Source organism: Bombina bombina, chromosome 1 (genome assembly GCF_027579735.1).
Source record: "Bombina bombina isolate aBomBom1 chromosome 1, aBomBom1.pri, whole genome shotgun sequence".
NCBI lineage: Eukaryota > Metazoa > Chordata > Amphibia > Anura > Bombinatoridae > Bombina > Bombina bombina.
In genome coordinates this window covers 909,677,019-909,749,107 of record NC_069499.1, presented here as the reverse complement: position 1 = coordinate 909,749,107, position 72,089 = coordinate 909,677,019, and positions in this window count along the sequence as shown.

The following is a 72,089-nucleotide window of genomic DNA, read 5'->3' as shown; positions in this document are numbered from 1 at the left end:
AGAGGTTTACAGGTAATTAAGGATCAGTTGTTAAGTGGTCTTTAGTGGTAAGGAAGAATCTTCAGAAGGAGCTGGGTTGTATGGCTTGGCTTCTTAACAGTTGATTCTCAATTTGGTAGTTTCTTCCTTGGGAGTAGTCACTTAAAAGGTAGCTGGTAAATTTTGCATGATTACATCATGTTTTCCCAAAAGAGACATGGCATTTATAACAAGCTGGCATTAGTCAATTATGGTCATATGGCCAGGCTCTGGCTTTGTTAAACACTGGATATTTAGAGAAAGCTGATATTTTGGTATATTTTTGTCTTCTACCTGTGGACCTGAATTCCTATAAGATTTTTGAGAATTTATTTTATGTTGCATGGAGTGCTCTATTTATTGTGTGTACTTTCAAATTCTCAGCTCTTTACTGCAGTGGCTGATATGGAAATGGCAAATCATGTTTCTGTGACTACTTGGATGAGTTCCTGTTTGTGGAACCAGGAGGAGTTGGGCTATGCCACCAGTTAATAGAGACATTTTATCTGAGTAAGGTAGGGTGGATTGTTGTGATATTTGGTGTTGGTATGATTTTAGCAACTGCTGTGGATCATAATTTGTATTGGCTTTTATTTCAAGATCTTGGGGCAATCAAACACCGCAAAATTGTTCTTGGTTCATGCCTTTGTAATGGACTGTAGGTGTCTGGTGTCATTTTGATCACTGGAATGTGGGTGGTTGGTGATTCTGGAGTTCATTGTAGCTTCTTTAAAGGAACATTATACAATAGATTTTTCTTTGCATAAATGTTTTGTAGATGATCCATTTATATAGCGCATACAGTTTTTTTTGTTTTTTTTATGGATAGTTTTGCTTATTTTTAAATAACATTGCTCTGATTTTCAGACTCCTAACCAAGCCACAAAGTTTTATGAGAATACTGACATATACCTAATCCAGCTTGCTTCTGTTTGTGTTAAGGGTCTTTTTATATGCAAATAAAGGGGGAGGGGAATGTCTGCTATTTCCCACTTGCAGTGGGTGTTCCAGTAACCTTTTAAACACAGCTAAACTGGAAGCTTCTAAGTAAGTTTTTAAACAGTGTTAGATTGGATTTTTATATCAATATCTGTGCATAGTATTCTTTATAGCAGTGTCTATTACATGCAGTTATATGAAAATTGGTGTATACTGTCCCTTTAATGTTTTTGCTGCATCTTTTTAATTTGCATTTCATTTACATTTTTGGGGGCATTCAAATTGTCAGAGTTTGTTAGTCCAAATCTTTGGTTCATGAGCACTGCAGGCTAAGGATACATGTGATTTGGGTTGTTATGTTTAAGTTGGGACTGGGGAACTTGGTGTATCCAATGGATTCTGCTGCTTGCCCATATAGGACGGGCTGTGTTGGGACCATTTCAGTTTTTTACAAAAAGGATCATTAAACTAAGCTGGAAGATGAAAGTGTTTGAGTATCAGTCTTTCCAGAGTGGCGCTGCTACAGATGCTGTTTATTTGGGTTTAGATGAGAGAGTTGAACAGTTGGTTTGTTAAGCATGTTTGGTTGTTCTTTATTTTTTCAAGTCTACTAAACTTATGGATAGTTGGGCACTTGTTTGTGTGTTTGACCTGAATAGCTGCTGCAGTTTTGGGGGACCGCCTTTAGTTGGGTTTCAATTGTCAGGTTGGGTTGCTTTGGGGTCCAGGGCTTTCATTAGGAAAAGGTTCTTAAGGTAGTAGCTTGTTTAATAAAGTTTTCTCCACCTTATATACTACAATAGGTTACAATAATTTTTTCTGTTGGGGTCAAGAGTTAATACATTTTGCATTGTGAACACACAGATATGATAGCAATTATTTTGCACTATAGTAGTTTTCAAAGTAAATATGTCTGTTAAATGAACTTGTTACTTAATACTAATTCTCCATTCTCCTTCATGCAACCATGAGCATGAAAATGCTTAACAATGTATAATGTGGTTTTCTTTATTTAAAACTAAGATCAATTAACCAGAATAACTGCTTTGTGAACAGTCACCAGTCATCTCTTCGTTCTACATTCATCTCCATGGTAATTAAAATAAACAGCCAGTCAGCATCATTGAAGATGAGTTCACACTTTGATTTGGTGAGTCTTTCAAAATAATCTTGCATGATTTCACCATGACCTAGCAAGATTTTGTAGTAAACTTCCTTTAACTGAGGAGGAAAAGAAAGTGACTTACAAGCTGAAACCAGACACAAGCTCTGTTGCTAGTCCCAGGACAAGCATCCGGATTAGAAGCTTATATATACATATATGCAAAATAGCTTTGCAATGATGTAGAATGTGAGTAAGATGTCTCTTTAAATATTTGCCAAAACTATATTAAAAAATAGGTTTAGGGGTGGCCGTGGGTGAAAATGGCTACTGATTGCTGAATCTCCCAAATGAACGGTCTCCCTTAAGCAGGCAAAGTCCTGTTACTGTATGAATGTGGGCCAAAATTGCATGACAACAGCTAGGGAAACAATTCTGCAGCTTGTTAGTCCCCTAATCAGCCTTGCTAAATCACCATAACCTTCTTCCAGACCTCTGTCTGCTCTTCCAAAGACATGACCGGGTGGTGAGGGGACACTACTTTACAGGCAGCAGGTATGGCGAGATCAAGTAGACTTGGTGTCCTAGATCAGCCCTGCTTAAGTGTTTAAGCTGGCAAGGTAATTGTTGTGTTGGCCTGATACACCTGCTTTATTAGCAAAGTGCATATATTACTTTCACAGGGCTTATAATAAAGTAAAAAGTTTAACTCTTACTAAGTTAAATTAAAAAACATAGAACATGCAGAGACATGATAGACAATTAAAGTCCATAAGTCACTACTGGCACGACTTTTTTTAAAATTAAATCTATATTTTTTTTCTGCACACCCATCAGATTTACACAATATCATTATTTTACGTGTATTTCATGGCATGTGAGAACTGTATAATAAAAAGTATTAAAAAAGTACATATTTGTATGACCATTATAATAAATAAGGTTTTAGGCAATAGAATGTGTGTGTGTTTTTTGTAAACTCTTGAAAAAAGGGTTCAATTCTTATAAATGGGGAACTTTGGGTATAGTTATACAGCTTTGATGTGCACATAGGGGCTTCCATGAGCCTTTAATCAAATAATATAAATACATAATAATATCACATATATTACGTTTACTGGAGTGATAACCTGGCTAATAAAACCTAAACAGGGTCTTTATTTTAAAGAGGGCCTTTTAAACTTTAAAATAAGCGGTCTTGGGGGTCTCTATGCCTTTTTAATGGGCTGTTATATGTGTCTAGAGACCTCCTTATTAAAAAATGTGTGTGTATTTTTTTTATTTTCTTTTTTAATGTGTGCACTATATACCCCCAATTTAAAGAGCAGGTGGCTGCCTTTCAAATGGTGTGTCTTGTGGACTTCAAGGGCTCCCTTAAGCTCTTTTAATTATTCCTTCCTTTTTTCCAGGTTGATGCCCATGCATGGTGTCGTCACCTGGATTGGAGATGCAGAAACCTCTGTCACCTTGTACAGACCTTTACTTGCCAAGGAGGGCTATGATCATTTCCAAAATGCCCCCACGTGGTTTTCACCCTCAGTTAAGGCATTGAACGGATGATGACAACGTGCCGTCATATGCAGTTAAAGGGTTAAATATATTAAAAACAGATGCAGGGGCATACCAGAGTCTATTATGCCAAGTGCATTAGATCGCCATCTGGTTCAACTTTTTGCTTCCTTGACAGGCACTTTTAACACTTCTGACAAGATGATAGTCAGAGTCGATAGAGCACTAAGGCTCAAACCAGCTCAAGCCTCCCCCTGACCAGAGATGCAATTGTCAAGCTACTTCAAAGATAAAGAAGCTACCCTGCAGGCAACTCGAAAGCATCAATCTGTTCTATACCAAAAACTCACTCAACAAATATACCCTGATTTGTGCAAAGAACCCTGCAAAGACTTATTTGGCTTTTTGTTTCTTTTGGTACTTTAAATTATTGGAGTTATTTCTCACTCTCTTTACACCAGTAGCATAATCCTGATGAAGTTGTCTATCGGGCAGACTTAGACCCATTAGGGGCCACAACCACCCCTCCCCCTCTATAAATGGAAGGATGTTGCGATTTCGTTTTATTTAAGTTGTACATTTTTTATTGGAATGTTTGTATATTATTAGTAGAAGATATAAGAAGATATCTAAAAATATAATATACGTTTCCTTATAAGCCCCAGTCTCATTTCTTATTTGTTATCTCAGTTGAGATATTAGCAGCCAATGTTTAGTTGAAAATGAACTTAAAAAGTCACTTTATACATGGCTATGTGTTCTTAACACTCAGTGATTCAACATACTTGTTTAGGGAGCTAGAGGGAGTCTTCCTAGAGTTTGGGAAATTCTCAAATTTACATATTAATAATAGTACATCTAAAGTTTTGAAAATCTGTGTCACAAAATAAGCTCTTCCAGAATGTCCGTATGGCTGGCAGGACAAGTCACTTAAATATTTAGTGCCTTTAATAAAAGAAAAAAATAGGTTTAATGGGCAAACTTTTTTACTTTGTTATTCTTATCTTCTTGACTCTTTCAGTAATATATTGATGGACATTGTGCCTGAATTATGTTGCTTTAAAGCTAAAAGATGAAAAAAGTATTTTTGTAAATGCCTTTTGCTTTTTCACTGAAGCACAGTAGGCTTGTGTTAAATTGACGCTCTCCATCAGAAATTCTAAACCAACAATTTTACAGATTTTTTTTAGAGACAAAATCAAGGAAACCTGTATTTTTTTAGAGTACAATTGTAGGGTAAGTGTTTTGGTTTATATACTTGATTGAAGTCTTGTTATAAAGCACATACTCATGGCAACTTTATGTAAAACCACTTAAATGAGCAGCAGTATATAAAAAAAATCTGCTTTTGTGTTTGACCTTTGGATACAATTTTTGACATTTTATATATCGCTAATAAGATCTACAGCAGAAATATTCTGGTTTCACCTTTTCTTTTGCTGAAGATTTCTCTATCTTCTTTGCAAACTTTTCATAATGCTAGAAGGGAATATTATAACCTCTGACATGTTAAAGTAGCAATTCAATCAATGTATTTAACATTTACATTTTATTTAAGAATTAAAAAGAGGAAGTTGCACAGTGCTTGAGTTATTCAATTTGAAAACAGGTATCATTAGCTAGGTTTAGCTTACATGTGATAAAGGTCTTACGAAAGAATACAATTGAACATTTCATTTTTTTAACTTATTTTGCATGATAACAATAGGTGTTTTTTGTCTTTTTAACTTCACAATTGTAGGTTATGCTGTATTTATATTGGCCTCATTTACATTAAAAATCCTCTGAAAATGCATTTTTTTTATTGTGGTTTTTTTAATTGTAAATGTATTCATTATTTTGTCTGATTAGTTCTGAGAAAGGTATGTTTTCTACTCAACCCAGAGAGTCTTGAGTGCATACTGAAGGCTGCAGATTTCAGACCCTGCAACATGCTATACAATGGCCTAAATTCATAGATACTGATGGGGTTACTGAGGGTAATTTTCAAAATTAATTTGATCATTGCATCACCTTTACTTTCCACATTTTCATTAGTGGGAGTTTCTGCCATTAATAGTCGTGTGTGGTGTCCAATACATAATATGGATGGATGTGCACGGGCAAAAAAAATGTGTTTAGTCCAAAAGATTAGTTTCAGTATTTTCCCATGGTTTAGTTTGGCGGAATTCTATTCATGTGGGCATTCATTTCCTCCCAATATTGGATTTTGAATTGTTACCATTATTTCCAATGGGAACAGCAAATTAATACAACTAATGTTAACAAAATATAACATTATGGAATTTGAACAATTAAAATAGCCTATGTTTCAAAGCTAACAGAACATACAACTTGATGATTAAGTTTGAGTCAATGACTAGCCCAAAGAGGCACAGAAGTCACATGTTACAATAGGTATTGTCAAAGTTGTTGAAAATGTCTGAGCTTCCCTTAGTCTCCCACCAACCTATGTAGGTTATGGTTTGAATGGTCAAGCCTGCATGACTAAAATCCAACATTCAGTATCTGAATGGTTGTCCCTAACACCACTCATTAGTAATACGATGGCAGGATTAAACAGGGAACCTTGGAACATGAATGGTCAGACCCTCTGTACATAATTACAAACAAAGCTGATTAGGAAACCATTGTAACTCCTTCCCCCATTCCTGCCCTCCCTGCACCTTTTCTTGTGGCTCCAAAACAGCACAAACAGATGAAAAAAAAATATATATTTTTTTAAAGCAGTTCATTTGTTATTTGTCCTTTTAGTCCAATAGTGTATTTGGCTGTTAATGTACTGGGCGATTCATGGAACTGGCATCGATTTGAATGAAATTGTATTCGGCAGAAGCCGAATGCACATCTCTGATACATAATATCTCTTCCATCAAAGTTGAACCTCTAGCAACATGCAAAACAATAAATAACACTTTGTAAACATGATGCAAAATGGTTTGTGCAAATCTTTCTAATTGTAAGATACTCATATGTCTCTTTTGTTAGGGTATCTTCAGGGTCTATTTCTGAACTTCCGAACATTCTACTGGTGAGGTCAGAATTTGTTTTACCTACACTTAGGTCCAGCAAGTGGAATTCATAAGATCTATATTGTACTTGTGAAATATCCTTTCTCTGGGTTATGTCTCATTTTAAAGCTTATGAAATTATCTAATTTTCATTTTGTGCATATTTTTGAGTGAACTGCTTTATTTATTTATTTTAATATTTGAAGGTGTTTTTGGGATGCCTTCACAGCAGAACTTGTTCTATTCACAGGGGCTCCATGTAGAAAGCATCAGCATAAGCTGCTCCGGAGCCCTTGCGGGGCAGGTTCGCTTGCTTCCCGCAATGTAAGAAGCATCAGTCATCAGACCACTGCCTCTTACACTCTTTGCCACCTCTGAGGTGGCAGAGAGAAATCAACCAGAGCTCGCTCGCTCAGGGTGATTGACAAGCCGTTCTCTCACCAGAAAGGTTGCATGAAAGAAGGGGCAGGGCTTTACACACTCACTTAAGCGTGTAATGATGCATATGGGTAGCGGATGCTCAGAATCTGCTGCCTGTATGCCATGGAGGTGAGCAGACAACTTCTCAAGTTAAGAAGCTTGTCCGCTCGCTTTATAATACATCTGTGCCAGAGAGTTGAAAGGTTACAAGATAGATGCTGCTCTATTTGTTATAATAGAGAGGAATTCACAGTTTGTGGATGTGATGAGAGGCAGGTACCAATCTTTTTGAATTCTTCAATTTTGAGTTATGTTGTGACAATATTTTTTCTCAATATTAGGGACAGTGATTGCTTAGATCAGTTTAGGAGTTCATTTACATATGGCCTCTAATTGGCTAACAGAAAAGAGATATAACAAGCATCAAAATATCTGTATCCCTGTTTTCACTAAAACAGCACATTTCTGCTAGCAAAATGACAAGTTCTTAAAGTTTATAAACATCTTTATAATCTTTTGCAACGTAATGCTTAAATGCTGATATGTACTACATGTATATAAAATGTAATCCTTTTGTAATTTCTCCTCTTTCCATACAATTGGTATTTGGGTAAAATATCATGGGGACAATTTATCAAGGGATGAATGGCCCCTGATGCCCCTGTTTCCGCACGAGCCTTAACACTCGCTGGAAACAGCAGTTATGAAGCAGCAGTCTTAAGACCGCTGCTCCTTAACTGGTGCACCGCCTGTGAGTGGCGGACAACAATCAACCTGATCAGATATGATCGGGTTCATTGACACCCCCTGCTAGCGGCCAATTTGCCGCTAATCTGCAAGGGGTGGCATTGCACAAGCAGTTCACCAGAACTACTTGTGCAATGTTAAATGCTGACAGAGTATGCTGTCTGCATTCAGCAATGTCTGTCGGACATATTAAGCTACAGCGTATCATGTTGGACAGGCATTGTTAAATCGGCCCCTATTACTTTATTTTAATGATAGGAGTATGGTTTTTAGTACTTCAGACATCTACCTAGGTATCTCTTCAACAAAGAATACAATGGGAATGAAGCAAATTTGACAACAGAATTAAATTGGAAGATTTTGAAAAAATGTATAATCTGTCTTAATCACAAAATATTTTAGGGGGGTTTTATTTCCATTTAAATAGTGTTATTAAAAAAATAGGCATAGATTCCAACAATAATTCACATTTAAGTAATACAAGCTGGTAGTTAAAGTGCATTGTGACCAAAGGGATAAGATAAACAAAAGGATTTTTAAAGGGACACTGTAGTCACAAAATAATTCACTATAGTTAAAAATATACATCTAAATAAATACATTTTCAATGCCCATTATGTTACAAATATTTACCGTTTGTAATATAACTTGCTCCAAAATGTCTATCAAGTACGGGACGATGAGCATCGGACTGTTGTTAACAAACAGTCATCGATCTCGCTGCTATTCAGCTTTTTACCAACTTTATTAATACCCTGTCACTAAACGCTGCCACTATACTAAAATGTTTAACGCCTATCCCACCACTCCCGGATTCCGCCGCCACTAAATAAACATATTAACCCCTAAACTACTGGCCTCCCATATCACTACCATTATCTAAACCTATTAACCCCTAAACCGCCAGACCCCCACATCGACATAAACTAAATTAAGCTATTAACCCCTAAACCTAACAACCCACTAACTTTACATTAAAATTACCACATCCCTAGCTTAAAATAAATTTAAACTTACCTGTAGAATTAAAATAAACTATTTTTAAACTATTAATTAACCTACCCATAATATTATATTACAATTGCATTAAACTACCAATTAAATTAACTAAATTACATATTAAAAAAACATAACCCTACTAAAATTATATAAATCTACTATTAAAAATTAATAAATTACAAAAAAAATAAACACTAAGTTACAAAAAAATAAAAAACACTAAATTACGAGAAAAAAAAACACAGTATCAAAAATAAAAATGAATTATACCTAATCTAATATCCCTATCAAAATAAAAAAAGCCCCCCAAAATAAAAAAACCCTAGCCTACAATAAACTACCAATGACCCTTAAAAGGGCCTTTTGTGGGGCATTGCCCCAAAGAAATCAGCTCTTTTACCTGTAACAAAAATACAAACACCCCCCAACAGTAAAACCCACCACCCAACCAGCCAACCAACCCCCCCAAATAAAAAGCCTATCTAAAAAACCTAATCTCCCCATTGCCCTGAAAAGGGCATTTGTAAGGGCATTTAGCTCTTTTACCTGCCCAGACCCTACTCTAAAAATAAAACCCACCCAAAAAAAACTTAAATAAACCCAACACTAACCCCCGACGATCCACTTACAGCTTTTGAAGTTCCGATTGAAGGATCCATCCAGCCGGCAAGAACTCTTCATCCACATGGCCTTTCCATCTTCATCCATCCAGCGAAGTCTTCATCCATTCGGCCTCTTCTATCTTCATTCATTCGGGAAAGTCTTCATCCATTCGGCCTCTTCTATCATCATCCATCCGGCGCGGAGCGGGTTCATCCTGAAGACATCCTGCACGGAGCTCCTCTTCAACTGGAACTTGAATGCAAGTAACGTCATCCAATATGGCGTCCCTTGCATTCCTATTGGCTGAAAGGTTCCAATCAGCCAATAGGATTAAAGCTGCTAAAATCCAATTGGCTGTTCGAATCAGCCAATAGGATTTGAGCAGCTCTCATCCTATTGTCTGTTCCAATCAGCCAATAGGATTGAGCTCTCATCCTATTGGCTGATTGGAACAGCTAATAGAATGAGAGCTGCTCAAATCCTTTTGGCTGATTGGAACAGCCAATAGCATTTTAGCCGCTCTAATCGTATTGGCTGACTGGAACCTTTCAGCTAATAGGAATGCAAAGGATGCCATCTTGGATGACGTCACTTGCATTCAAGCTTACGGCGGCGACCATATTGAAGAGGAGCTCCGCGCCGGATGTCTTCAGGATGGACCCGCTCCGCTGTGGATGGATGATGTTAGAAGAGGCTGCATGGATGAAGACTTCGCCGGATGGATGAAGATGGAAGAGGCTGCCCGGATGAAGACTTCTTGCCGGCTGGATGGGTCCTTCAAACGGAACTTCAAAAACTGTAAGTGGATCGTCCGGGGTTAGTGTTAGGTTTATTTAAGTTTTTTTTTTGTAGGTTTTATTTTTTGAGTAGTGTCTGGGCTGGTAAAAGAGCTAAATGCCCTTTTAAGGGCAATGACCATACAAATGCCCTTTTCAGGGCAATGGGGAGCTTAGGTTTTTTAGATAGGGTTTTTATTTGGGGGGTTGGTTGGTTGGGTGGTGGGTTTTACTGTTGGGGGTGTTTGTATTTTTTTTTACATGTAAAAGAGCTGATTTGCCCCAAACTTCAATATGAAGTTGTAATAGCATAGTTGTTGTGCGCATACTACAAGTAATCGGTTAAGTGTTGCTCTTATGTACAATCAGGAAACTTTGTGTTGAGTATTGTCACTTGCTATTGCACTTACAAATACACATTAAAGGCTGTAGAAATAAATGAATGGATATGAATTAAGGCTTAATACATCTGAAAAAAAAAGGTTTAAGAAAAAAAGGTGAAGGTTTAAGGAGATAAGATATATATTTGAAAGTACAGTAGTGGGAATGGGTCAAAGGTGTATGTTTGTTCTTGTTTATGTGTTTAAATGTGACTATTACATTGGAAGTGTCTATCAAATAATTAACCCCTTCGCTACTGGGAATTTCAGAGAAGAACTTGCCCAAATTACAGGAGAATTTTTAGCATTTTTGCTATCACTCTATTTAAAGATAAATATAGACTTGGACTTTTTATTTACCTGTCAAAACTAAATAAGTAGACAACCCAAGGTATTGATCTAGGTCCATTTTGGTATATTTCATGCCACCATTTCACTGCCAAATACGATCATATAAAAAAAATTGTTAACTTTTTCACAAACTTTAAGTTTCTCACTGAAATGATTTACATACGACTTGTGTTATCATAACACAAATGATTGTAAAAGCTTCTCGGGGAAGCCTTCCCACTAACTTCGGGACTTTGGATATCATGACCGTGCTAACTTCTTTTTTTCCATAGACTTAAATGAGGCATGCTAAAAAAACAATTAGGTATTGCTTTCTCACTAATCCGGCACTGTGCTGGATCAAATGCACTAAACTGAAGGTGTGTTAGGAAAACATTAAATTCCTATGTTCTTCACAAAGAATTTTTTTTTAATTTTATATATATATATATATATATATATATATATATATATATATATATATATATATATATATATATATGTATATATATATATATATATATATATATATATTGTTAAAAAAATATTGTTTCCTTTATATCTATATGAATATATACATACACACATATATATATAAACAGTAGAGCGCACCTATGATTTACAGCATAGTTTATTCCAATTGGCACACACACGCAAAATTGCACTTACAGGATGTACAGTTAAAAAGAGCCTCTCATGCCAATAGTGTTCTACACGGTCTCCCCTTAGCTCAGCTTACTAAACTGACCCGCGGTTCCTGGGTTTACTATGCAGGTATTACCAGATTCAAGATACGAGCCAAGCATGGATCAACTTCCATGAAACGTCCTTAAGCTCCTCCTACCCTACGCTTTTTTTCCGCTCTCTGGCAGACTTTTTTAAGGGTCACAAGTGGACTGGAGCTTAAGGATGTTCAAACCCTATTTAAAGTTATTGCTGATTCTCACCTCTATCGGCGTCTCTGCTGACCTCCTGACATAGGAAATTGGAACATGAGCTGTCCAACATCCAGTGGATCCACTCCCTAAGTTACACTTTCGTGGGACAATAATTTGTGAACATACACAGATGTGAGGATACTAAATAAGAACAAACTGCTGTCATTTGAGCTAAGTGGAGATCCCTGTACATACAGTAAATGAAGTATTTCTATTCTATTAAAAACAATAAAGCACATTCAAAATTAATAAAAATTATATTGCATGTTCCAAGATATACAGGGAGTGCAGAATTATTAGGCAAGTTGTATTTTTGAGGATTAATTTTATTATTGAACAACAACCATGTTCTCAATGAACCCAAAAAACTCATGAATATCAAAGCTGAATATTTTTGAAGTAGTTTTTAGTTTGTTTTTAGTTTTAGCTATTTTAGGGGGATATCTGTGTGTGCAGGTGACTATTACTGTGCATAATTATTAGGCAACTTAACAAAAAACAAATATATACCCATTTCAATTATTTATTTTTACCAGTGAAACCAATATAACATCTCAACATTCACAAATATACATTTCTGACATTCAAAAACAAAACAAAAACAAATCAGTGACCAATATAGCCACCTTTCTTTGCAAGGACACTCAAAAGCCTGCCATCCATGGATTCTGTCAGTGTTTTGATCTGTTCACCATCAACATTGCGTGCAGCAGCAACCACAGCCTCCCAGACCCTGTTCATAGAGGTGTACTGTTTTCCCTCCTTGTAAATCTCACATTTGATGATGGACCACAGGTTCTCAATGGGGTTCAGATCAGGTGAACAAGGAGGCCATGTCATTAGATTTTCTTCTTTTATACCCTTTCTTGCCAGCCACGCTGTGGAGTACTTGGACGCGTGTGATGGAGCATTGTCCTGCATGAAAATCATGTTTTTCTTGAAGGATGCAGACTTCTTCCTGTACCACTGCTTGAAGAAGGTGTCTTCCAGAAACTGGCAGTAGGACTGGGAGTTGAGCTTGACTCCATCCTCAACCCGAAAAGGCCCCACAAGCTCATCTTTGATGATACCAGCCCAAACCAGTACTCCACTTCCACCTTGCTGGCGTCTGAGTCGGACTGGAGCTCTCTACCCTTTACCAATCCAGCCACGGGCCCATCCATCTGGCCCATCAAGACTCACTCTCATTTCATCAGTCCATAAAACCTTAGAAAAATCAGTCTTGAGATATTTCTTGGCCCAGTCTTGAGTTTTCAGCTTGTGTGTCTTGTTCAGTGGTGGTCGTCTTTCAGCCTTTCTTACCCTGGCCATGTCTCTGAGTATTGCACACCTTGTGCTTTTGGGCACTCCAGTGATGTTGCAGCTCTGAAATATGGCCAAACTGGTGGCAAGTGGCATCTTGGCAGCTGCACGCTTGACTTTTCTCAGTTCATGGGCAGTTATTTTGCGCCTTGGTTTTTCCACACGCTTCTTGCGACTCTGTTAACTATTTTGAATGAAACGCTTGATTGTTCGATGATCACGCTTCAGAAGCTATGCAATTTTAAGAGTGCTGCATCCCTCTGCAAGATATCTCACTATTTTTGACTTTTCTGAGCCTGTCAAGTCCTTCTTTTGACCCATTTTGCCAAAGGAAAGGAAGTTGCCTAATAATTATGCACACCTGATATAGGGTGTTGATGTCATTAGACCACAACCCTTCTGATTACAGAGATGCACATCACCTAATATGCTTAATTGGTAGTAGGCTTTCAAGCCTATACAGCTTGGAGTAAGACAACATGCATAAAGAGGATGATGTGTTCAAAATACTAATTTGCCTAATAATTCTGCACTCCCTGTATATATAAATATGTGTATCTATGTGTTTATATGTGTGTATATATATATATATATATATATATATATATATATGTGTGTGTGTGTACATATATATTTATACCCATTAACACATAAATAAACAATGCATGCACATATATACAAATACACAGAGATGTATACATACACACATACACATATGTGTAATACTTTTTTTAAAGTGTTTTTGATGTGTTTTGTGAAAAAAATTCAACCCTTACATTTACCATGGATTTGTAATATCAAATTGCTCACAAAAGTTTGTACAGTCTAGCAATACTGTTAGTGCGACACTTGTAATCTGGATCATTATGTCATCTTCTAGGATTCCATGTCAAATGTTAAACTCTAGAGGTGCTATGACTGGCCAGCAGGGATCATTATAACTGACTCCTTCCCTGACCAATCAGTTGCTATCCAATGAGGATTCAAGGTTGCTGGCTCTCTCTTATATCAGCTTACTGACCTCAAGACTTCTGATTTGATAGTGCTTCTCAAAGCTGCGTTTCCTTATTCTTGGTTGATCCACTGCTAAGAAGATTACATTATTATTGTGTTATTACACTAGCAAAGCACTATGAAGTTCCAAAGTGCAATACCGATCTACAGGAAGTTTCCAGCTATATTTACTGAGTGTTCCTGAGTTAGGATCCAGGTACTCTGATTTGGCTGTGACATACAGGCATGTGCTACACATTCTAATCACTAAACTGCTATTAAATATTGCCAACGTTTCCATGTTAATCCTTTGTCTTTTTCAGAACATTTCAAACACTTTGACTGATATTTCCTCCAGCTACATCTCAGCTCCTATCAATTATCATAGCAACAGCCATACCCACCTTTCCCCTAGCTACTCCATTATTATTATCGGTTATTTGTAGAGCGCCAACAGATTCCACAGCGCTATAAACATAGGTGGAATACAAGGAAACATTTATAGGGTTCAGACGGGTAGAGGGCCCTGCCAAGAGTTGCACTGTTGTAGTCCGCTCTAAACAAGGTGATCTACAAACAGCATGGCTCTTAGACTTACATGCTAAGGGGGTTCAAGGGGATAGAAATGGAGGAGAGGAAACGGTATAAAGAAAGGTTAGTGTAGGTTGTATGCATCCCTGAACAGTAGAGTCTTTAGGGAGCGCTTGAAGTTTTCAAAACTAGGGTAGTGTTTTGTAGAGCGAGGCAGAGGGTTCCACTCCATCACCCCATTTATTGACAATTATTTGTGTTAGTCTCATAAAAAATGTAAAGTTAATCCAGATAAAATATTTATGCTCTCTGCTTTTTGTGTGCATTAGTTTTAGCCGAAAATTATATAAATTCTTGTTTCTTAAAATTAATCCAGACATCATGGTGTTTAAGCTCAAACATATGCCTAGAAACGCCAGGACACTCGAGATGTTCAGCGTTTATTAAACGGTCACTTCAAATGTAAGTTCACAAGTTTATCTATCTTGTCAATCATCTCTTGTAAACGTGGTTTACAGCTAATGTGTGTGTGTGTATATATATATATATATATATATATATATATTTATGTATGTGTGTATGTGTAAATATGCATATATAAACATGTTTCTGCTTTTATTTTATAATTTACCTTATTTTATAGTTATCTTTTTTTAAATGGTGCATTTCCTACCCTCCTTGCTTGTTATTAAGCTTTCATTTTAGTCATAAATCCTTGGTTATTTACTTAAGTAAACTAGCCATTAGACATGATTTCATTATAACAATTACAGTAAAGAGAATAATTACACAGGTGTATTTTGACAAGTAAAATAGGGGAACATTGTTTACATTTAAAAACTATTTCTATTTAAATGTCCGCATTACAGGTTCATATCGCAGTAGAATCAGCTCATCCTTTCATCTGTTGAAGATTCGTAAATTGAATACTATTAAGTTTGCTAATAATACCCATTACTTATTAACCAGAAATCTTAGGGGGAAAAAGCAAAAACCCTGAGGCTTTACACATTGGATAAAAACACTATATAAATAATTGTACAATTATTGATAATATTATTATGATATGACTAATATGACTGGTATTATTATGACAGACAATTTCATTTCAGTCTTTATAAATCTCTCTCTTAACACCAAAGAGGACATTGCTTGTATCATATTAAAGCAAAGAAGATCAAATGTAATTATGTATGTCCTTCAAATAATTCATGCCTAAAATATTGCATGTAAATTAAATATGCATGCAATGGATGATGACTCCATAAGGATATCTGTCTAAATGTTTGTTGATTTCTGCCTTCAGGGATATAGCAGATTACAGTGTTTCTATTGTCATACAAGCACAACTTCTACTACTAGGTTAGAATGTTACTGAGTGCAGATTAATCTTCTGAAAGAAATTGATATGCATAAATCATATAGATCAACGTAAAACACAAGTAATGGATTACAACAAAATATTTGAAGCTTTCCTTTCATAAGTTTACATGCATTATTTATCACCAGTTGCTTAATTATTTATTTAGTATAGATATTTCACTTTGTGTTATGAAGCATATTAGCCAAATGTTGAATTCTTGAGATAACAGTTGTTTTTGTTTACTAGACGGGGGTTACAATATTATCATATTTAATTATTTTATCACGAAAAATTAAAGAGACATTTTCACTTTTTTGATTGTACATTGAAACCAGCCTGGCTGAAGACTTGAACCTACCTGTCTCCTGTAGTGCTCTGGTCTGGGCAAATTATCTCTTAAATCAGAGAAACATTATGGGGGTCGATCCGATAAAAATCGTCGCCCGCAAAAGCCGGCGACGCCAATATTTGCGCTGGTTTGGTATCACATATACGGCGTAACCTAGAAGTTATGCCCGTATATTTCTGCCGTCGCCCATAGTTTTTTGGGCTATAGGCAGGTATACCAAACCAGCGCAGTTTGGTACCCAATATGCAGCGTAAGGACTTACGTGGCGAAAACAAAAAGCAGCCGTAAGAAGCCTTACGCTGACTATTGGAGCCCCGTAACTCCCTAAACTAGCTAGAAAATAAACCTAACACCTAACGCATGTGCAATGTCTATCTACCTGTCACCCGCGATCTGCTAAATAAAACCTAACACCTAACGCATGCGCAATGTCTATCTACCTGTCACCCGCGATCTGCTAAATAAAACCTAACACCTAACGCATGCGCAATGTCTATCTACCTGTCAACCGCGACCCCCCCCCCCGAAATCCCTAATAAAGTTATTAACCCCTAAACCGCCGCTCCCGGACCCCGCCGCCATCTACATAAACTAACCCCCTACTGTGAGCCCCTAAAACCGCCGCAATCTACTTTATCTATCCCCTAATCTGACCCCTAAAACCGCCGCCACCTATATAAAAATTATTAACCCCTAATCTAATCCCCCTATACCGCCGCCACCTATATTAATATTATTAACCCCTAATTTAATCTACCTACCCCGCCGCCAGCTATATTATCTATATTAACCCTAAGTATTTTATAGTTAATATAGTTATTACATTATATATATTAACTATATTAACCCTAATTATATTAGGGTTAATATAGTTACTATAGTTACTCTAGTATTTATATTAACTATATTAACTCTATCTAACCCTAACACCCCTAACTAAATTTATATTAAATTAATCTAATTCATATTATAAACTAAAATATTCCTATTTAAATCTAAATACTTACCTATAAAATAAACCCTAAGATAGCTACAATATAATTAATAATTACATTGTAGCTATGTTAGGGTTAATATTTATTTTACAGGTAAATTGTTAATTATTTTAACTAGGTCTAATAGCTATTAAATAGTTATTAACTATTTAATAGCTACCTAGTTAAAATAATTACCCAATTACCTGTAAAATAAATCCTAACCTAAGTTACAAATACACCTACACTATCAAGAAATTAAATAAACTACAAATATCTATCTAAAAATACAATTAAATTAACTAAACTAAATTACACAAAAAAACAAACACTAAATTACAAAAAATAAAAAAAAGATTACAAGATTTTTAAGCTAATTACACCTATTCTAAGCCCCCTAATAAAATAATAAAGCCCCCCAAAATAAAAAAATTCCCTGCCCTATTCTAAATTAAAAAAAGTTCAAAGCTCTTTACCTTACCAGGGCCTTTTGTGGGGCATGCCCCAAAGAATTCAGCTCTTTTGCATTTTAAAACATATACAATACCCCCCCCATTACAACCCACCACCCACATACCCCTATTCTAAACCCACCCAAACCCCCCTTAAAAAAGCCTAACACTACCCCCCTGAAGATCTCCCTACCTTGTCTTCACCACACCGGGCCGATCTCCTCATCTGATCCGGGCGATGTCTTGCTCCAAGCGGCAAAGAAGAATTCTTCCTCCGGCGACGTCTTCCTCCAAGCGGCAAAGAAGAATTCTTCCTCCGGCGACGTCTTCCTCCAAGCGGCAAAGAAGAATTCTTCCTCCGGCGACGTCTTCCTCCAAGCGGCAGCAAAGTCTTCATCCTTCCGGCGGCATCTTCAATCTTCTTTCTTGGCTCCGCCGCCGCGGAGCATCCATCCCGGCCGACGACTGAACAACGAATGAGGTACCTTTAAATGACGTCATCCAAGATGGCGTCCGCCGAATTCCGATTGGCTGATAGGATTCTATCAGCCAATCGGAATTAAGTTACAAAAATCTGATTGGCTGATTGAATCAGCCAATCAGATTCAAGTTCAATCCGATTGGCTGATTGGTTCAGCCAATCGGATTGAACTTGAATCTGATTGGCTGATTCAATCAGCCAATCAGATTTTTGTAACTTAATTCTGATTGGCTAAAATGCAAGTCTGTCAAAAGAACTGAAATAAAGGGGCAGTTTGCAGAGGCTTAGATACAAGATAATCACAGAGGTTAAAAGTATATTATTATAACTGTGTTGGTTATGCAAAACTGGGGAATGGGTAATAAAGGGATTATCTATCTTTTAAAACAATAAAAATTCTGGTGTAGACTGTCCCTTTAAGCACATCGGGTACTGAGTTGAAACTAAAAACTTTTTTGTTGTGCTAACCCAACACACACAAATAGCCGAAGTTAAATGTATTGTTAATATTAATGTATTGTTAATGTATTCTTCCATTGACTTCAATAGGGCGTGAAGTGGAAAAAAAACTAACACCCAATACGTTGCGCAAACCCAAACACATTTTCTCAAGTGCATTAACCCAACATGAAATATGACTATTTAACATTCCAGTGTTCTTCACAAAGAATATGTTCTATTTATTCATAAATACATATTTCTACATATATTTCATGGTATTTTGGTACAATATATATTTATACCTATATATACAACTTTTCCACATATTTTATACATATGATTATATATTACATACTGTAGTATATGATTATATATATATATATATATATATATATATACACACTGTAGGGATGTCTATTTAAAAATGCTTAGAACATATTCTGTTATGTGCAGAACATTGGGATGTGAAATATTTACAGTAAATACACAGTATAACACTTTAATAAATATGAATATGGCATAAATATACTATTGCATATTTTTTTTTAGCTACTTGCTTGCTGAAAAGGGTTCCAATGCACACACACACACATATATATATATATATATATAGTGACATGATTCCTTTTGTTTCCTGTCTTGGGACTTTACACTGCCACACAGTCTTTTAGGGAATACGTTTCCACACACAAGGTAATGGAGATCAAGCGGCAGTCTGCCTGTTTATTTTGCACGTCACACGCAATTCATATGAAAACAGCAGCAAAATATAAAACAAAATCCTGCCCGTCTAGGCACTAACTAAACATACAGCAACAGTGTCTAACTAGTGTCAGTCAGCTAGTCTAGAACTGACAAAACTAACATATAGCAAACAAAGTTAAAGGCAAAAGATGTTTACCTTAATGTATAGGGCCTTCAAACAACAGACAGCTTCTCCTCTTTTCTGTAGTGAGGATGTGAAGGCCCTGAACTAACTCAGACTTCAGGCTTTATAGCAGCATGATTACACACTTGTGTACTGCTGCAGTGTCTGATAAACTGATCAGCTGCAAATCCTGGACTGGAACCTAAAGTAACCAAGCTATGTGACAGAATCATTTTCCTCACATACCTGCCTTCTATGACAAAACCATGGGATCTGTCACATATCCCTCCCCCCAGCTCAGACCTAGAGGGCCATCATGGAGTACATTCTAGACAACCCATCCGCGTTTCCATGGCTTGACCAAGCTCTGTGCTTAACGGTAAAATTTAAGGGTTGTAAACTCAAGTACCACCTAGTGACCCTTGCATTTTTCTCTTTGTTTTGTCACATCCAGGTTAAAGGAGCATGATCAGTAACCAGACGGAAGTTTCTACCAAGCAAATAGTATTAAAGGGTTCTAATGCCCACTTAATTGCAAGGCATTCCTTTTCCACAATAGAATAATTCTGTTTTTTGTGGTAGAAGCTTCCGGCTAAGATAAATGATAGGATGCTCTGCCCCTTGTTGTTCTTGGGAAAGGACTGTCCCTAAGCCTATATCTGAAGCATCTGTTTGAACTATAAACCATTTAGAGCAGTGATGTTTAACCTTTTTTTTGCCGTGGCACACTTTTTTACATAAAAAAATCCTGTGGCACACCACCATCCCAAAATTTTAAAAAAATCACACATTGTAGCCTAATACAACATATATATATACACATACACACAAACACACACATACTGTATGTATTGTGCTGTTATGCCATGCCTCCTACAAACTACCCCTGCACTGGGAGTAAAAAACAAGCAAAGTTTAAAAAATATGTCACACTGTTGTCAGTCTGCCGTGGCACACCTGAGGATCTCTTACGGCACACTAGTGTGCCACGGCACACTGGTTGAAAAACACTGATTTAGAGAAATCTGGTGCTACCAGAACAGGAGTAAAGCAAAGGGACTCTTAGCTTTTGGAAGGTTTGCTCTATCTCTGTAATCCACTTAACTTTAACTGGACTTCTTGCCTTAGTGAGATCTGTCAGTGGGGTTGCTATTGTTGAAAATCCAGGAACAAACCTCCTGTAGTATCCTATAAATCCCAAAAAGGTTCTTATTTGTTTTTTGGCTACTGGCCTTGGCCAGTTCTGGATGGCATCTATCTTTGCAGTTTGAGGTTTCACTAAACCCCTTACAATGAAGAACCCTAAATAGTTTGCTTCTTCCAACCCTATAAAACATTTAGCTGGGTTGGCAGTAAGACCAGAACTCCTGATGGCATCGAGAACAGCTTGGACTTTTGGGAGCTGGGACTCCCAATCCTCACTATGGAAGACCACGTCATCTAAATAGGCAAATACATTGTGAATATGGGGTTTTAAGACTTTATCCATTAGTCTTTGAAATGTAGATGGGGCCCCATGCACCCCAAATGGCAAACTGTGTATTGGAAGAGCCCATCAGGGGTTGAAAAGGCAGTTTTCGCTTTTGCACGTTCTGTGAGGGGTACCTGCCAATACCCCTTTGTCAAATCCAAAGTAGAAATATAGTGAACCCTTCCAAGTTTCTCAATCAATTTATCAACCCTTGTCATAGGATAGGTATCAAATTTTGAAATTACATTTAGTTTTCTGTAATCATTACAAAACCTTATGGACCCATCAGGTTTAGGTACAAGGACAATAGGGCTATTCCAGTTGCTGTGGGACTCTTCAATCACCCTAAACTCAAGCATCCTTCTTACCTCTGAGCTAATAGATTCCCATTTAGCTTCAGGAATCCTGTAATGCTTAAGATTCACAATCTTCCATGCTTCTGTAATTATATCATGTTTTAAAAGATCTGTTTCCCCAGGCACTTTAGAAAACACATCTTTGTTCCTTATTAAGAAATCTTTAACCTCTTGTCTCTGATGGCAGGATAAGCCATTGGACACATTTACTTCTGAGGACATGTCAGTAGAGCGTGTTATTGCCCCTGATGCTAGCAAGGCCTCCCTATCCTTCCAGGGTTTAAGTAAATTGACATGGTAAACAGTTTTTCTTCTTCCTGGCTGACTTATCTTGTAATTCACCTCCCCCACCCTCTCAATGACTTGATATGGACCTTGCCAGGTGGCTAGAAACTTATTTTATACATAAGGGATGAGGACAAGTACCCTATCACCCTGATGAAAAACACAAACTCTGGCATTACAATTATAAGTATTTTGCTGGGATTCCTGTGCCTTTTTCATGTGTTCCACTACTATAGGCCTAATGGCAGCTATGCGATCCTGCATTTGAGTAATGTGTTCTATGATACTACATTAGGGGGTGGTCTCCTGTTGCCAGGTTTCTTTACCTATATCGAGTAAGCCCCTAGGGTGTCTCCCATAAAACAGCTTGAAGGGGGAGAAACCTGTAGAGGACTGAGGAACCTCCCTAATGGCAAACATTAAATATGGGAGCAACTTGTCCCAATTCTTTAAATCTGTGTCACATGCACAATGTAGCAGGGTCTTAAGGGTCTTAATGAATCTCTCCACCAAGCCGTCTATTTGGGGATGATACAGAGAAGTTTTTAACTGTTTTATTTTAAGAAGTGTACACAACTTTTTCATAACTTGGGACATAAAAGGGGTTCCCGGATCAGTAAGGATTTCTTTTGGGATTCCCACCCGACTAAATATATGTACTAGTCCTTTTGCTATGGATTTAGAGGAGGACTTGCGAAGAGGTATAACCTCTGGATAACGTGTAGCATAGTCTAAGAGCACTAATATATAGTGGTGTCCTCTAGGTGACTTTGGTAAAGGCCCCACTATATCCATAGCAACTCGGTCAAAAGGAACATTGATTATGGGCAGTGGAATTAAAGGACTATGAAACACCTTAAAAGGGGCTGTGTGCTGACATTCGGGACATGAGGAGCAATAATTTGTTACATCAGCCATTATTCCTGGCCAGTAAAACCTCCTAAGGATTCTCTCTTTTGTTTTGTCTTCTCCTAGGTGTCCTCCGAGTAAATGGCTATGAGACAGATTTAAGATAGTATTTCTAAACTTCTTTGGCAGGGCCATTTCTAGAGAATCCGGCTCCCAGAGCAAAAACTCTAAAATACTCCCCACCTCCCCAATTCTAAAGTGCATCCTATTTCTCTATGTAAGTTTTAAATGATGCACCCATAAAGGCACCTACAGACCGAACACTTGGTGCACAAACACACAGTCATCCACGGACATCAACAAGCACACACACACAAGCAACTACATGCACCCAAAGGCATACATATGAACATATATACATCCTGTACACACACAACACACAAAAACAGAAACTGAACCCTCTGGGAGATAGTTATGCAGAACATAGTCTCTTTAACAAGTTACATTAAGACTCTGGGAAATGGGAGCTCAGGTGCATCTTGACACTTTTGTCTTAGTAGGTATAGCCTAGAGGAGAAAGAAAATTGAGGTTCTATCAAGAGAGGACTGTCAACTTTTTTTCCAAGGTGAGATTAAACAAATATTTAGCTGGTATCATTAAGGCAAAAATTACAAATAAGAGCATGTCATTTCTTTGTATCATTTCTTTGATAAATGGTTAAAAATACAACAAATAGGGGGGGCAGAGCCAGCAACAGCCATGGAAGCTGTGTAATCTCTGAGCTCCGGGACCCAGTTCCATATATCTGCTCAAAATTACATGCAAAGCCCTAGATTCCACTGGAAAACTTGCTCTCATGAAAGCTTTATAGACCGGGAGTCACGAAAAAGCATTTTTAAACAGACCCGGTGAAATTGCTCTCGTCTTAGAGCCTCATCGCATCTTTCCCCGTCATCACGCTAACTTTGGCCCGATCCGGAGCCAACCCTGAACCCGGGACTTCACTTGACCACCTCGAGGAATCCTTCCTCACTCTGACCGCTGACCCGGATCGCCGCTGGCTGTAACTATAGTGATTCTCACCTACCCTCGGACCCCACCGCCATCACTGGGAATGAACCGCACACGCAGCATAGTGACCGCAGCCGCACTATAGGAAGCCAGAGGTTTCTTCTCTTACAGGTAAGGAGAGGGAATAGAACGGTGTCCTACACCACCCGGGCTCCAACCTGAGACAGGGGCAACAAGTACAGACAAGCACACCCTTAGTGGAGATCAGCCGCATATCCAGAGGCCTGCTGTACGGGGCCTATAGATTTTTGCCTGCACAGTTATTCACGTGGCAGAATCACCACGCGGCAGTGTACCAACTAACACTACTCAGACCCCAGAGGTCCCTGGGCTCTGCACCTGGCCCTTATTTTATTCCACTTTACTGGACATTACCATACAAACAGCAGATAGGGTTCAGAACTTTTCTTTTTTCTCCTTTAACCATATCTGCATAGGAAAAGGGATCTGTAACGCACTTTTACAACTCCCCACAGCACAATGAATGCAAAACGCACCTCGAAACTGAATAAGCCCCCTAAGATGCACAACCACAGAGACAGTATGGTTGCTCAGTTTTTCTCGCCCCCTGCCACAAAAGTGGGTGACAGTGCTGAATCCGCTAAGTCTCCAAAAAATAAATTACAGTCATTACAAGTACAAGAAGATGACACAGAAGAGAGCACCCCCGTCCCCAACAACATTCTCTCTACCCTTGCATCCAAACAGGATATAGCAGACATCATACGCTCGTGTATCAGGGAAGAGATAGCAGAAATAAAGCAGGACCTTCACTCAGTGGGCAATAGAGTGGAGGCCTTGGAAGAATTCACGGACCACCTTCAAGTGGAAATCAATACAACTCAGGATTCAACAAACCATCACACAGCTCTTATAGCAGATCTCTTCGACAAAATTGAGGATCTGGAGAACAGGAGCCGCCGGAAAAATCTCAGAATCAGAGGTGTTCCTGAGTCGGTACTACCCAAAGACTTTCCAATCTATCTTCCAGCCTTATTCGCACATCTTAGGAACACCACCCCCTCCACAGATATCCCTTGGGTTCGAGCCCACAGAGCCCTAAGACCGAAACCCCCAGACACTGCCCCCCCAAGGGACATCATCATGAAATTTAAAGAGTTCAACGAAAAGGAAGAGCTCATAAACCTCTCTCGTAGGCATCAGCCTGTTAAATTCAGGGGGGTTGTTCTCCAATTTTTTCAAGACCTCTCCCAACGAACATTGCAAAGGAGGAGAGACCTGGCTCCTGTAACATTTCTGCTCAGACAGAAGAAAATCCTCTACAGATGGGGATTCCCCTTTCATCTCTATGTCCTTCATGGAAATAGAAAGCTAATTTGCAGAACCCTAGAAGATGTCAACACCTTTTGCCAGGCCTTAGAATTGGACCCTCCAGAAGAACTCTCTCCAGAGAACTTTCATGAACCCCCTAGAAAGAAATCTACAGGCCCTGCCCTGAGAGACTGGCAGCGCATCCCCCCCAAACCTCAGTCTAAGCCGCAGGCCAAGTCCCCCGGCTCGCTCTCTAAAGTCACAACCTAACCAATTATTTTGTATCTTAGCTATCCCTACGAACTGAACATTCTACTAGAGTCTTTGCCCGGTGCTACAGCTTGGTCGCTGGGTAATGTATAACCTCATTAGTCATAAATCTTTCACTGTTAGATGACCCCTGGTCTAGAAATAAGTAAATTTTGGAATTTAGGAATTATTGTATTGTATTGTTGGAAATATCTTATCAATGTAATTGAGCATTAGCTATCCTTAAATGTATACCATTTGTTAGGGAACGGGTTACAATCCCTCCCGCTTAACACTAAAAGTTTAATGCTTACTTTAGTATCTAGATTTCTTATGAGAAAATGTATGTTTTGTTTTGTGTTCTTATTCATGTTTTCTTTGCTATGCGACAGAGATACAGTCCTTGGGGCATACTTAACGCAACCTTCTCTCTTTACTCTACAATCACACTTGCATGCCTATTATCTATTGCAGTCATCCAACTACAACCACCAGACACACCAACACCATGGAAGGCCACACTAAAACTCTCACATTACTGAGCCAGAATACGAAAGGCTTGAATTCTGCACAAAAACGTTCACTAGCCTTGAGAGACCTACATAGGAAAGGGGGGGATATTCTCTTCCTTCAAGAGACTCACTTTCTAAAACACAAGGAACCTAACTATTTTGGAGGTTTCTATACTCAAAGCTTTCACAGCTCTTTTGACCACAAAAGGCATGGAGTAAGCATCCTAATCAGTAGACAGATCCCTTTCACTCACATCCACACTTACACTGACTCTGAAGGCAGGTTTTTATGTGTAACTGGCACCCTGTTTGGCTCCCGGGTGACACTGGTCAACCTTTATGCTCACAACACAAGACAGCTCCCCTTTTTTAGGAAAAGTTTCGCTAAGATCCTAGACCACACAATAGGTGCACTATATCTAGGGGGGGACTTTAATCTCCCCATTCAACCACACTTAGATTCCTCAAACCCTCGTCCCACAACTCCTAAACACACACTTAAGCAACTTTGGAAACTTATGCTAGACCAGACTCTATTTGATATCTGGAGATTCGTCCACCCTGAGAAGAGGGACTATACCTTTTTCTCTGCCCCTCACAGTTCGTACAGTAGAATTGATTACCTTTTTACTAATCAAAGAGGCCTTTCCAATGTACTATCTTCCAGGCTTTCACATACCGTTTGGTCAGACCACTCGGCTGTACTAACAACACTTAAATGGCCATCAGCACCTAGTGGCAACTTTCAGTGGAAATTGGACGAGAAACTATTAAATTCCCCAACTTTAGTTCCCAACTTAGAAAAGCTACTACAGGAGTATTTCAGATTTAATTCCTTACCAGAAACAGATCCTTTTGTTGTCTGGGAGGCCCATAAATGCTTTATCAGGGGGGAATTAATCAAACAACAAGCACAAGCTAGAAAGAAAGCACGGCAGGTATACAAAACATCCACTGACCTACTAGCCAAACTTGAATATGACCATAAGCGAAATCCTTCCTCCCCTCAACTATTAGCTGACTTAATGAAAGCCAGGAAAACTTTACATGACTTACAACTTAGTGAAGCTAATGCACTGGCCTTACTGACCAAACAAAAATTCTATTTCGAAAGCAATAGAGCGGGAAAACTTTTAGCACGCTCCTTAAAACTGAAAAAACTTAAAACCTTTATTCATGAAATTAAGTCCCCAACGAACCAAACTGTCAATACCACCCCCGAAATACTTTCCCAATTTGAAGCGTATTACTCTAATCTTTACAACCTCTCTAATCCTGACCGCCCCCCTGACCCCAGTAAAGTCATAAACAATTATCTCCTAGCCACCCCTTTACCGCAACTTTCTGATGCACAAGCGACAGAACTGGACGAACCTTTTTCAATGATAGAGCTCATGACCACCCTTAAAGACCTACCATCGGGCAAAAGCCCTGGCCCTGACGGTTTCTCGGTCGCTTACTACAAAAAATTCGCACCCACCCTGCTTCCACACCTATGCACCTTATTTAACTTAGTTGATCAGGATCATCCTTTTCTTCCCCCTATGCTGGAAGCACACATCTCAGTGATCCCTAAGACCGGAAAACCCGCAGATAGCCCATCTAATTTTCGTCCCATTTCACTACTAAACGTAGACGTTAAGCTTTATGCTAAACTCATAGCTAATAGAATTAATAAGTTCCTCCCCCAACTAATCCACACTAATCAAGTAGGCTTTGTCCCCAAAAGAGAGGCGCGAGACAATACCATCAAAATCCTTAACTTAATCGAATACACTCAGTCACAAAACATCCCTTCTATCTTCCTTGCCATCGATGCCGAAAAGGCTTTTGATAGGCTGGATTGGTTGTTCCTTAGATCAACGCTCACCCGTTTTGGCCTGAGCAACAAACTCGTTGAGAAAATATTTGCCCTATACCACACGCCGAAAGCCCGTATTAAGCTAAACGACTCCCTGTCAAATACATTCCCAATAACAAATGGAACGAGACAGGGTTGCCCTCTCTCCCCCATACTGTTTATTCTGGCCATGGAGGTTCTTGCCTCCAGGATTAGGAATGATGAAAAAGTCCACGGTATTGATATAGCAGATACCCACTACAAATTAAGACTCTACGCGGACGATATTTTATTCTCACTGTCTTCCCCCTCACAATCTTTGGAAGCACTCTTTCCGACTTTAGGCATCTATAGTACTCTCTCCAATTTCAAAATAAATAAGCAGAAATCAGAGTTTCTAGGTATTGGCATTTCAGACCAGACAGCTCAGCAGATCACTAATCACTATCAATTCCGATTCCAACCTTCCTCCATAAATTATCTAGGGATAAAACTAACGACCTCAAAGGAAGCTCTACACCAACAAAACCACCAACACCTTTTTAACTCCATCAGAACAGATATGAGAGCCTGGCGTAATAAATTCCTCTCCTGGCTTGGTAGAGTCCAAGCATTTAAAATGAGCATCCTGCCTCGCTTCTTATACATGTTTCAAACCCTACCCATACAACCCCCCCTACATTACATCCGTAGTGTACAATCTTTTGTTAATGGTTTCATTTGGGCACATAAACGCCCTCGAATCTCTAAAACTACCCTCTATAGGAGAAGGGACGAGGGGGGACTGGGAGTTCCCAATCTTTTATTTTACTCACAGGCAGCACAACTGACCAGAATAGTCGACTGGTGCAAAAACAGTACGGATAAAGAATGGGTCAAGCTCGAGCATGACCTATCTACCTCACGAAGTCTTGGGTCAGTATGCTGGACATACAGGCAACATAGGACTCTACCATCTCTTACACCCTCGTTAGTGACTGATACACTCTCCACATGGGATCACCTCATAGGTTCACAAAAAGGCATATCGACCATACCCTCACCACTTACCCCCCTACTACACAACAAAGACTTCCCCCCACTACTTCATAAACGGTCCCAGGACCGGTATACTCTATCAGCGGGTCTTCCCTGCCATCTTGTTTTAGAAAGAGGTACCATCATCCAGAAAACCGCTCTTGCGGACAGGAACATTAGTTTTTTTGATAGATGGTTCGAATACCTACAATTAACACACTTTCTCTCCCACCACAAAGACAAACATAACCTGGTAAGAAATCTAAACCCATTCGAAACACTATGCCACTCCACACTATTAGCGCAGGGCACTCTCTCTAAGATATATAGAATCCTGATCACTCTACACTCCAAAAACCTTCCATCTTATACAAAAGCATGGGAAGCCGAGCTGGGCCATGAGATCCCACCAGAGACGTGGGACATTATATTTCAACAAATGGGGAAGGCCCCTTCCTCAATGGGAATCACTGAGACAAACATAAAACTCTTAGAGAGATGGTATCTTTACCCCAGCAGACTCGCCAAGATTTACCCTCACACAGACCCACTATGCTGGAGAGATTGCAAACAAGTTGGTACGCTCCTCCACATCTGGTGGGACTGTCCCACACTCCAGCCCTTCTGGAAGGACATCCACAGAGAAATCCAAAAAGTACTCAATACATCTATCCCCTTTAACCCTTTGACGCTTTTATTTAACAAACCCCCTAAGATCAAATGCAAATATAGACAGGTCTTATTGTACATCATGCTTAGTGGGGCTAAGCAACTGATCCCTAGACTGTGGAAACAACGACACATTCCTACTCAAAAAGACTGGGTACATAACGTCACTCTTCTCCTTTCCTTGGAAAGGTTTCACTACCAGAAAACAAAAAGGATGGATTTCTACTGCGCCATGTCCTTTTATTGGGAAACATACACTCACACACTTTCTAGACCTCCGCCTTAATCACCTAATACCTCTTAGACACTCTGACACCTTGTACAGCCACATCATCCCCGTAACACATCTCAAGACTAGGACGCACCTGCATCATCCAGAAATTCGCCCTTGAGCCATACTTCCTCCGAACTGGCTCTCTAGCCCTTACACCCTATCACTTAACTAGCTCTTTGAAGACTGCAACTTATTCCTCACGTATATCAATATCAGTTAGACTCTTCTATCTTTTAAATGGATCTCTGTCGCATTGCTTTGTTTTGTTTAAATGTTAATGTGGAAGTTTCATCCACATGTGTTATCTTATAAAAAAGAAAAAATCCTCGAGCTACTACGTCCTTGGCCAGAACTTTATGTGGGACTCAACAAATGCTTGGATCCTTGGACTTACATACATTGGCCATTATTGGTCTTGCCCTTTGTATATTTTATTTTCATTGTTTTATTGTCTATGTTATACCACGCCAGATTATTTCCATGGTAATTGTAAAATTATTATTTAAACCAATAAAGCTTGTTGGAAAAAAAAAAAAAAAATACAACAAATAATATCTAACTGTAGACACCAATCAGTAAGCACTACCCAGGTGCTGAACCAAAAATGGGCCGGCTCCTAAGCTTACATTCTTGCTTTTTCAAATTAAGATACAGAGAGAACTAAGAAAAAATTAATAGTAGTAGTAAATTTAAAAGTTGCTTAAAATTGCTGCTCTATCTGAATCATGAAAGTTAAATTTTTACTAGACTGTCCTTTTAATAAACTTTCAGTTCTTTTGGCATTTTAGCCAATCAGTGCTGATTCATAAATCTCTGGGAGTGATAGTAATTGTCTATATGGAACACATGAACTAGCTCTATCTAACTGCGAAAAACTGTCAAACATGCACTGAGATAAGAGGCTTATCAAATTTGATGATAAAAGTAAATTGGAAAGTTTTTCCTTTAAGTATTTAAAACAGCACAAACCTGATACAAGTTTTTTTTTGTGTGCTTTTTTTTATTTTATTTAGTGTGGCATTTGATAGAACAAGTACAATTAATGGTTATATTGAATTAAACAAGTATACAGAAGGTAAAACACACACACACACACATATGTATATATATATATATATATATATATATATATTATATATATATAATACACAAAAGATGACAAAGTAAAAATTTATTTTCTTGTCACCATAAATATAACTTGCATTAACTCTTTCAAATTCAGCTAGATGGAAAGGGGTTAAAGAAACTCTGAAAAAAGTGAAGCTTTGCAGACTTATAGGTTATTCAAGGGAAGAGCAGTTTTATATACACAGAGCAAACTAAAAAAAAAAAGAGCAGGTAAGATTGATAGGTAACCAAACTCACATAATCAATAGTTCAGAAGAACATGTTAATTTGTGATGTCCTTTGTCTTGGGACCAGAGATAATCAAATTTATGTGCATAGCAACATCTGATCATCAAACTCTCCATCTATAGAGCAAAGGGTGGAGGATTTGAAGTGTCTATTCCTCAGCAGGGGTGGATAGCTGCAAAGAGCATGCTGCCCCTGCGTGTCAGGTCTCATGCTTTGGAGGCTGGTAAGGATTTGTTTCTGTACTGCTTTCCACTTCTCTAATTTAGGCCTAGATTTAGAGTTGGGCGGTAGCCGTCAAAACCAGCGTTAGAGGCTCCTAACGCTGGTTTTTACCGCCCTCTGGAATTTGGAGCCAGTCATTAAAGGGTCTAACGCTCACTTTCCAGCAGCGACTTTTCCATACCGCAGATCCCCTTACGTCAATTGCGTATCCTATCTTTTCAATGGGATCTTTCTAACGCTGGTATTTAGAGTCGTGGCTGAAGTGAGCGTTAGAAATCTAACTACAAAACTCCAGCCGCAGAAAAAAAACAGTAGTTAAAAGCTTTCTGGGCTAACGCCGGTTTATAAAGCTTTTAACTACTGTGCTCTAAAGTACACTAACACCTATAAACTACCTATGTACCCCTAAACCGAGGTCCCCCCATATCGCTGCCACTCTATTAAAAAATTTTAACCCCTAATCTGCCGACCGCACACCGCTGCCACCTACATTATCCCTATGAACCCCTAATCTGCTGCCCCTAACACAGCCGACCCCTATATTATATTTATTAACCCCTAATCTGCCGCCCCCGCTATCGCTGACCCCTGTATATTACAGGGAGTGCAGAATTATTAGGCAAATGAGTATTTTGACCACATCATCCTCTTTATGCATGTTGTCTTACTCCAAGCTGTATAGGCTCGAAAGCCTACTACCAATTAAGCATATTAGGTGATGTGCATCTCTGTAATGAGAAGGGGTGTGGTCTAATGACAACAACACCCTATATCAGGTGTGCATAATTATTAGGCAACTTCCTTTCCTTTGGCAAAATGGGTCAAAAGAAGGACTTGACAGGCTCAGAAAAGTAAAAAAAAGTGAGATATCTTGCAGAGGGATGCAGCACTCTTAAAATTGCAAAGCTTCTGAAGCGTGATCATCGAACAATCAAGCGTTTCATTCAAAATAGTCAACAGGGTCGCAAGAAGCGTGTGGAAAAACCAAGGCGCAAAATAACTGCCCATGAACTGAGAAAAGTCAAGCGTGCAGCTGCCAAGATGCCACTTGCCACCAGTTTGGCCATATTTCAGAGCTGCAACATCACTGGAGTGCCCAAAAGCACAAGGTGTGCAATACTCAGAGACATGGCCAAGGTAAGAAAGGCTGAAAGACGACCACCACTGAACAAGACACACACGCTGAAACGTCAAGACTGGGCCAAGAAATATCTCAAGACTGATTTTTCTAAGGTTTTATGGACTGATGAAATGAGAGTGAGTCTTGATAGGCCAGATGGATGGTCTCGTGGCTGGATTGGTAAAGGGCAGAGAGCTCCAGTCCGACTCAGACACCAGCAAGGTGGAGGTGGAGTACTGGTTTGGGCTGGTATCATCAAAGATGAGCTTGTGGGGCCTTTTCGGGTTGAGGATGGAGTAAAGCTCAACTCCCAGTCCTACTGCCAGTTTCTGGAAGACACCTTCTTCAAGCAGTGGTACAGGAAGAAGTCTGCATCCTTCAAGAAAAACATGATTTTCATGCAGGACAATGCTCCATCACACGCGTCCAAGTACTCCACAGCGTGGCTGGCAAGAAAGGGTATAAAAGAAGAAAATCTAATGACATAGCCTCCTTGTTCACCTGATCTGAACCCCATTGAGAACCTGTGGTCCATCATCAAATGTGAGATTTACAAGGAGGGAAAACAGTACACCTCTCTGAACAGTGTCTGGGAGGCTGTGGTTGCTGCTGCACGCAATGTTGATGGTGAACAGATCAAAACACTGACAGAATCCATGGATGGCAGGCTTTTGAGTGTCCTTGCAAAGAAAGGTGGCTATATTGGTCACTGATTTGTTTTTGTTTTGTTTTTGAATGTCAGAAATGTATATTTGTGAATGTTGAGATGTTATATTGGTTTCACTGGTAAAAATAAATAATTGAAATGGATATATATTTGTTTTTTGTTAAGTTGCCTAATAATTATGCACAGTAATAGTCACCTGCACACACAGATATCCCCCTAAAATAGTTATAACTAAAAACAAACTAAAAACTACTTCCAAAACTATTCAGCTTTGATATTAATGAGTTTTTTTGGGTTCATTGAGAACATGGTTGTTGTTCAATAATAAAATTAATCCTCAAAAATACAACTTGCCTAATAATTCTGCACTCCCTGTATTATTAACCCCTAATCTGCCGCTCCGTACACCACCGCCACCTACATTATAGCTATGTACCCCTAATCTGCTGCCCCTAACACCGCCGACCCCTATATTATATTTATTAACCCCTAATCTGCCCCCCTCAACGTCGCCTCCACCTGCCTACACTTATTAACCCCTAATCTGCCGAGCGGACCACACCGCTACTATAATAAAGTTATTAACCCCTAATCCGCCTCACTCCCGCCTCAATAACCCTATCATAAATAGTATTAACCCCTAATCTGCCCTCCCTAACATCGCCGACACCTAACTTCAATTATTAACCCCTAATCTGCCGACCGAATCTCGCCGCTACTGTAATAAATGGATTAACCCCTAAAGCTAAGTCTAACCCTAACACTAACACCCCCCTAAGTTAAATATAATTTAAATCTAACGAAATAAATTAACTCTTATTAAATAAATTATTCCTATTTAAAGCTAAATACTTACCTGTAAAATAAACCCTAATATAGCTACAATATAAATTATAATTATATTATAGCTATTTTAGGATTTATATTTATTTTACAGGTAACTTTGTATTTATTTTAACCAGGTACAATAGCTAAAATAGTTAAAATAATTACAAAATTACCTGTAAAATAAATCCTAACCTAAGTTACAATTAAACCTAACACTACACTATCAATAAATTAATTAAATAAAATACCTACAATTACCTACAATTAAACCTAACACTACACTATCAATAAATTAATTAAATACAATATCTACAAATAAATACAATTAAATAAACTAACTAAAGTACAAAAAATAAAAAAGAACTAAGTTACAAAAAATAAAAAAATATTTACAAACTTTAGAAAAATATTACAACAATTTTAAACTAATTACACCTACTCTAAGCCCCCTAATAAAATAACAAAGCCCCCCAAAATAAAAAAATGCCCTAGCCTATTCTAAATTAAAAAAGTTCAAAGCTCTTTTACCTTACCAGCCCTGAACAGGGCGCTTTGCGGGGCATGCCCCAAAGAATTCAGCTCTTTTGCCTGTAAAAAAAACACATACAATACCCCCCCCAACATTACAACCCACCACCCACATACCCCTAATCTAACCCAAACCCCCCTTAAATAAACCTAACACTAAGCCCCTGAAGATCTTCCTACCTTATCTTCACCATACCGGGTTCACCGATCCGTCCTCGGAAGTCTTGATCCAAGCCTCGGAAGTGTTGATCCAAGCCCAAGCGGGGGGCTGAAGAGTGACGTCCATCCTCGGGCTGAAGTCTGGATCCAAGCGGCAGCTGAAGAAATCCATCATCGGGCTGAAGTCGGAAGTCCATCATCGGAATGAAGTCTTCTATCAAGCAGCATCTTCAATCTTCTTTCTTCTGGAGCGGAGCCATCTTGTTCACAGCCGACGCGGATCCATCCTCTTCTAACGACGCTTACTAGCCGAATGACGGTTCCTTTAAATGACGTCATTCAAGATGGCGTCCGTCGAATTCCGATTGGCTGATTGGATTCTATCAGCCAATCGGAATTAAGGTAGGAAAATTCTGATTGGCTGATGGAATCAGCCAATCAGATTCAAGTTCAATCCGATTGGCTGATCCGATCAGCCAATCAGATTGAGCTCGCATTCTATTGGCTGTTCCCATCAGCCAATATTATTCAAGCTCAATCCGATTGGCTGATTCCATCAGCCAATCAGAATTTTCCTACCTTAATTCTGATTGGCTGATAGAATCCTATCAGCCAATCGGAATTCGACGGACGCCATCTTGGATGACGTCATTTAAAGGAACCATCATTCGGCTAGTAGGTGTCGTTAGAAGAGGATGGATCCGCGTCGGCTGGGAACAAGATGGCTCCGCTCCGGTCCGGAAGAAAGAAGATTGAAGATGCTGCTTGATAGAAGACTTCATCCCGATGATGGACTTCCGACTTCAGATGATGGATTTCTTCAGCCGCCGCTTGGATCCAGACTTCAGCCCGAGGATGGACGTCAGTCTTCAGCCCCCCGCTTGGGCTTGGATCAACACTTACGAGGCTTGGATCAAGACTTACGAGGACGGATCGGTGAACCTGGTATGGTGAAGATAAGGTAGGAAGATCTTCAGGGGCTTAGTGTTAGGTTTATTTAAGGGGGGTTTGGGTTAGATTAGGGGTATGTGGGTGGTGGGTTGTAATGTTGGGGGGTATTGTATGTGTTTTTTTTACAGGCAAAAGAGCTGAATTCTTTGGGGAATGCCCCACAAAGGGCCCTGTTCAGAGCTGGTAAGGTAAAAGAGCTTTGAACTTTTTTAATTTAGAATAGGGTAGGGCATTTTTTTATTTTGGGGGTCTTTGTTATTTTATTAGGGGGCTTAAAGTAGGTGTAATTAGTTTAAAATTGTTGTAATATTTTTCTAATGTTTGTAAATATTTTTTTATTTTTTGTAACTTAGTTCTTTTTTATTTTTTGTACTTTAGTTAGTTTATTTCATTGTATTTATTTGTAGATATTGTATTTAATTAATTTATTGATAGTGTAGTGTTAGGTTTAATTGTAGGTAATTGTAGGTATTTTATTTAATTAATTTATTGATAGTGTAGTGTTAGGTTTAATTGTAACTTAGGTTAGGATTTATTTTACAGGTAATTTTGTAATTATTTTAGCTATTAAATAGTTCTTAACTATTTAATAGCTATTGTACCTGGTTAAAATAAATACAAAGTTACCTGTAAAATAAATATAAATCCTAAAATAGCTGTAATATAATTATAATTTATATTGTAGCTATATTAGGGTTTATTTTACAGGTAAGTATTTAGCTTTAAATAGGAATAATTTATTTAATAAGAGTTCATTTATTTCGTTAGATTTAAATTATATTTAACTTAGGGGGGTGTTAGTGTTAGGGTTAGACTTAGCTTTAGGGGTTAATCCATTTATTACAGTAGCGGCGAGATTCGGTCAGCATATTAGGGGTTAATACTTGAAGTTAGGTGTCGGCGATGTTAGGGAGGGCAGATTAGGGGTTAATACTATTTATTATAGGGTTATTGAGGCGGGAGTGAGGCGGATTAGGGGTTAATAACTTTATTATAGTTGTGGTGCGGTCCGCTCGGCAGATTAGGGGTTAATAAGTGTAGGCAGGTGGAGGCGACGTTGAGGGGGGCAGATTAGGGGTTAATAAATATAATATAGGGGTCGGCGGTGTTAGGGGTAGCAGATTAGGGGTACATAGCTATAATGTAGGTGGCGGTGGTGTACGGAGTGGCAGATTAGGGGTTAATAATAATATGCAGGGGTCAGCGATAGCGGGGGCGGCAGAATAGGGGTTAATAAGTGTAAGGTTAGGGGTGTTTAGACTCGGGTACATGTTAGAGTGTTAGGTGCAGACGTAGGAAGTGTTTCCCCATAGAAAACAATGGGGCTGCGTTAAGAGCTGAACGCTGCTTTTTTGCAGGTGTTAGTTTTTTTTTCAGCTCAAACAGCCCCATTGTATTTTATGGGGTTATCGTGCACGAGCACGTTTTTGAAGCTGGCCGCGTCCGTAAGCAAAGCTCGTATCTAGAGTTGCAGTGGCGTTAAATGATGCTCTACGCTCCCTTTTTGGAGCCTAACGCACTGAAAACCCAGCCATTCTGTGAACTCTAAATACCAGCGGTATTTAAAAGGTGCGGGAGAAAAAAAGCATGCGTAGCTAACGCACCCCTTTGGCCGCCAAACTCTAAATCTAGCCGTTAGTGTTTACAGTGAGTGCACATAGCAGAGACCATGTGACCTGAAATGGCTGAATGATTACAGGGCTTGCAGCATGTCTAAAAGCCTCAGAAGTGAAAACAAATGTGTGTGGGAGGGCACATAAAAAGACTAGATTTTATCAACAAGGGAAGGAGGGATGTTATAACACCACTACGTGCCATGCCAGCAAACATATCTTAGAGCAGTAAGACCTATGTTCTGCAGACTATACTGCATGCAATCTCCCCTGCACCTTTTACCAGCCAAAACTTTCCTTACATTTGTTTAGATCGGCTCAGCCCCTGATGTCTCCCACTTTCCTTGATAAGCACAGACACATTAACTGTGAGCTAGCTGCCTGCCTTCTTCCTGCATTTTCCACAGCCTCTCATGCCACCTGGGAGTGATGGTACATGACAGTGCACGCCCCTCCAACAACTATTCCACAACCCTTGTACTCGTCAAGCCCCTGCTGCTGCATGCTTGAGCTCTGTTCTTTGAAAAGACTGTAGTAGCCAGGCACACAATAGGGGACTGTGTGCAGCTCACACAGATTATTTTTGCAATTTCCAGCTGCCTGTTGAATAAAGTTTCCCAAACTGTGGAGCAGTATATATGGCAAACTGGGAAATAACCTCTGCAGAGAGCAACATTTAAGATGCACAGCAAAATGTCAATAGATGGTTCTGGCGCCCCGGGCAGCTACCCTGCTTGCACCCGTTAAAAATGCCCCTGACCTTTGGTACAAGTAACTGTCTAATTACTTTGCATACAAAGAGAGAAGCGCTCTACCAGGAACGAACAACAGCTCAGTGGCTTGTTCTATGGCGATTTACCACCCGGAAGCAGCCTCTTTTAGACCAGTGTGCTTTTCACAGAAGAAAACTTTCCTGAAGTATATCAGTCTGATCCCGCCAAGTAAGGTCAGTCCAGCCCCGAAATACCAGGCAATTCTCCTCTGAACAAGGAACATGACAACCCCAGACGATCGTTTCGGCCTCCTATGGGCCTCGTCAGTGAGGTGCAGCCACATTCCTCTAAGCACACTGGGCAAGGAGTCCACGTCTGGTTTCCCCCATCACCCATAGGGAGACTTCCCCAGGGTCATAATAATTTGCATACAAAGAGAGAAGCGCTCTACCAGGAACGAACAACAGCTCAGTGGCTTGTTCTATGGCGATTTACCACCCGGAAGCAGCCTCTTTTAGACCAGTGTGCTTTTCACAGATGAAAACTTTCCTGAAGTATATCAGTCTGATCCCGCCAAGTAAGGTCAGTCCAGCCCCGAAATACCAGGCAATTCTCCTCTGAACAAGGAACATGACAACCCCAGACGATCGTTTCGGCCTCCTATGGGCCTCGTCAGTGAGGTGCAGCCACATTCCTCTAAGCACACTGGGCAAGGAGTCCACGTCTGGTTTCCCCCATCACCCATAGGGAGACTTCCCCAGGGTCATAATAATTTGCATACAAAGAGAGAAGCGCTCTACCAGGAACGAACAACAGCTCAGTGGCTTGTTCTATGGCGATTTACCACCCGGAAGCAGCCTCTTTTAGACCAGTGTGCTTTTCACAGAAGAAAACTTTCCTAAAGTATATCAGTCTGATCCCGCCAAGTAAGGTCAGTCCAGCCCCGAAATACCAGGCAATTCTCCTCTGAACAAGGAACATGACAACCCCAGACGATCGTTTCGGCCTCCTATGGGCCTCGTCAGTGAGGTGCAGCCACATTCCTCTAAGCACACTGGGCAAGGAGTCCACGTCTGGTTTCCCCCATCACCCATAGGGAGACTTCCCCAGGGTCGTAATAATTTGCATACAAAGAGAGAAGCGCTCTACCAGGAACGAACAACAGCTCAGTGGCTTGTTCTATGGCGATTTACCACCCGGAAGCAGCCTCTTTTAGACCAGTGTGCTTTTCACAGAAGAAAACTTTCCTGAAGTATATCAGTCTGATCCCGCCAAGTAAGGTCAGTCCAGCCCCGAAATACCAGGCAATTCTCCTCTGAACAAGGAACATGACAACCCCAGACGATCGTTTCGGCCTCCTATGGGCCTCGTCAGTGAGGTGCAGCCACATTCCTCTAAGCACACTGGGCAAGGAGTCCACGTCTGGTTTCCCCCATCACCCATAGGGAGACTTCCCCAGGGTCATAATAATTTGCATACAAAGAGAGAAGCGCTCTACCAGGAACGAACAACAGCTCAGTGGCTTGTTCTATGGCGATTTACCACCCGGAAGCAGCCTCTTTTAGACCAGTGTGCTTTTCACAGAAGAAAACTTTCCTGAAGTATATCAGTCTGATCCCGCCAAGTAAGGTCAGTCCAGCCCCGAAATACCAGGCAATTCTCCTCTGAACAAGGAACATGACAACCCCAGACGATCGTTTCGGCCTCCTATGGGCCTCGTCAGTGAGGTGCAGCCACATTCCTCTAAGCACACTGGGCAAGGAGTCCACGTCTGGTTTCCCCCATCACCCATAGGGAGACTTCCCCAGGGTCATAATAATTTGCATACAAAGAGAGAAGCGCTCTACCAGGAACGAACAACAGCTCAGTGGCTTGTTCTATGGCGATTTACCACCCGGAAGCAGCCTCTTTTAGACCAGTGTGCTTTTCACAGAAGAAAACTTTCCTGAAGTATATCAGTCTGATCCCGCCAAGTAAGGTCAGTCCAGCTCCGAAATACCAGGCAATTCTCCTCTGAACAAGGAACATGACAACCCCAGACGATCGTTTCGGCCTCCTATGGGCCTCGTCAGTGAGGTGCAGCCACATTCCTCTAAGCACACTGGGCAAGGAGTCCACGTCTGGTTTCCCCCATCACCCATAGGGAGACTTCCCCAGGGTCATAATAATTTGCATACAAAGAGAGAAGCGCTCTACCAGGAACGAACAACAGCTCAGTGGCTTGTTCTATGGCGATTTACCACCCGGAAGCAGCCTCTTTTAGACCAGTGTGCTTTTCACAGAAGAAAACTTTCCTGAAGTATATCAGTCTGATCCCGCCAAGTAAGGTCAGTCCAGCCCCGAAATACCAGGCAATTCTCCTCTGAACAAGGAACATGACAACCCCAGACGATCGTTTCGGCCTCCTATGGGCCTCGTCAGTGAGGTGCAGCCACATTCCTCTAAGCACACTGGGCAAGGAGTCCACGTCTGGTTTCCCCCATCACCCATAGGGAGACTTCCCCAGGGTCATAATAATTTGCATACAAAGAGAGAAGCGCTCTACCAGGAACGAACAACAGCTCAGTGGCTTGTTCTATGGCGATTTACCACCCGGAAGCAGCCTCTTTTAGACCAGTGTGCTTTTCACAGAAGAAAACTTTCCTGAAGTATATCAGTCTGATCCCGCCAAGTAAGGTCAGTCCAGCCCCGAAATACCAGGCAATTCTCCTCTGAACAAGGAACATGACAACCCCAGACGATCGTTTCGGCCTCCTATGGGCCTCGTCAGTGAGGTGCAGCCACATTCCTCTAAGCACACTGGGCAAGGAGTCCACGTCTGGTTTCCCCCATCACCCATAGGGAGACTTCCCCAGGGTCATAATAATTTGCATACAAAGAGAGAAGCGCTCTACCAGGAACGAACAACAGCTCAGTGGCTTGTTCTATGGCGATTTACCACCCGGAAGCAGCCTCTTTTAGACCAGTGTGCTTTTCACAGAAGAAAACTTTCCTGAAGTATATCAGTCTGATCCCGCCAAGTAAGGTCAGTCCAGCCCCGAAATACCAGGCAATTCTCCTCTGAACAAGGAACATGACAACCCCAGACGATCGTTTCGGCCTCCTATGGGCCTCGTCAGTGAGGTGCAGCCACATTCCTCTAAGCACACTGGGCAAGGAGTCCACGTCTGGTTTCCCCCATCACCCATAGGGAGACTTCCCCAGGGTCATAATAATTTGCATACAAAGAGAGAAGCGCTCTACCAGGAACGAACAACAACTCAGTGGCTTGTTCTATGGCGATTTACCACCCGGAAGCAGCCTCTTTTAGACCAGTGTGCTTTTCACAGAAGAAAACTTTCCTGAAGTATATCAGTCTGATCCCGCCAAGTAAGGTCAGTCCAGCCCCGAAATACCAGGCAATTCTCCTCTGAACAAGGAACATGACAACCCCAGACGATCGTTTCGGCCTCCTATGGGCCTCGTCCATAGGATGGGGGTGATGGGGGAAACCAGACGTGGACTCCTTGCCCAGTGTGCTTAGAGGAATGTGGCTGCACCTCACTGACGAGGCCCATAGGAGGCCGAAACGATCGTCTGGGGTTGTCATGTTCCTTGTTCAGAGGAGAATTGCCTGGTATTTCGGGGCTGGACTGACCTTACTTGGCGGGATCAGACTGATATACTTCAGGAAAGTTTTCTTCTGTGAAAAGCACACTGGTCTAAAAGAGGCTGCTTCCGGGTGGTAAATCGCCATAGAACAAGCCACTGAGCTGTTGTTCGTTCCTGGTAGAGCGCTTCTCTCTTTGTATGCAAATTATTATGACCCTGGGGAAGTCTCCCTATGGGTGATGGGGGAAACCAGACGTGGACTCCTTGCCCAGTGTGCTTAGAGGAATGTGGCTGCACCTCACTGACGAGGCCCATAGGAGGCCGAAACGATTGTCTGGGGTTGTCATGTTCCTTGTTCAGAGGAAAATTGCCTGGTATTTCGGGGCTGGACTGACCTTACTTGGCGGGATCAGGCTGATATACTTCAGGAAAGTTTTCTTCTGTGAAAAGCACACTGGTCTAAAAGAGGCTGCTTCCGGGTGGTAAATCGCCATAGAACAAGCCACTGAGCTGTTGTTCGTTCCTGGTAGAGCGCTTCTCTCTTTGTATGCAAATTATTATGACCCTGGGGAAGTCTCCCTATGGGTGATGGGGGAAACCAGACGTGGACTCCTTGCCCAGTGTGCTTAGAGGAATGTGGCTGCACCTCACTGACGAGGCTCATAGGAGGCCGAAACGATCGTCTGGGGTTGTCATGTTCCTTGTTCAGAGGAGAATTGCCTGGTATTTCGGGGCTGGACTGACCTTACTTGGCGGGATCAGACTGATATACTTCAGGAAAGTTTTCTTCTGTGAAAAGCACACTGGTCTAAAAGAGGCTGCTTCCGGGTGGTAAATCGCCATAGAACAAGCCACTGAGCTGTTGTTCGTTCCTGGTAGAGCGCTTCTCTCTTTGTATGCAAACTGTCTAATTACATCTGCTCCTTTTTTGTCAATTCGATATAGTAAGTTATTAGACACTTCAAAGTGTGGAAAAGTAAGCAGCCTTTCTGGTTCCTGTACTACTCCATTTGTGACTCGAACATTCTTTCTAGCTTCGGCTAGAGTGGGGTCTTCCCATTGGGACCTTCTGAAATCCTCATGACTAGTCTGCAGGTGGACCAACTCAGTTTCAGGACTATCATCTGGGTTGTTTCCATCAGGACTTAAATTCTCTCATGGGGACAGATTCTTAGCCTTATTTTCCATTTCTACTACTTCTCCCACTATGTCAACCTCTGAGAATGGGAAGTCCTTCCAATACACAACTTCCTTTTCAACAATTTTTCTTCCGGGCTGTTTTGCTTTTTCTAGCAGATCCCACAAATCAAGAAACTTTGGAAAATCTCTTCCAATAACAACATCATGTGGTAGTTGGGGTAATACACCAACACGATAATTTATAGACTCAAAATGGGTCCCAAACTCAACTTCAGCTGTGGGGTATTCTCGGGTATCTCTGTGAACACAAATAACTTTCAAATTCTTTCTTTGTGTAATCAATTTTGTAGTGTGGTATAAGTCTTTCTAAGACTAAAGTTACTACACTTCCTGAATCAAGTAAGGCTTGAACCCTTCTTTTGTTACCATGACTTTACACCAGGGATTACTATTTAGATACCCCTCAGTATTAGAAAATTTCCCCTTGGATTGACAACAATGAGTAAGGAGTTGCTTCTTTACTCATACTACACTGCATTGGTTCTATCTGTAGAGGACACATATGAAAAATGGCCTGTTTCGTGACATTTAAAACACTTTATCAAAGAGTTCTGGCCATTCCTAGCCCCTTTAACAAAGTCCATAGACTGGTAACGATTTCTGGAACCCTGGAATTCAGTGCGTGGTTCCTCCGTTCCTTTTGGTTTTACTACAGTCTTGCAAACTTTAGTGCATCCATGGGCCCTTGTGTTGGTGCGCTGTTCAGTATGAGTTGGCATTGACAATTCTCCAACTGCAATATACCTCTCTACCAGGGCAACCAGTTCCTCAGCACTATGGGGATCACATTGACCCACCCAGCTGCGAAGAGGTATTGGTAGACTTCTCAAGAATCTGTCCATTACTAAAATTTCAACAATATGGCTGGGTGTGTTGCTTTCTGGTTGCAACCATTTTCGAGTGAGGTGAATAAGGTTAAGCATTTGAGACCTCGCTGATGTGACAGGGCAGAATGTCCAAGTATGGAATCTCTGGACATGTACTGCCAATGTCACTCCAAGCATGCTAGATTCTCTGCCTTTAGTTTAGGGTAATCGTTGATCTGTTCTGGCTCCAGGTCATAATATGTTTTTTTGGGTGCCCCAGTCAGAAAAGGGGCTAAGAGGCTGGCCCATTGCACAGTCGGCCACCCCTCTCTCTCTGCATTATGTTCAAAAGTCAATAAATATGCCTCTATGTCATCGTCAGGCGCCATCTTTTGTAGATAATGACTTGCTAGCACATTGGGGTTATTGCCTCAGCAGTTCCTTCAAGTCTCTCTGACAAAGACCATAGCTCCTGTTGTACAGTCAGAGTGGCCTTCCTCTGTTCAGCCAAAACTAGTTGACTTGCTTCTGCTTGTGCAGTCACCATCTGTTGCATAAGAGCTTCTGTGCTAGCCTTCTGAGTTTTAGATAGTGCAACAACCCCCTTTGTCTGGACCAAGACCAACTGTTGTAAGGCAGCAATAGTCTCAGTGGTTTTCACATTTGCCTCTTGTTGGATGGCTGTGGAGTGCAGTATTGCTTTAAAAAAGTTCTCAATTTTATTAACAGAGAAAACACTTATGTCATCAGACTTTCAGTGCAGCAATCCCCGTACGGGCCACCATATTTGACAAGATTCCATTTGTTTCCTGTCTGGGGACTTTACACTGCCACACAGTCTTTTAGGGAATACGTTTCCACACAAAAGGTAATGGAGATCAAGCAGCAGTCTGCCTGTTTATTTTGCATGTCACAGGCAATTCAAATAAAAACAGCAGCAAAATATAAAACAAAATCCTGGCCATCTAGGCATTAACTAAACATACAGCAACAGTGTCTAACTAGTGTCAGCCAGCTAGTCTAGAACTGACAAAACTAGCATAAAACAAACAAAGTTAAAGGCAAAGTATGTTTACCTTAATGTATAGGGCCTTCAAGCAGCAGGCAGCTGCTTCTCTTTTCTGCAGTGAGGAAGTGTAGGCCCTGAACTAACTCAGACTTCAGGCTTTATAGCAGCATGATTACACACTTATGTACTGCTGCAGTGTCTGAGAAAATGATCAACTGCAAATCCTGGACTGAAACCTAAAGTTACCAAGCTATGTGACAGAATCCTTTTCCTCACATACCTGCCTTCTATGACAAAACCATGGGATCTATATATATATATATATATATATATACACATAAATACATACATAATACATAAATACATATCCACACACACAGTCATCCTGGACTAGTGGACCACTGGAAATTTCAAGCCCTGCATATATATAAAAGTCTTAGACTACAATTAGATTTGTTGTTTTAGCAAAGATTTGATGACCATCCATATTTATTTTTCAGTCTCTTTATTAAGATACAAACAGAAAATACAGGAAATATGCACACAGAACGGCTTCTTTAGGCAAAAGTCGGTATTTAGTGTGACCTTACTTGACACTTAGCACATCTTGAACTCTTTTGGGGAGATTGCTTTAAGTTTTCTGAAGTAATCTTCTATATTATATCAGGCTTCTTTCAGAACTTCCCAGAGTTCTTCTTTAGATTTAGGTTGTCTTTTATTTATTTCTCTGTCCAGGTGATCCCATACTGCCTCTATAATTTTCAGGTCTGGGCTCTGTGGAGGCCAGTCCATGACAGTCAGTGTTTTATTAGCTGTTTTACTCTCCAAATATGATTTAACTGAATTAGCAGTGTGCTTGGGATCATAATCATGCTGAAAACTAAAAACATTCCCAAACAGGCGATTTCCAGAAGGAATGGCATGATGAATTAAAACCTGTCTGTACTTTCAGCATTTATGATCCCATCAATTCGGAGAATTTCACCAAAACTACTGGCAAAAATGCAGCCCCAAAACAGGATAGACCCTTCACCATGTTTCATTGAAGGTTGCAAGCACTCATCCTTCCATCTCTCTCCAACTCTTCTTCTCATATATTGTCAACGACTGGACCCAAAAATGTAAAACTTAGATTTGTCACGCAATAATACTCTTTTGCACTGATCTTTATTCCAATCTTTGTGAGCTTTAGCATATCTTAGCCCTTTTACCTTGTTCCCCATTCAAAAAAGTTGGTTTCTTGGCTGCTACCCTTCCACAAAGACCATTCCTGATCAAGCTTCTTCAGACTATAGAAGGGTAAGCTTGGCATCCCGATGAAGCTGCCAAATGCTGAGCCAGATCCTTGCTGGACTTCCTCAAAGTAGAAACTCTAAGAAACTTCTCATCATATTTTGAAAGTTTTCTTGGCCTTCCAGTCCTTTTTTTGTCCTTGACCTCTCCTGATTCTTCAAATTTCTTTATAACAGCTTGAATGCCACATCTTGCCACATAACCTTCGAGAGTGACCATGCTGATGCAAAAGTATGATTTTATGTCTGTTAGTCATGTTAGCAAGCTTCCAATGAATTAAACTAATACCACATGTGTATGTAATGCTTAAACATGTCTTGAACATACCTGGTCTAATAGACCTTATTCACAGTAGTCATTTTGACATGAAATAGTAGGACAAATGCAGATGTTAGCAATGACATTAATTAGGGTTCCATTCCATTTAGGTTTACGAGAGCCAGATTTCTGCTATTGTTTAAGTGTAAGGGGAGGTAACACTAAATACTTGCCACTTAGCCTATAGAAGCTGTTTTTCTGATTGTTTTTCTGTTTTAATACTGCATACAAATATCTTGTATTTTCTGGTTGTATTCTAATAAAGAGACTGATAAATAATTAAATATGGTCATTATACCATTGCTAAAACAACAAATCTAATGGTGGCCTAAGACTTTGCATTGTACTGTGTATGTATATATATATATATATATATATATATATATATCCCATGTGTATCTGCAATCACAATTCAATCGAGTCATCATCCAGGGTGCCTAAGTCAGTAAATCCACAGGTTTCTTCAATCAAGGACTGCACTTGCTGGATTTAGGCAAAATATGAGTTATTTATTATGTGGTGATGTTTCGGGGTTCACAGATCCCTTCCTCAGACCAAAACCGTTTTGATCTGAGGAAGGGGTCTGCGAACCCCGAAATGTCACCACATAATAAATAACTTATCTTTTGCCTAAATCCAGCGAGTGCAGTCCTTGATTGAAGAAACATATATGTGTATATATGTATATATATATATATATATATATATATATATATATATATATATATACACACACACACAATCATATTTACACATATATATATACACACACAACCATATTTACACACATATATATATATACACACACAACCATATTTACACATTTGTATGTATGTATCTCTATATTAAATCTATTTGCATTCCTTTTTTCCTAACACCTGGGACCTCTTGTATTTTAATAAATAAAACAGTGTTCAGCATACTGAATTGTTAACAGTAGTGTGCCAGTACTGGTGCCTTAATAGAAAAAGCACCTAGACGCACCAGGTAAATTCTTGCAATTCTCTATTTAATGGCCATGCAGTAGCACAACAACATTTTGGGAGCTACCCCTTAATTGTTGCCATATCTGAATCCAAAATGAGGCTAAAAAAATTATTAATATTTTAAAACTAACAGAATATTAACATCAGTGCAACTACAATATAAATTTAATTTAACCTTATCATATTAAACTTAATAGAAAAGGGACCAATCAATATACTTATTCATAAAATTAGGTACCAAGGTGTTAAAGTGGAAAATCCAAAATGTTTCTATTCTTTTCAATAATAACTCCCTATCTCCACCCTGTCTCTCCTATGTAAATGTTATCACAAGGACATTTAATGCGATAGACCACAAAATCTGTGTTGTACGTAAAATATTCCTTGATTGGGTACTTCTTACCAGACATTAGATAAACAAAATGAGTTTCCTTAATGATACTTCTACAAGTCACACAGCCTAAACAGGGATAGCATCCCACATTTTCTTGGTTATATATCATGTTCTGTCTCTCCTATTAGAGCCAATATATGCTCTAATAAATGTATCCCTTAATGATGACGTACGTTTATAACCTATCATGGGAGTATCATAAAAAGCATTAATACTGCAGTTGCATTCTTTAACTATATACCAATATTTTCTTATGATTCCACCAATCAACTCACTCTTATTGCAATATTGGGATATAAACAGAATATTTTCCTTATGTTTGTATTCTTTGATAGTTTCAATGTGCCCCTCCTTACTATCTTCAACACCTCTCTGATATTATTATCCATCAACATTTTAGGATAGCTAGAAGAAGTGGCTAACTAGGATGAAACAAGATTATTTGGTCCCTCACTTTAAGCCCATTGTATTTGCAACTTAAAAGATTGAGGTGGTTTTGCACCCCATAAAACCACCTCAGATTCTACAGGGACGTGATAGTCGAATGTTAAATCACTTGTAAGTGATGAAGCATATCTGCAAAAAGCTGCAAATATCACATGAACATGTAAAAAAAAAATATTTTACCTTAAAACTTAGTCAGTGGCCACTGTAAAGGGACTTTAAATATCCAATCAATTTGATAGTCCCGGTATGTCCAGACACAGTAACTTGATTTCCCACTTCAGTTTAAGATCTTTTTTTTATTTTTTTATTTTATAATCTTTTATTGAGGTTTTGCAATAAAAAATAAAATAAAACATGCAATGAGTAGTGCATATTGTAAATAACAACAGCCTGTCATAGGGCACAATATCATGTGATTTTTAAAAGAAAAAATTGACAGACATAAAAAGTATCACAACATTAACTGAAACCTCCATTTTATGTATACAGAAGTTTCTATAAATGACTAGTTGTCTGGCCACTCATGGACCCTTTAAAATAGGTAAAATAAACGCTGGGGTACGGTAGTCATGTTGAAGACCCTATTGAGCCTAATGGCACTTTCAGGGTAGTTTTTCAGCGGGTAAGTACCGCTTGAAATGGAATGGTCACATATGGACCATGAGCGGACAACATCCAATATATATATAGTATAAGGTGAAATGATATAATATAAGATGGGATGTGGGGGGGGGGGAGGTTATCATCTGAACTAAAAAAGTTTACCTGATATGAGAAGAGCAACCTTAGTGGAACTGGATGGTGATAAAAATAAAATAAATGGGCTAGCTTGATTCAGACAAATATTTCAATATATACATATATAAATACATACATGAATAACATAAGCAATTAGCATTAAGTATTGAAAACTACTTTTGAGTATCGAAAATGATACCCATGAATAAGGTAGGATGTTGATGGCACCAGTAGTAATATTTTTTTTTTTTTTTTTATTTTTTTTTAAACTTTAATTATAGAAAAGAATCCGAGTCATACATGGTAAATGCAGTCATAATAATGCAGGTGTGACAAAGTGGTCACCTGCAGAACAAAACAGTTTTCAGAGCATGTTATATCAAAGCATACCAGCAAAGGAATACAATAAGTATATGTGATCATCATGTATGTCCTGGGACTCAACTTTTTTCTAAGAACATTTTTTACAATCAACCAAAGAAAAAGAGGAGAAATCGAGAAAGGAAACATATCAGCTAAGAGCAAGGAAGAAAGATAATAACATACAAAGAAGAATGAAAGAAAGAGAAGAAAGGAAGAGAAAAAATAAATAAAAAATAACATATAGCAGCCATACTTACCCAGAGTACCTCCGGGTCCCCCCTCCCTCGATATGCAGGTCACTCACGGGTCTGATCCGTGGATAGACACCAATTTCCTCTGAAGTTTTCATTTAAAACATATTGGCTATTTTTAAAAGGAAGCAGAACCCTATCTCTTACTATGTCAGGTAGGTGCAGCAAATAAGCCTCCCATTTAAGGAGAAATCTCTTGACTCTTTTCTCAGGGTCCCCCCTAGTATCTGCCTGCTCAATCAGCATCTGATCATGAATTGTTTTAAGTAAGTGTTGAAAAGGTAAGTTACGGTCCCCTGTCCACTCTCTCAGGATAATTTGTTTAGCTAACATGAGTGTGGTATTTAAAAAAATGTCGTGCTTGTATGTCTGATCTCTAGGTGTCAGAAAGATCACATGTTGTGCCGAGAGGGACACAGTTTGTTTAGTTAATTTGGATAGCCAGTACGCAATTTTTTGCCAAAATTTTTGTAATTTAGGGCAACTCCAGAGTAGGTGTACCCAATCAGGAGATTCAAGGCGGCATTTACTACAGGAGTTGAGTGCTCCTCCAACCCATTTAGCCCTTAGGCCAGGAGTGATGTAAGCTTGATGTAAGAATTTCAGGTGTGATTCCCTCAATTTTGCAGAAATAGTACTTTGGTGTGCCCTCTCGAAACTTGTGGTAATCAATACCGGGTCAATCTCTAGCTCCCCATAATGGGACCACTTTGATACCATGCCATGAAGCACATGATCCTTAGAGTGACGGATCAGTAAGTTATATGTATGTGACAGCCTCAGAGGGCCTAACTTCGCCAGCGCACTCAATGTATCTAAATTGGAGGCTTCTACAGAGAGGAGTCCCTCTGAAATCTAAGGTGGATACGTAGTGTCGGCATTGAAAGTATGCAAACTTGTGTGTGTGCGGGAGGTTATAATGTGATTTCAGGTCTTGGAAGGGCAGTATTTCTAGAGTCAGGGGTCGGAAAAGTTGATGCAGTCGTGTGAGTTGTAATTGTTGCCATGTCTGAAATGCTTGCGTGGTGTACCCGGGGAGGAAGTCCAAATTACCCTGGATCGGGAGATATTTACTAGCTGAACGTTGTATACCCCAGAGTCTACAAATCTTGGTCCAGGCTCTTAGAGGATCCCTAAACAATATATGGTTTTGAATGAACGGGGATAGAGATTTCAAATGTGCATGAGGCAGATAAGCTAAATGCAGTGGTTTAATGATGTTAGACTCTAGGTCAGGGACAGTATAATAGTTTTTCCCTACCAGCCAGTCCAATGCAAATCTAGAGAGAGCCGCCCAGTTATACCATATTATATTAGGAAGACGGAGCCCCCCTCCTTCCACTGTCATTGACAAGGGAGTCCTGCCTATTCTATGTTTTCTGCCCTGCCAAACAAAGTTTCCAATGGCAGTTTGCAAAGATGTCGCATCCTTTTGAGTGAGGAGAAGAGGCAACATCTGTAATGGATAAAGAAGTTTGGGCAGGGCCACCATTTTAAAAAGGTGTACCCTACCCGAAAGAGAGAGTGGGAGTTTCATCCAACTCAGCAGCATTTGCTTGATGTCACCTATAGTCCCAGCAAGATTCAAAGAGTATAACATATGTGGGTTAACATGTATCCATATGCCTAAGTATTTAAAACTACCCTGAGTAGTCTTAAGACCAAAATCTGCTAGGGTCATGTTTCGGGAGTTTTGCAACCAGGTGGCCTCCGATTTGTCAATGTTGATCTTGTACCCCGAAAACTTGCCAAAATCATCAATAACTTTCAGAAGAGGGTGTAAATTGGAACCAGGATCACCCACAAAGAGCAGTAGGTCATCGGCGTAAAGTGATAGATGCTGCTTTTGGCCACATATATCTAAGCCGGCGCATTGTTGCCTGATGTAGGACGCCAGGGGTTCGATTGCTAAATCGAAAAGGAGAGGGGAGAGGGGACATCCCTGTCTCGTACCCCGTTGTAACGTAAAGGAAGGAGAGAGCCCTCCATTGATTATAAGAGAGGCCTTAGGGGCTGAGTATAATCTTTGTAAAAAGCTGGGAAAGTCACCCTGCATACCAAAGCGCGACAGTGACGTATGTAAGTGATCCCACTCGATCCGGTCAAACGCCTTCTCAGCATCTAGTGCTAGAAGGCATGCGTCTGGTAGTTGGGATGGAGATTGTGTATGTGTGTTGTACCAGTAATGGGACACGACGCCTAGAGTCTTTCTAATGTTAATAACTGAGGATCTGCCCTTTACAAAACCCGTTTGATCTGCATGAACTATATGTGGGAGAACCTTTGCCAACCTGTCCGCTAAGATTTTTGTTAGGAGTTTATAATCTCCATTTAATAGGGAGATTGGACGATATGAAGAAGTCTGAGTGGGATCTCTATCAGGTTTCAAAAGGAGACAGATATTAGCCTCAGAGAATCTATCATTTAGTTGTTCAGTGCCCGCCAGGTAGGCAGAATACAAGGATGAGAGAATTGGTGCTAATTCCTCCTCTAGTAACTTAAGATATTCTGCAGGTAACCCATCCGGGCCTGCTGCTTTACCCAGTTTGCTTTGTCGTATAGCCCTGAGAACCTCCTGGGGACTTATAGGAGAATTTAACAGGGAGGACTGCTCTTCTGTAAGAGAGGGGAGTTTTACTGCGTCCCAAAAGGCACGCTTGGCTTCTATATGGATAGGTTGTTTAGAGTACAGGGAAGTGTAATAGTCTACAAATTCAGTCATAATCTCCTTGGCGTTGGCGGTGAGGGTACCCTTAGAATTAATGGCTAGGATTTGGGACTTGGGTTTATAGGAATGAACTAGTTTGGCCAGCAGTTTACCAGCCCTGTTACCATGTCGGTAATAGCGACCCTGTCTGTGAATATTGACCTTATTGTCTTGTTGGGCTAAGAAAGTATCCCTTGTCTGTTTGAGATCGTAGTAAGATTGCCTAGATGTTGGCGTGGGGGCATGTAAGTAGTTATTGTAAGCCGTAGTAAGTTGAGCAAGGAGAGTCTCATCTACCCTCGTAAGTTGCTTTTTATGGTGTGTTGCAAAGGAGGTTATATGACCTCTCATCACCGCTTTTGAGGCGTGCCAGAACAGGTCTGGCGTACCCAAATGACAAGCATTGTCAGATGCATAATGCGTCCAGGATGCCTTTAAGTGTCTACGGAACTCAATGTTGTTGTATAGGTGGAGAGGAAATCTCCAAGTTCTGTTTGGAGGTCTGGGGGAATGTGGTTGCAGTATCAGGGTGATTGGGGCGTGATCTGATAAGGTGACTGGGCCAATATAAGTAGATAAGATGTGTGGCATTATGCTTGAGGCAGTTAGGAAATAATCAATACGCGACATAGTATGGTATGTTTTTGAGAGGCAAGTGAAATCCCTTTCATCCGGGTTCCTTGCTCTCCAGACATCTAGCAAACCCAGAGTCTCCTTGAAGGATCCAATCAAGGATACTTCACGTTTGTAGCGGATTACGTGTGTTTTGAAAGAACCATATGCTGAGGGATCTCTAAACCTATCTAGCGGAAGAGCCTGAGCCAAATTAAAATCCCCTCCTACTATTAGAGGGGCACTCTGTGTGGCCAATATCGCCAATAAATTTGTCCAAAAGGGGGGATCATGCTCATTAGGGCCATAAACATTACAGAGAGTATATGTATGTGCATTGGTCTGGAGTGATGCGACTATGTATCGTCCCTTTTTGTCAATGTTCACTGCTGATAATGAGGCCGCTAAACCCTTTCGCACTAGAATGGCAACTCCTCTTTTCCTGCCCTCTGTAGGGGAGCTGAGGACCTGTCCTACCCATCTGATTTTTAACTTCGCATGTTCCTCAACTGTCAATTTTGTCTCCTGGAGCATAGCAATGTCAGCCTTCAGTGAGTGTAAGTGGTGGAGAATCCTTCTTCTCTTTGCCGGGGATGTGATGCCCCCTACGTTCCACGCTATAATTTTAAGGGGAAGAGTCATGTCCACAGAGTGTAAGGGTGGAGAGGGCACAACCTAATAGGTAGTGTCCTAGCAAGTGTCCCCTGTGGTGTCTGGAGTGTAGGTAGTAATAGGTGACTTACAGTTATGGAAAAACATAGGTGTGTCCTCAGGGCAGGATGACGTGATGAAGGAGGGGGGTCCGGAGGCCTCCAGGTCCCAATCCAGCAATCGCTACAAAAGAGATAAGAACACACAGCAATGTTTACAATTTGTATAAGTAAGAGGTCAATACCCATGATAGTAGTAATGTCAATAGATATCATCCCAGAGGTAGTCTGTTTATAAAAGAACCATTTGATGAACAAAAACATAGCATGATAGCAGGGAGCACAACATCTTAGAACTAAAGTTCTGCTCTTGGGGGAGAGGACATGAAGCAGCAAAACCACACAGAGCCCTGGAATGTTTAGTGTGAGTTTAAAATGAGAAAATCTACCAGGAATTCTTACAATTGGCAGGGGCAGATGAATAGGCCTTAGGTAGTCAGGTGGAAATGTATATGGGCTTAAAGGTAGGGAACTATGTTTTTTATATTCGGTGTCGATGCCCTGGGGCCTAAACATAATAGGGATATCATAATCTGCATCGATCAAAAGGCAAGTGGTGGACAGAGGGTCTCCGCTTGGATTTGTGAGGGATAGGCCAAAAATTAAGCCTACTAGGGGACCCAGGGGAAACCAGCGGTAGCTGTGAACTGTTTTAATAACATGCATATTAGAACTAAGGTTTAAGTATGCTGCATAATATTTCCCAGCCTTAACAGTGCAATGTAGATACAAACATGAACCTGAACAGGTAGTGTAATAACAGAGAGAACAAGTTGCCATGTGCGGAACCGTGCCTCCGGCCACAGCCAAAATTGGCAAACATGACCAGAGCCACAGGACCCGCCAGAGCAAGATACATAATGTAATCAACATGATGCATATGAAAAGAAATTTTTAAACGATAATACTTAAGAGAATCTCATCAGCCATTGTCCTGTCTCCGCTCTGATGCCAGGTATGCCTGTGCTGCCGCAGGCGTATGAAAGGTTTTAGGGCCTGAAAGGCTCTGAATTTTCAAGGTAGCTGGGAACATGAGTGCAAATTTACGTCCCTGATCATGCAGTGTAGAGCAGATAGATGCAAAGTCCTTACGTCTCTTAGTGACCTCAACTGAAAAGTCTTGGAAAAGTAGGAGACGGTGATCTTCAAAGATGACTTCCTTAGCCGCCCTGTAGGCTCGCAGGAGTGCAAGCTTATCCTGGAAATTTAAGCATCTAAAGATTACTTGTCGTGGCCTCTCCTTGGAATTTTCTAGATATCTGTTGGGGCCTATGCGGTGAGATCTTTCAATGTCCAGAGGTAAACAGTCCTGGGGCAGGCCCAGGATTTTCGGGAGAGTCAAGGCAGCAAATTCTAGTAATTCTTTATCTTTAATGGATTCAGGAACTCCTATGATTCGTAGATTATTTCGCCTGCAGCGGTTTTCTAGGTCCTCCACCTTGTCTATTAGCTGTTGATTTTGTTTCAGTAGGCGTTTTAAAGAAACCTCAGATTCCTGCTGTCTGTCTTCAACCCCTGAAATTCTTTGTTCCGCGGCCGACATGCGAGTGGAGAAGAGCCGCACCTCACTGGTTAAGGTGTCCACACCAGCCTGCAAGCTATCCATTTTTGGTAAAAAGAAAGCCTTGAGCTCCTGTAGGAGTGAAGAGTGAGCTCCTGAAATACTGCCTTCAGCATCTGCAAATGATGGGTTTGCCTGCGTTTCTATCAGAGGCTTTTGTTTTTTTTCCTGATTCTTTGATCTGTGACTCATTGTGCCACCTAAAGGCGAGGGCAGCCTGTGAAAGTACTCGTCCACTTTCATAGAACAAAATACAGACAGTTACTAGGAATGGTATAACACTGTGTGCAAATCACCAGAGGGCGCTGTTGCACTGTGTATTGCAGCAATCAAAGTAGATATGTGGAGGGAAAATGGAGGAAATGAAGACACAGATTTTGAATTTGCAGATATCACATGGCAAAATGCAGGTGTGAAATAAAAAATTTAGCTGTACCAACTATGCAAACAAAGGTGATTTTTCTTTTCCTTTTCTGTCTTATGTAGCAGGCTTAATCAGGGCTGATGGATCAGAAATACAATCCTAAAAAATTGAGCTATACCAGCTATGAGGTGAGAAGAGTCTGTATAGGAAAAAAAAAATCTGTATAGATCAATATGCGGTTTATGCAGAAACTGTCCCAATGATCAGTTCTCAAGCAGAGCAGGTATTTATGCGCTCCCCCCTTAGCAACTACTAGGGCGTGAGAAGGCCGATATCCCCTTGCTGAAAAACTTAATAACAAGTTTATCTCCCTGTATGGAAGTGAGGTTGTGCCTTGTTGTAGGATAAAGCTGATTGATCTGAGTTTACACTAGTGCATCCACATTACTTTTACGGAGTGTGCAGCAATCTCTTATGGGCATGCATAGAATACTTTTCGGGGAGTCCGTTATCAGGGCCTCACACGGTTATAGTTTGAGGTGGAGCGGCTTTGGGCTGATGGATCAGAAATACAATCCTAAAAAATTGAGCTATACCAGCTATAAGGTGAAAAGAGTCTGTATAGGAAAAGTCTGTTTAGATCAATATACAGTTTATGCAGGGATTGTCCCAATGTTCAGTTTTCAAGCAGAGCAGGTGTTTATGCGCTCTCCCCTTAGCAATTACAGGGGTATGAGAAGGCCGATATCCCTCTGCTGAACACTTAATAGCAAGTTTGTCTCCCTGTAGGGAAGTGAGGTTGTGCCTTGTTGTAAGTTAAAGCTGATTTATCTGAGTTTACACTAGTGCATCCACATTACTTTTACGGAGTGTGCAGCAATCTCTTATGGGCATGCATGGGATACTTTCCAGGGAGTCCGTTATCAGGGCCTCATACGGTTATACTTTGAGGTGGAGCGGTTCTAACCAGTTATGTAATAGTTCGCGGTGTTACCGCCTCTCACCTGATCCCACCGATTACCACATTCGAGGCCGGTCCGCTTGTAAGGTCCGTTTTGAGTTGAAGTTGGCACTGAGGTGAAGGGGGGAGCTCTTCCAATATGGCGCCGGTCAGCGTTACCGCTCGCGCCGTATGGCGCAGTTCGATTTTGACCTCCGAGGCAAGGGCGATTTTCTGCCCTTCACGATGGTTCTTGGGCCGGATGGGGTACCGTAGAGGGCAACCCAGCAAGGCAGCGTCGTGGGGAAAGCTGGCTGGCAGCAAATAACACCATTAATATGAAGCAGAATCCCGGAGCTCTGAACTCCTGCTGCCAGCCGCTAGCTCCGCCCACCGGAAGTCGCCCACCAGTAGTAATATTTAGAGGATAGACTGGGGCATTTCCAGTATCTAATGCTCATAACACAATAATAAAGCTTGCTAGATAAAAAAAGTAGTGTACCTGAGGATGAGGTAGCAACAACAAATTATAACCTATGGATCACCCAACTTCCCTGCCTCCATATTGATCAGATAATGTCTAACTGTTGATGTAGGGTAAGTTAAGGAAAATATATAGTCTAATCCTAATACTTATTACGTAGCTGAGGGGATAAAGGTTAATAATGGTTATAGCCTTATTGTCCTCAAAGTAAGCTATAGACTAGTAATATCTGATCGTCTAGTTATTTTTATAGCTAGCATTAATGGAGTTGAATGTCATATGTACCAGAAAAAGCAGCAAAGGAGCCTCTATACTGTCGCTTGAAATCCTCCGACTCCCCTGCCGGCCAAGGGAGAGAGAGGAGAGACCCCATTCGTGTAGGACCTCATAAAATAATACTAAATTAAGTTTCATGTCTACCATTTAGAGTGATATGAGACTCCCCTGCAGCAAAGCTACATAGTTATGTGAGGGTATTTCAAATGAAAATATGATGCTTTATCTTGTGGCTAACTAACACTTAAGAACTGCTTAATAAGGACAGACACTCTGAATAAACCCATAGCGCTAAGAGAATTATACGAGTCTCAGAAGCATAACATGGTTATATAAACAGTTAGGTAAGTATAGAGTATCAAAACTTTTCTGGCGAACGCAAAAAAGGCGAAGGGATATCCCCAAATGAGCCAGATATACATGAACTAAATATCTCAGGTACTTCTAAGGTACCTCTAAATTATACAAAATATACAATAAGCGTAGACAATAGCAAGCAAGCAATAACATATTTCTGTAGACAGGCACTTGTTTTGTTAAAATACTTACCTTTTAATCTTGAAAGCTCCTCCAGCGCGTCACATGCCTCTTTATAAGTCAGCAATGGTGATTCCGGCATCCTCCAATCACGGCTTCCCCCGGGGGAATTATTGTCCAAAGCAATGCTGTGATTGAAGGAAGGCCGTGATCAACATTTCTGACATAGGAAGAGGCTTGCAATGGGTGGGGGAAGCGCTGGAGCGGCTTTCACGAAGAAAAGGTAAGTATTTTAACAAAACCAGTAAAATGTAAAGTTTGATGAATGAAAGTGCCCCTGTTTTTAATAGGATTATTAAATACCGGGCACTGTTTCATCAAAATTTACATTCACTTTAACTGTGTATGTTTCGCTTCTGTGTAGGTCTTAGAACCCCCCCAAGCAAAGCCTTCAAAGCATTTCATATATTAACCCAATCTAAATATGAAAAAAAAAAAAAAAAACTGGTTGGCATGCCATAGAAAAGGAACCCAAATGTCAACCAAATATAAATTCAAAGTTTTTGCTCAGCAAATAGAATGGACTGGAATATGAGCCAATGTTTGCTAGTGGAATGTGTCTACCATTAGTTTGTACATTTTATTTAAGGGACAACACCATATTTAATGTCAGTCTACAAAATTAATACATTGTTTAAGACTTGGATCTGTATGGGCATTGGGGCATTGACACTAAGTAGAAGTCTTTAAATATTTTTTTTTTTTTTCATTTTTATATACTTCAATAATTTGTAAGCGAGTAAAAAAGTGAATTCTAATTTGCATCAAAATATCTTGAATGTATGTTTTCATGAACAAATACCTTTGATTACATCCATTTCTTAAATGTAGTTATATTTCCAATATTAATTTGTAATATTCACATATAAGCTGTCTCATAGCTCTGTTTTATACATTATATTTAATAGAAAACCGATTGTGTCAAATATTTTTTGTATAATAATTTGTTTTGTTACTTTGCAGCCACATGACACTGAAATGCTATTAATGAAGAATAAAACCAGGTTAACAGCTGTTAATAGTATTCAAATCTCCTGCATGAACAATGTTTCAAATGGGCTTTGTTCTCTCTTTCTTCCCACCCCCCACTGGGAGGTTGATTTGGGCTAATGCCTCTTGTTGGTATAGATATTTTTTATAGAGAATATGGCAGTATTCTTATTTTCAGTATAGGTGGAGTTTCAGCAGGCAAAGGCAGCTAATTAAAATAAAATAAGGGTAAAATAGATATTTGGAAACAATTTCATATGCTCCAACAAATAAAAAGGATATTGGAAACAGAATAAAGGAAAGTTTACAGTAAAGGGTGATGTCCCTTTAATAATCTAGACCAAAAGTTCTATTAGTTATTGCTACTTGTTTGGGAAAAAAAGTTTTCTGAAGCTTATTGCATGTATAACTTTACTTTGTTTTACATGGCAAAGAATGTTAATGTCAAAGTTAGCCATACTTTGCGTTAATGTATTTGAAATGGCACCATTCTTAAATGTTCAAAGACATTTTTAGATTAAATTGCTATAGGCAAATTTACATCTCAAATATATTCAAATTCATACAATTGAATAGCAATAGTAGCCCAATTTCATGTGAATCTCAAGAAACTTAGCAAGAAGCACATATTGCTAAACCGCTTGCAGAATGCAATTTTGTTAAATTCCATGTACATTTTACAGAACATTTAATTCTAATGTTCTCAAAAATCCTCATCCAAGATCTTGAGAAATGCGGGAATGAAAATTAACCTTGAGAATTTGCCTTCCTATAGTATAGAAGGTCTGCAGATTGTAGAACCTTTACTCGCAGGGCCCAGGCGAAAGGGATGAGTACGTGTTTTGGCATTTTTCATTACAATAAACGTTTGATTAATTTTTGTTATTATTTTAATTCTAAATAAAATTTGAATTTTAAACTCAGAAGGGATAACATGTCCTATCATGTTGAATTAAGTTATCAGATATTAACACCCCTCAGTACCCCACTTACCCCCTTTCAATAAAAATAAACACATATGGGCCTATTTATCAAGTGACAGGCGACATTATCCGCTGTAGTGTCCACTCATCCAATTTGTAGATCCTCCTTTAGCAGCAACAACCTATACATGTAAGTCTTGCACACTATTGAGGATAATTTTTAGACCATTCCTCCATATAAATCAGTTAATCAATATTTCTGGGTTATCTTGATTGCACAGCCCTCTTCGGGTCACACCACAGCATCTCAATTGGGTTAAGGGCAGGACAAAATCAAGACTAATCTTCTTTCTCAGCCATTCTTTAGGTGATTTATTTATGTGTTTTGGGTCAATGTCTTGTTGCATTAGCCAACATCTCTTAAGCTTGATGTAATGAACTGCTACCCCAACATTCTTCTGTAAAATATCATAATACATTTTTAAATTAATTGTTTCCTCAAGTATTATATGAATATTTACAGAGATATCTACAGTGAGGGAAAAAAATATTTGATCCCCTGCTGATTTTGTACGTTTGCCCGCTGACAAAGAATTGATCAGTCTATAATTTTAATGGTAGGTTTATTTGAACAGTGAGAGACAGAATAACAACAAAAAATCCAGAAAAACACATTTCAAAAAATTTATAAATTGATTTGCATTTTAATGAGTGAAACAAGTATTTGACCCCTTTGCAAAACATGACTTAGTACTTAGTGGCAAAACCCTTGTTGGTAATCACAGAGGTCAGACATTTCTTGTAGTTGGCCACCAGGTTTGCACACATCTAAGGAGGGATTTTGGCCCACTCCTCTTTGCAGACCCTACCCAAGTCATTAAGGTTTCAAGGCTGAAGTTTGGCAACTACCTTCATCTTCCTCCACAGATTTATGGGATTAAGGTCTGGAGACTGGCTAGGCCACTCCAGGACCTTAATGTGCTTTTTCTTGAGCCTCCTTTGTTGCCTTGGCCATGTGTTTTGGGTCATTCTCATGCTGGAATACCCATCCATGACACATTTTCAATGCCCTGGCTGAGGGAAGGAGGTCCTCACCCAAGATTTGAGGGTACATGGCCCAATCCATTGTCCCTTTGATGCAGTGAAGTTGTACTGTCCCCTTAGCAGAAAAACACCCCCAAAGCATAATGTTTCCACCTCCATGTTTGATGGTGGGGATGGTGTTCTTGGGGTCGAAGGCAGCATTCCTCCTCCTCCAAACACGGCGAGTTGAGTTGATGCCAAAGAGCTTGATTTTGGTCTCATGTGACCACAACACTTTCAACCAGTTCTCTTCTGAATAATTCAGATGTTTATTGGCAAACTTCAGACAAGCCTGTACATGTGCTTTCTTGAGCAGGGGGACCTTGTGGGTGCTGCAGGATTTCAGTCCTTCATGGCGTAGTGTGTTTCCAAATATGGTCCCAGCTGCCTTGAGATTAGACATGTGCAACATTAAAAATTTAGTTTAGTTTCATTTTCATTAGTTAAATAAATAATTTTGTTTTGGCAAATTAGTTTAGTTACGTTTTAAAAAAAAATTGTTTCTGCTAATTAGTTATGTTAAGTTAAATCGTTTTTTCTGATGCGTTCATTATTTCGGATCCATTCATTATTCATATTCATTATTCTATTGTAAAGTTTAGAATAGAATAATGCATATGAATAAAAAATTAATCCAAAAAAATGAAAGGATCCAAAAAAACTATTTAAAGGGACACTGAAGCCAAATTTTTTCTTTTGTAATTCAGATAGAGCATGACATTTTAAGCAACTTTCTAATGTACTGTACTCCTATTATCAATTTTTCTTTATTCTCTTGGTATTTTTATTTGAAATGCAAGAATGTAGTTTAGATGCGGGCCATTTTTGGTGAACAACCTGGGTTGTCCTTCCTGATTGGTGGATAAATTCATCCACCAATAAAAAAGTGCTGTCCAGAGTTCTGAACCAAGAAAAAAAGCTTAGATGCATTCTTTTTCAAATAAAGATAGCACGAGAACGAAGGAAAATTGATAAGAGGAGTAAATTGGAAAGTTGCTTAAAACTGCATGCTCTATCTGAATCCCGAAAGAAAAAAATTTGGGTGCAGTGTCCCTTTAACTTAACAGAACTAATATGCCGCCGATTGCTGAAACAAAATTATCTAAAACCACCGCCACCAACATCGCCAACACTAACTAAACCTATTAACCCCTAAACTGCTGCCCCCCACATCCAAAACACTAACAAAACCTATTAACCCCTAAACCGCCATTCCCCGACATCGCCAACACTAACTAAACCTATTAACCCCTAAACCGCAGTTCCCCGACATCGCCGACACTAAGCCAAAACTAAATAAAACACTAAATAAACCTATTAACCCCTAAACCACCGTTTCCAAACATCGCCAAAACTAACTAAACCTATTAACCCCTAAATCGCAGTTCCCCGACATCGGCAACACTAACTAAACCTATTAACCCCTAAACCGCAGTTCCCCAACATCGCCAACACTAATGAAACCTATTAACCCTTAAACCGCAGTTCCCTGACATCGTGATACTAACTAAACCTATTAACCCGTAAACTGCCAATTCGAAAATTTGGATTTATTCAAATCTCCGAATCGGTCAAAACTAAATGCGGCCGAAACGAATTGACCTTTAAGAGAGTGCTCCTAATCTCAGCTTGTTACCTGTATAAAAGACACCTGGGAGCCTGAAATCTTGCTGATTGATAGGGGATCAAATACTTATTTCACTCATAAAAATGCAAATCAAGTTATAACTTTTTTGAAATGCGTTTTTTCTGGATTTTTTTGTTGTTATTCTGTCTCTCACTGTTCAAATAAACTTACCATTAAATTTATAGACTGATCATTTCTTTGTCAGTGGTAAAACATACAAAATCAGCAGAGGATCAAACACTTTTTTCCCTCACTGTATCTATCTAAAGGTGAAGGTTCTTTAGCGCAGGTTCTGGAATCCACAGCACTAAGGTTTCTATTAGCGCGGCCTTGGAGTTTATGAAGAAGAAGACTAGCGCAGCTCTCCAGTGCACTATAGGTAAGTATAAACCTAATTAATTATCCAATAACTTGCATAACTACTCATGTTGTTTATCTCATTATTTGTCCATGTTCCCTTTATTACGTTGGGGAAACTAGCAGAACACTAAGGGCATGGCCAATCACACATGGGTGATCAGGAAAGTTATAAGTGGAGACTCTGACCAACCAGTTGCCCGCCACTTTGTACAATCTGGACAAAATGTAGCATCACTGAAAATTATTCTGATAGACCATGTCCTGAAACCCACTAGAGGGGGCAATAGGAACTTGTTACTCTTGTATAAAGAAGCAAAGTGGATTTTTAGATTGCAAACTTTGGCACCTAGGGGCCTTAACTCCAAGCCAGACCTGAAATACGTCTATTAAGATCCATCTAGTATATGATAATATACAAAGTGGGTTCAAAAGAGTACATTTGAGACTCTGATATGGGTGCACCTTTCTAGGTGTACCTAAGCAATGGCGCCTGGGAACTGTTATGCAAATTGGACTAATAAGGTCTGGTTATGCACAGCCTTTTATACCCATCCAATCCCTCTTAAAATATATTATAGTAGATGTGATCTCTGTTTTGAGTATTTAAAATCTGATCTCTGCTAAACAGTATGCCTTTTACTGCTACAATATAATGTAACATATTTGCTCCATATATATATATTTTTTGAATACTGAGAAGTATTTTGCTGTATGCTATAAAATGTTAACCTAAAGTCTTCTCTCCACAAAGAGTAATAGTGTAACGCTAAGTGATGGTATAATTTCATAAGAAGCAACACATAATTTTTTACTTTGTTTATTTGTTACTATGACAATTTTTAAATGTGGAAATCTAGTACCATTATATTCACTGATATTTTGCTAATGAAAAATGGTTGACAGCCGTAGATAAGGGTGATGTCACTTTCGGTTAGTGATCAAGAAAGTAATCGCTGCATATACAGAAAGGTATATTTTATATATACTGTATATATATATATATATATATATATATATATATATATATCAGAAAAATCACTTAGTAAAACTACATTTTATTCACATTTATAGAGCACTAGTGTTTAGTGCAGATTGTATTTACATGTTTAAGTAGTGATCACACATTGAAATTGAAACCGTGAAAGGAGTTAACTTCCGGTTCTTTAGGCATTTTGACTTGTATATTTGACACGTGTGGCATTGTGGTTCAACACCATGCTGACACGATAATTTTAAAATTACACATATACATGGGAGGGGTTATTTGATTGATATTTTTCTGCCGAAGGGGTTGTTTTGAGCCCCAAAATGGCATATTAAATTTTAACTTGTTTGCTGCAAATTGCTTTCCTTGGATTATTCTATTGAGACAGCTAGCATCCGGGTGGAAGACTATATGAGGGCAGTCCTACTATCAAGCTTTATTTATATACATCTATTTCTATATCTATATATAAGAGAACGAAATGTAAAAAGTGGATCCATCCTCCGGGAACAACTACCTGGGTACAGTAATGTTGCAAACATTCAGACTTTTAAAGAACATTTTTTTCATTGTTACAATTGAGAGATATATTGGTTGTTCATATAAAAAAGCTATTGATCTACAACTTGCATTAAAGGGACAGTAAAGTGAAAATTAAACTTAAATGGATTACATAGAGCATTGCATTTTAAACAACTTTATAATTTACTTCTATTACCAATTTTGCTTAGTTCCCTTGGTATCCTTTGTTAAAGAGTAACACTAGGTGAGCGCAGGAGCATGCACATATCTTTAACCATTTCACAGCAGTGTTATGCAGCAATGTTTATAACAATTTTATACACATATTTGCAAACACTGCTGACATAGACTGTTAAGTTCCTATCAATCTACCTAGATTTAAACTTCAACAAAGGATACCGACAGAACAAAGCAAATTTGATAGCAGAAGTAAATTGAAAAGTAGTTTAAAATTATATGTTGTATCTAAATCATGAATCTTTAATTTTGACTTTACTGTTCCTTTAACAAGGTACAAACTAGTTTATTTATGGTGGAACTTCTGTTATTTGGTCTGCTTGTTTTGGTTCTATAACTGAGATGTTATGTTCATCAGTGATTTTACTATCAGATATTTTAGTTCTCCTTACCTTGTATTGTGCCCTTTATGTAAGTTAGTGACTCTTTTGCTCTGCTGAATAAAGGGTTACATTTTGTTCCCTCTTACAAGTATCCCTAATTACTGTCTGTCTTCACTAATAATTTAAAGGACACAATAAGAAGACAGAAGGTCATCTTGTGGATCTGATTCACTAAGGTTTAGAGAAAAATGATAACTTTGATGATATATTCAAAGAAAAGATTAGTTTGAAAATAATATGCAGCAGAGATGTTTATTCGGGCTGTTGCTGATTTGTCGAGTCGGTTAATATATGAACAGCCGAATACATTATTGGACAAAATGGATGAAAAACTAATGATTGCTTAATTAAATCGATTTGTTTATTTGTTCATGCCATTTGGCACCAAAACATGGTGCCCATAGGAATTATACTGTTTGGTCAATAAGCTCCTTTGTTTCTAATGATGTACAGGGGGTCTGACAATTAATTTATCCCTTGTCCAATCCTGCTATAGTATTAATAATGACTGATGTTAAGGACAGCCGGTCGGGTGCTAAATGCTGAATTTTAGTCATACAGGAGTTGTATGTTATTTTAACATTGAAAAATAGGTTCCTTTTAAATGATCCGATCCTATAATGAAAGATTTTTGTTAATATTAATTGTTTATATTAGCTGTTCCCATTGGAAATAACGGTAACCAATCCAAATCCAAAATTCCTCCAAACCGAATGCCTCCTGCAGATTTTTTAAATTATATTATTTGTATAATTATTAAAGAAATAATTGTAAAGCATAAGGGTCAAATCACCATGACTTCATTTTCCACGTTACCCAATAAAAACACAGACACATAGTTGGAGGTAAAAGACCGTGAAGCAAGGTCGCGTTTATTAAACAAAACCAGGCAAATTCTAAACTTATTTAACTTGTGAAGCATAAGGCTTATATCAATAGGTGGCAGCATCTGAGACTAATCTATATCCTAAAAAACTAGCAATAACTTAGTATCTACAGCAAGCGTATTGAGGTCACCGGCCTAGATCGGTTGTCGCAATGCTCCTGCCGAACATTGCCCTTCAAAGGCTGGCATCATCCACCAGGGGTTTCTAGGTCAGCAGGCCCGCGGGGAGAGGCGTTACAAGCTGCGACTTGCAACATCATGCCCCTCCCATTAGCTCGACCACACCCTCGCGGAAACCATAAAAATTATTCGGCCGGGACCCCGCCACGCCAGCCGGTAATTTCTACCTTTATTCCTAGAAAAAATTGCTCCAGACCCATTAAGGTCGACATCAGGCGCAAGACGCACAACAAACGCCCTTGATGTGAAGCCAAAATTGTTACTACTTTGGGCTTACGATTAGCTAGCCTGATTAGGCATGCCCCCGCCAAAGTCCTGCAACCACCCTAATGGCAGCCGTTCTCTCAGTGCCGCACCTCCTGAAAAAACAACAATTCAACATGTTAACAAACAGGGAGGGATGGGCGGGGAAAAAACCTTTCTCCAGCAGTTGCAGACAAGAAAGAGGAAGTGTACCAGCATGCATGCAATTTTATAAGAGGTATGAATCCCCACCCCACATATTGCAACAAATGTTGCAAACTCACACACTGCACAGTTTCACATTTCAGTCAGGCAGCATAACCCTTAAGACGTTACATGCACAATTATGCCTTCCACTACCATAAGGGTCAAATCACCATGACTTCATTTTCCACGTTACCCAATAAAAACACAGACACATAGTTGGAGGTAAAAGACCGTGAAGCAAGGTCGCGTTTATTAAACAAAACCAGGCAAATTCTAAACTTATTTAACTTGTGAAGCATAAGGCTTATATCAATAGGTGGCAGCATCTGAGACTAATCTATATCCTAAAAAACTAGCAATAACTTAGTATCTACAGCAAGCGTATTGAGGTCACCGGCCTAGATCGGTTGTCGCAATGCTCCTGCCGAACATTGCCCTTCAAAGGCTGGCATCATCCACCAGGGGTTTCTAGGTCAGCAGGCCCGCGGGGAGAGGCGTTACAAGCTGCGACTTGCAACATCATGCCCCTCCCATTAGCTCGACCACACCCTCGCGGAAACCATAAAAATTATTCGGCCGGGACCCCGCCACGCCAGCCGGTAATTTCTACCTTTATTCCTAGAAAAAATTGCTCCAGACCCATTAAGGTCGACATCAGGCGCAAGACGCACAACAAACGCCCTTGATGTGAAGCCAAAATTGTTACTACTTTGGGCTTACGATTAGCTAGCCTGATTAGGCATGCCCCCGCCAAAGTCCTGCAACCACCCTAATGGCAGCCGTTCTCTCAGTGCCGCACCTCCTGAAAAAACAACAATTCAACATGTTAACAAACAGGGAGGGATGGGCGGGGAAAAAACCTTTCTCCAGCAGTTGCAGACAAGAAAGAGGAAGTGTACCAGCATGCATGCAATTTTATAAGAGGTATGAATCCCCACCCCACATATTGCAACAAATGTTGCAAACTCACACACTGCACAGTTTCACATTTCAGTCAGGCAGCATAACCCTTAAGACGTTACATGCACAATTATGCCTTCCACTACCATAAGGGTCAAATCACCATGACTTCATTTTCCACGTTACCCAATAAAAACACAGACACATAGTTGGAGGTAAAAGACCGTGAAGCAAGGTCGCGTTTATTAAACAAAACCAGGCAAATTCTAAACTTATTTAACTTGTGAAGCATAAGGCTTATATCAATAGGTGGCGGCATCTGAGACTAATCTATATCCTAAAAAACTAGCAATAACTTAGTATCTACAGCAAGCGTATTGAGGTCACCGGCCTAGATCGGTTGTCGCAATGCTCCTGCCGAACATTGCCCTTCAAAGGCTGGCATCATCCACCAGGGGTTTCTAGGTCAGCAGGCCCGCGGGGAGAGGCGTTACAAGCTGCGACTTGCAACATCATGCCCCTCCCATTAGCTCGACCACACCCTCGCGGAAACCATAAAAATTATTCGGCCGGGACCCCGCCACAAGAGATACTACCTATATGCCCGCACAATGGAGCTCTTGCCGCCACCCAAAGAGGCTAGCTTATAAAACATGCCTCCTAATAGCACCAGACAAATTAGCCACAAATAACTCCAAGCCCTCTTCTGTTAAATGGACCCCGTCCGGCCTATACAGCCGCTTGCAGTCCCCCAAAATGTTATCATGCCTGATTGTAAAACCACCTTCCTCCACGATCAACCTCCCCACATCTCTGTTCAGCTTTTTCCGGATACGGTAAGCAGAACGGTGCACCCTCACATGTCGCCACTGCAAGCGAGCAATTACATTCGACCAAGCCACTCGCACTCCTGGAAAACGAGCTTTCAACCACCTTACATCCGACTGGATGATAGCCACCAAGTCCAACACAGGCAAACGCCCCACATCATTGCCTCCCAGATGCAGCACTATCAAGGAAGGCCGCCCCCAACGGAGGAAGGCCTCCTCCAAACAAGCCGGCAAATCACTCCACAACATTCCCCTCTTCCCCAGCCATCTAATGGAAACCGCATCTGGACGAAATCCCAGCTGCTGGCCGCCCGGGCGCTTCAAAGCGTGAATGGCCGCCCAGTGGACGTACGAGTGGCCAACTATCTATGCCCTACAGGGAGGGGTTCTTAAACCTAAAATAAACGAGAACTGTCATTACTAAAGATTTGGAAACACACGCCTATAGCTCTAATCTGTCTCCACTTTACCCTTAAGGGGTCTAATGTACAACCTATACCTTTTGGAACTCCACCTCCCTAGTCTCTTAATCTCCCTCTCTGATGCCCCAGCCGCAGCCGCGCTGGTGGCCGCTCCGATGCGAAAGGAATGCGGCGCAATCACCCCGGGATCTAGGCCAACCCGCTTAGCAGCTTCCTCCAACACTCGCCTAAACTGAAACCGAGACAAACTAGACCCATCCGCGTGCATGAAAAACTGCCCGGGAGTCGCCGGCCTCCGAGCCAAGAACTCGGACGAGAGCCGGACGGGGCAACATTCCGAATAATCCTGTTGCTGTATGGATAACCATACACCTTTCTTCTCCTGATCGGTCTTAGATCTGGGAATAAACAACAATAGTGCCTGCATGTCAAACCTGACATGCTGCACTTGAATACCACAACCAGCCGATGACCTAGTCGGACTGACTAGCTCACCGATCCTCAAGGCCCCAAAGAAAGCAACCGCGAACGCCGCCCTGAACAGACCTACCTCATACTCATCTGCGCAGACTTCCGGAAGCGCCGCTAACAGAGCCCCTAGCCGCTGTACCGTAATGGGCTCGCGCCTATCCGCTATCTTCGCTTCAATTCTTCCCCAACCCTTCATTACCTGCCTAACGAGAAAGGTATTTGTCCCATCCGGGATATCCTTCCACTTAGCAAAGAAAGACAAGGCTGCCAGCCTCCCTTGCATCGACCCTTTCTTGCAACCAGCCTCCTTCAGACACACCATCCATTCTAGCAACAAAGTCGGAGATCCGGACTCTACCGGAACACGCTTACCCCTGAGGAAGATTTCCCATTCCGCCCAGTATTTGACGTAGGCTCTCCAGGTAGCAGGCGCCAGCGACGCCTGTACCAACGAAGTCAGCACGTCCCCCCTTCCGCCACCTGCCAAAGAAAGGAAGGACAAGGAGTACCAACCCTTGCCGCCCCCGGTGCCAATTTCCTAAATGCCTCCCACTGGCCCCGGGACAGCGCGTCTGCCAATATGTTATTAACTCCGGGCACGTGCCGTGCCCTAAAGTCAATGTTGTGCCGCAGGCATTGCAGTACTAACCACCTAAGGTAACGTACAACAATAGGGGAAGAGGCGGACAGGTTGTTGATTGCGAACACGACGCTCATATTGTCACACCAGAATATCACGTCCCTATCCGCAAGCTGCTGCCCCCATAGTTCAACAGCCACTACAATGGGGAACAACTCCAGGAGTGTAAGATTCCTGGTCCATCCCCTCTCAACCCAGGCCGGAGGCCATTCCTCGGCGCTCCACGCGCCGCTGAAATACGCCCCATAACCTAGAGCTCCGGCCGCATCTGTGAACAGATGCAAAGCCTGACTAGAAGCCCTTTCTTGTCTCCACAACAACACGCCGTTGAAATCTACCAGGAACAACTCCCAGACTCTCAAGTCCTCTCTCATATCTGAGGACACCACACACGCCTTGCGACACCCGCTACTTCCTTTCAGCGGGCCTTCCAACCTCCTGTTGAACACCCTGCCCATTGGAATCACCTTGCAAGCGAAATTCAACAGGCCCAGTAACGACTGTAACTCCCTTATCGCGAGCCGGTCAGCCGCCGCGGCCGAAGTAACCGCGGGGAGCATACGCTCCACCTTGTCCTCCGGCAGCCTGCACCTCCTTTCTATGGTATCGATCTCGATTCCAAGAAACGTCAAGCGAGTGCATGGCCCCTGGGTCTTGTCTTCCGCCAACGGTACCCCGAAATGCGCAAATAGGGCCCTCATGACCGACATAAGCCGTGCGCATTCTGCCGCCCCAGCTCTACCGATCAGCAGAAAATCATCCAAGTAGTGGGCTATAAGCCCGCCGTGCGCCTCGGAAAAAACTGCCCAGTGCAAGAATGTACTGAACATCTCAAAGAAAGCGCAGGAGACCGAGCAACCCATTGGGAGACAACGATCCACATAATACGCCCCTTCAAACCAGCACCCCATCAACCTAAAGGAGGCCGGGTGTATTGGCAGCAAGCGAAATGCTGATTCAATGTCAAGCTTCGCTAGGAGGGCCCCGACCCCAGCCTGTTGTACCAAAACCATAGCCTGGTCAAACGACTGGTAGAAAACAGAGCTAACCTCCGGGTTGATAGCATCATTGACCGAATTACCTTTCGGATACGATAAATGCTGGATCAACCGGAATTTACCCGCTTCCTTCTTGGGGACAACCCCCAGCGGGGAAACCACTAGCCCTGGAATTGGGGGTTCTGGAAATGGGCCAACCATGCGGCCCAAACCCAGTTCTTTGCCCAGCTTTTCCCTCACGATATCGGGGTATTCATACGCCGACTTAAGGTTCCGTTTCTGCCGCGCCCCCGACACCGGCCCGTCCACCGGAATGATGAAACCCTCGCGCAACCCGGACAAGAGAAGCTCCCCAGCGCGCCTGTCCGGGTAGACCCTGAGCCAAGGCTCAAGGGCGTCCAACCTCAGCGGCGTTGGAGCCCTTTGACCCAGCAGCCCCTCTGCCAGCACCCCGGCCCCCCATCTCTTTTCGTTTTCCACACTCGGACCCCGGGTGGCCCGCCCCGCAGTACAGGCAAGAGTGTCGAAAGGAACAGTTTGCTCCCCGATCACACTTCCCATCGTTGAACTTCCAACATTCCCGGCCTTTTCTCTTAACTCCCCCCAGCTGCCTATTCCCCCCGACCCTTCCACCTGAAGGGGGGGAAGGGGAGCGTTCAGCCCCCAAGCGCTGCCATAGATGGACATCCGTAGTGCCAAAGGTCAGCAAAGGGTTCCCCACCATCTTTCTCCTATAGTCTGCATCATAAGACCGCCACACGCCGTCTTTATATGTTTTGTGGACGAACTCAATCGTCTCCATATATTTTAGCACATTTTTAGCACATCAACCCTCAATTCGGGTTTTGCTTCCACGAGACAGGACGCCAGTACTCGAAAACACGTGCGCCACTCGTCCATCGTTTCAGGCCTCTTCACCTTTTTTGGGCCTGAGCCATCCTCGCTGCGTTCCTTGGCCTTATGGGCCTCGAGCGACAGATCAAAGATGTGCACATATCTGCCCTCCCTAATTTTTTTAACCATTTTTGCCTTCAAATTGCAGGGGTATGCGTCGCCCTGCAACGCCACTTTGCGGTCCGCTAATGGCAAGCTCGCAGCCCCTGACTCTACCTGCATACTAGCCCCTGCTATCTGCCCGGGAACCCCGGCCTGAACTCCCCCACCCGGAGAAAGCCTCAGTTCCTGCCTCTGCTGCCCAGCCACTAATCTACGCAAGTACCTTAGCACACGTTTTTGAGGTTTGGACACCGGCCCTAAGGAGTCGTCACTCCCCGAGCCAGAATCGCTAGTTGAGCCCCCCCCACCTACCCCCCACCCCCCCGTGTAATGCAATCTCACCTGCTCCTGGTACTGTAGGGGGGCGCACCTCCTGCCCAGCTCCGGTCCCTTGGGCTGACGCCTGCCCAGCATCCTGGTTCACGGCCACCACCGCAACACTGGTAACCTGTGGAGACAAAACAGAGCCGGGAGTACTGGGGATCGCAGGAAAGGTGCCACTCCCAACCCGTTCCCCAACATGGCTAGCTTGCTGCCTACCCCCCTGTGCTCCACCAGCCGACTGCCTCCCCCTGCTGCCCCCTTCAGACCCAAGTGGTCGTGCTGGCATCTGGCCACCCACCCCCCCGTGACTGGTACCAGCCTGTCCGGGCCCCAAACCCCCTGCACCGACCAGTGCTGGGTGCTGAGGGTGCCCTGCTCCGGAAGCCAACGGTTGCACCCCTTGGGCTAGCAACGAGGCTAACCTAAGAATTTCCCCAAGCACATCCTGCTGTCCTCTCCCCAGAGGTTCATGCCCACTGCTAGCCATTCCCCCAGCCAACTGTAATTGCCCTCTCTCTAGAGGTTCATGCCCCCCACTTGCAAAAGGCCTACCTACGGCCGTATGACTCCCAGGCCTGGTATATCCCAGTGTGTTCGCAGCCCCAGACCCGCTACCCCCAGCCCGCTGCCCCGCACCATCCAGTACCCCAGGGCCAAAACCCCCAACAGCCAAATCAGCCCCCGTATAAGTCTGCATCTGCCCGATGCTGAGCTCCCGTTGACTGCTGTCATGCGCCCCCAAATGC